The following is a 66236-nucleotide window of genomic DNA, read 5'->3' on the forward strand; positions in this document are numbered from 1 at the left end:
AGTGGGTTAATCGTCTGGCTCTTGATTTTGGCTCAGGTCATGATCTCATGGTATGTGAGATCGAGCCCCGCCATCAGTGCTGAGCCTGCCTGGAATTCTCTGCCCCGCCCCCACGTCTCTTTCTCTCTCAAAATAAATAAATGGACTTTTTTTTTTTTTTTTAATTAAGCTGTGATGATAGGAGAATAACTGTAAAGTAGAAGTGTGTGTGCCAGGATTGGGAGCTATAGGGGCCCCTTTTGCAGGAACCCAGTACAACTCTGTGCATCAGTTGGGCTGCAGTATCTTTGAAGCTGTGTGGGACAGAGGGTGGTCAGGTAGCTTACTAGATGGCCACCCCCGGGGGCCCTCTCTGTGAGCAGGCACTGAATCCAGGGGGTGGTGTGGAAAGCAGTGATTTGTGTTCAGGTTAGGGTTAGCTCCAGGCTGTGCCACCACAAACCCAATCGAAAGATGAAGGAGTTGGGGGAACAAACGGTAAAGAAAGCTGCACCCTACAGGCAAACTGCCCTGGAGAAAGCACTCTGGGCAAAGCAGTGGAGGAAAAAAGTGGGCTTCCCCAAAGCCTTGTCAGTCAGCCCTGGGAATCTGGAAAGACCAAATTTCCTGCTACAATGCTTCTTCAGCGCCCTCTACCGACGAAGCAGGACATCATGCACAATGCAAAGGAAACACACTTAAAGGGTCCATATCCATTTTCACAGAACCAAGAGCTAAGAACAAATTTGGAGGAGAGAGTCAATAAAATAATTCTAAAGGGTCCGTATCCATTTTCAAAGAACCAACAGCTAAGGATGGATTCGGAGGACAGAGTCAACAAAATAACTCGGATGTCATCAAAACACAAAGTTAAGAAAAACAAAATGCACTTTGTGGTCTATTGGCAAAGATTAAGAAATGAGATTAAATACTCAGCAAATTACAATCAGATGGCCACTGAGACTACTGGTGGAAATACAAGTGGATATAACTTTTCTTGAAAGCAGTTCAGCAGTAAGTTCATCCTATAATTCAGCTTAGAGGATCCTATATTGAAATAATCAGTCATACAAAGCCATTGTGCAAAGATACTTATTATATTGCTATTGTGATAAAAATAATTAAATAGTCTAAATTTTCAAAATTATGGAAAAAAACAGAAGGAAAAAAACATTTACCCACAGAATATTATGCAGCTATTAGAATTATGTTTCCAAATAAATTGTAATTATGGAAGAAATTCTTCTTACATATCCGATATCTAAATAAGAATATACATACAAATATTCAAAATATCTGTTATCCATAAAATATGTTTGTGTGTGTGTACACTAACCAAAAACACATTAGATGTGGTTATATCTGAATTGTAGAATTATGGGTGAATCATTTCTTATTTTTCTATGCTTATTAAATAGCCTATAATAAACACGTGTTACTTTTTGAATTAGGGCATAGATAAGTTATGATTAGAAAGTTACCAACAAGAAGTAGCAAGTACATGCAAGCAGAGTCCTACCAGATGCAGAAAAATAAAATTATTTAATAAGACATTAACTTCGCTTCTGTGGTAGTTTTAAAATATATTCATAAAGTCTTTGATATTCCTCCTCTCAAGAGGTGGGGCCTAATCCTTCCCACCTTGCAAATGGACTGGACCTAGTGACTCAATCCTGATGAGCAGAGGACAGCAGAAGTGACACTGTGTGATTTGGGCAACTAGGTCATATAACGCTGTGGCATCCTTCTCGCTCATTCTCCTGGGTCACTGGCTCTGGGGGAAGCCGACTACCATGGCGAGAGCAGCCCCAGAGAAAGATTTGCATCATGGGAACAGAGACCTTTGCCAGAGCCGGCAACAATTGAGGCCTCCTGTCCACAGCCAGATGAGTGGGCCATGGGCTGGTCCCGGTCAAGCCTTCAGATGACACAGCCCTAACAGTTTGACTACAGCCTCCTGAGACACCCTGAGCCAGAAAACCCAGCTAACCCACTCCTGGATTCCTGATCTTTGGAAAATGTATGAGAAAATAAATGGCTGTTGTAGTATGCCAAATTTTAGGATAATTTGTTACATGGCAATACAATTTCAGAGAGAAAAATCTGTTCGGAGGTATCTTTGCATAATACAAGAATATAAACTTTTGTCATAAAACTCTTTATCCTTGCTTCAGGTGGCTCAGGTTTTTTATTACCAGTTACATATTAGTTCAAATTCAACCCCATACTTATTACCATACTTATTACCATACTTATTACCATACCATACCATACTTATTAATGGTAGAGGACCTGTTACATTCATCTTTGTATACTTGGCTGAATTTAATGCTGTGTTTTGTATATAGGATGTGCTTAATAAAAATCAATTGAATAAAAGACTTAATGAATTAGTGAATCAGTGAATAAAAGAATGTGCAAATGAGTTATATGAAATGTTTTTCTAAAAGCTCCTGTATATATGCATCCTTTTCACAAATCAGACCCAGTAGCTAAAGAAATATAGAATCTTTTCTGTATGGTTTTCTCTGATTTGGTGGTATATTTTACTATCTCTTGGTTATATGAAATGTTCAGTTAGGCAGTGTTGCTATGGAATTTTGCTTAGGGCCGTTCACATTGGTTTCAGGAACTGAACGGGGAAGAAGTCCATTTTCAAGGCAGCCTATGAGGTGGACAAGATGGCAGGTGTAACTGTCATGTTGCTATATCTACACGGGAAAGGAAAGAAAGGAATAGGATGCATTAGAACAAAACCCTTCAATGGCATCCATTTGTCCTTTTTTCTTCTTTTCTTTTTTCTTTTTCTTCTTTTTTTTCTTTCTCTTTTTTCTTTTCTTTTTCATTTGTCTTCTAAATAACAATAGTTAACACCTATTAGATTGATTGAGCCCTTTGAAATTGTCAATATTTAACCTACCAAACTGGCAATTTCACATCATTCAAATTAATAGCACTTACCATTTGTCAAGTACTGTTTTAAGCTTTACCTATATTAGCTGATTTAGTGTTTATTATAGTCCCACAAAGAAGCTACCCTTTCAACCCAATTTTATAGATGAGGAAGGCCATGGAGAGGTTAGGAGATTTGCTAAGGTCTTTAGAAAAACTGGGTAGGATTTGAACCACACTCCGGAATCCACACTCTCAACCCCCATAATCTATGGCTTCACCCTAAACTACACTCTGTCTGGCATTCTTATTTGTCCTCATCTGTAAAATGGGATAGTAGTACCGACTTCACTGGATGGTTGTGGGAGTTATAGGAATAATACATGTCAAGGCTGGCACCTTACACATTAAAAATGTGATAAACCTTAACTGTTGTTAAAATTAAACTACAGTATGTCCCCACCCACCCTTATATCCCTATCTTCCACTGGATCACACTGCCCACAACTACTTAATTTTTGTCTTACAACAGACCAAACTGAATCACTCACCATTCCCCAAAACACCTCACATCCCCCCACTTCTCTATCTGTTCAAGCCTTGCCTAATTTCCAGTCGTTGGGCAGGGTCACTTCTTCCATGACTTTTCCTGGTCTCTGTGACAATTTGTGAACCCAGACTCTTGTGAATCACATTACCAGCTCTGCTCTTGTGACACTGGAAATTTGAAATCTGCCCTTTGTTGTAATTCCTTATGTGTTTGTCTCTTGTATAAATGCATTAGTTATCTGGTCTTAGTAAATTCATATTCTTCTCTATAGCACCTAGCAGTGTATTAAACACAATAGGAACTTGCAAACATTTTTTCACATCTAATTTGCTAATGTATATGAACATGTTGAAATCACTGGAGTGAGGTAGAACTATTTAAAATCAAGGTGAGATGCAATATAATGAGAATTTTTTTCTCTAATCAGAATAACTCACTTATTTAGTAAGCACTACACTATTACTGCTTATTTTTTATTAAACACAAAAAAATCTGGAAAAATAAACATAAGTCCAAATGATAAGTTCATTATGTCATTGATCCTAGGATTGCTGGGGAAAAGACTACTACACAAATCATCACCGAAAGCTCAAGTTAATAAACATTAGGGCCCCTGCATTCCAATGTCAGCATCACATACATAGGGTAAAGATAAAAGGTGGAAGGATGAGAAAAATGCGCCAAGGGGGTCAGAACTCAATTTCAAAGTTTAAAGAAAGAAATGAGCACACATAGAAAAAGGAATTAACAAATATATATTAAAGAGATGAGAGAAAGAAAGAGATAGAGAAAAAAGAATGAGAAATTGAATGAACCTCTGAGGGATTCTTCCAAGGCTGAGGCGTTAGTGGCAGAATCAATGGTTAAAGGAGACGGAGCGAGTTATTTGGTTCGCTGTTCACAGAAGGAATTAGCCATTCTCTTCTCAACATGGTGCAGAGAAAACTACCACTGTTTGCAATCAGTGCTTCAGGGAGATTACTCTGCTATTGAGTTTTTAGATAATGATGTTCCTTGACATGACAAAAAAGCATGAATGCACTGATTAAGAGCCCAGTTTCTGGAGATGGATGGTCTAGATTTGAAACCTGGTTCCAAACCATCTGTGAATACTTGGGCAAGATACTTAACCTCTCTGTGCTCATCGTCTTGGTCCATAGAATGGGAAGGTTACTAATAGTACCTTCCTCATTAGATTATGATGAGGACTAAATGAGTTTTTACAGGTAAAAATTTAGTATCTGGCACCATGCTAGTTATTATTACTGTAGCCAGTGACAATAATAAGCAAGAAGTTACGTGTAATGATGTGTCTTTAGGACACCGGCTGTTGCAAAAGCAGACTTATCTGGCACGTAGGAGACAATGTACGGCCAACAGAACCTATTCCCCACCTCAGTTATGACCTTTTGTAGCTTTGCAAGTAACTCAAAGGCTCTTGGCAAACAGAACGTTAAATATTTTCTTGATTTCATCATGTGTTCAATGCCATAGGCACAAGGCAAAGTCCTAGTTAGTTCAAGTCTAACTGATGGTGAAAGAGAGAGAGAGACAAAAAGAAGGAAAGATATGTTTTCACCAACCTCCCCCAGAAGGTAAACATGAGGAAGATAGGGATTTTGTTTAGTTTTTCATGGTCACCGATGTATCACAAGCTCCTAGGATAGCGCCTCATACACTAGACCCACTAAAATCTATTCAATGAATGTTATAAGCAGTTCCAAGTACCCTGCCGGTTCCACACTTTCTCAAAAAAAAAAAAAAAAAAAAAAGCCAAAGCAATTCTAAAGTTAACTTATTATAAAGCACATTCCATTCAGTTCATCAATAATCATTTTCAGCAGTGATATAGACAGAAACTTCCAAACTGCAGGTGGGTCTTTTTCACTCTGGAAACCCAGCAGCCAGTTTCCAGCTCAGTGTGGCAGCCCATCGCGTCTACCTGAGGCTTTGAAAGGCCCCTTGATTTCATATTTCTGGTGCTGCTTCTGAGAAGCCGAAAGCTTAGGGGAGAAAGGAAGAGTGTAAGCTGGTTGTATCAGGGTTACGATAAGTAGGTTTCTCTGAGTAGAAAAGGAGAGATTTAGTGTAGCCGCACTAGTGTTCTTGAGTAGCATTGTGAGTAGCTAAGAAATGATTTTGTTGAATCTTATTTTGAATCTCAGACATGGGTTTGATTACTCATGAAAAATAAAAAGCGGATCTCACCAAAGATTCCGCACTGACATTTTCTGGGGTCATTTGTGTCCCAAGAGAGACTGGCACTTTTCAATCAGTTTGGACCCCTAGAAAAGAAAGCAAGTAAGTACATCGGTAAAGAAAGAGAAAAACAGAACAAAAGAAGACACCCGAACGTTTATGATCCCCAAACAGAAAAATCTTTAAGACTTACCTGTATATGCCTGTTGAGGGGCTCTTAAGTGCTCACTGCTCAAGATCTTAGAATTTCTCACAGCCTAGTCCCTTAGCTTAAGCTCTTACTTAACTGCAATACCTCTCTCACTCTGAGGACCCCAGATTTGGATTTAAAAAAAAAAAACTTTGCTTTTTCCTCACAAAACTATGGGACTCTTTTGGCGCAGGGTAAAAACAATCAACATCAGTTTCTCAATGCATTTTAAAACTGCTCTAGGCTAATCCCATGCTAAATCATTATACAATTAGGTACAAGAATTCAAGAGGATCAAAACCACGAACTTCGATCCGTGTCCTTACCATCTTCGTATACACTGGTATTGACCTCTATTCTAAGTCCAGCAGTTTTCCCCAATTTTTACCTGTATGCTCTTTATTCAAATGAAAGTCATTCTTGGAAGCCCAGAGAGATAGGTAAAAGTTAAGTGATCTTTAGTGAAGTGGGAATAGGGCCCTAGAATTCCATTGCTAAGATTAGTGCATGAGCGAGTGTGTGTGCGTGTGCACGTGCATACACACACACACACACACACACACACACACACGCCCGCGCGCCCTAGTGGATAGGTGACCTGAACTCCCCAGAACTCCTAGCACCCTGTGGGACATGCTTAAAAGTCTATTAATTTAGCTTTTCTTCCTACCCTCAAACAGTACCACATCTAAATTATCTAGAGACTGGAATCTATTTAAGTTTGGTTTTCAAAATAGCTCTGCAGTTTAAGGAATCTTTGTTTCTCTGGGAACCCATGACATTTTAAATCAATCTTCATGGGACATTTTCCCATAAGCTCAACCTCAAGACCCTCATATTTAATCTTATCCATTTGCTCTGAACCTAATATTAGTGGGTAAGTCCCATTTCTCCATATCCGTCCTTCCTGACTTTATTTATTCCTATTTATTCCATAGTTCCTTGGTAAATTTCTCACTTGTAATGATGACAGATGCAGAGGTGGGGGGAAAATGTTTCTGGTAAAGGTAAGGTAAGGTCGAAGAAAGGAATCTGAAAAACTACTGTAATAATGAGAAATGTCCTACATGAAATAAGGGATAACTCAACATCTTGCGGCAAAGCACAAGCAAGATTTAGAAATAGAAAGCATGGACTCCTGTTCCATGAGGTTATGGAATGCAGAGAACAGAGAAAAAGAGGAAACATTTTCCTTACACTGACATCAAATTAGTCACTCTAATGTCCTATAATCCTGGACATGTTGGTAGACTGCTAACAGGTCACCCATCCTAAGACTTTGGGATAACCATTACCAGTCAATTTCTCCATATCCTTGTGACATGCATTTCAATCCTTTTTTTTCATTCTAGATACTCTCTGGACATAACAATCAGCTAATATCCTCTTAAAATGTGTTTTCTCTCATCTCTTCCAAGACCCCAGTGAAATAATGGTAAAAATGCTTTTAAAAAAGAAGAAAGCCTTGTCGATGCTAAAAAGAAAAAAAAAAAATCAATTTAAGAGATATTGATGAACTGCTAAGGGGGAAGAAAAAGGCCATCAGTATGACATTGACAAAAATATCAAAGTGCAAAAATAGGGGCGAAGAATAATGAAATGATGATATGTCATAGCAGTAAAATACCAGAAAGTCACTAATTTCTGAGTTGCTTTTGGTTTTGGTCTACTGCTCAGCTTGTTTTTCAAACTGTAGCTGCCACTATTCTTTCAATAAACTAATATTACTTAGCCAGAATTTGATCCTATTGTTTACACCTAAAGAACCTCCACTGACATATCAGCAAAAATATTGTGCAAATATATGGACAAAATAATATTTTAAAATACAAGAACCCAATGGCCCCTGGGTGACTCAATCGGTTAAGCTTCCGACTCTTGATTTCAGCTCAGGTCATGATCTCATGTTTTGTGGGATCAAGCCCTGTGTTGGGCTCTGCACTGACAACACAGAGCCTGCTTGGGATTCTCTCTCTCTGCCCTTCCCCAGGCTTTTTCTCTCTCTCTCTCTCTCTGTCTGTCTGTCTCTCTCAAAATAAATAAATAAACTTAAAAAAATAATAAAATACAAGGACCCAGAAAGTTTATATATTATTTTGAAATAATACATACATACATATGTACATATGTTAAGAATGTAGCCCAACAAAACGTAAACTAGTCCAAGAAAAAAACAAAAAAAATTGTATTTAGAAATAGTCCAATTTACCCAGGATTACACTAAAATGAAACCCTATGTGAATAGCCATGGATAAGTCCAGAAATAACTACATCTGATTGAAAGATTAGCTCAGAGGGCTTTTTGAAATATTCTTTTAAGATGACAGAATATTCTATTAAAAAACTGTCTTATTAAGAACTTAAAAGAGTCTAGTAATCTGATGAAAGTGCGTGCTTTATTTGCCAACAGAGAAAAAGAAAGGAAATTAGAAACTCTTAAATACAGAAGGATATACAAGAAAATCATAGTCCAAATATGTGAAACTAAATAAAAGTGGCAGAAAATGATTTTCTGCAGCTGGTAGTGGTAAGAGAAGAGTGTTCATTTAATTTCTACACCTTTTAACAGGGTAAATCATTCAGTTGGTCAATCCATTCATGGTACTGATATAAGTAATATTCAAAGTAAACACACAATTAAATATACTATTGAATCATTTCCAGTTTTTAGCATTAACTTCTGAACAAAGCATATAAACTTTGTATTTAATAAGCAGATACATAAACCCAGACACTGTAGAACAATGGTATAGCTTTAAAGAGTAAACTTGGCAGGAAGTCAAAGGAAGTTTAGACATGTTACTTATGTTTGGGAGAATCACTAGATGCTGACTGGAACTGAAGGGCCAAGAAATAGAAGCAATAAAAGAACTAAAAATACTTTTAAATAAATTAAGAAAGAGTCTCTGGATAGGGTTCTTGAAGTCAGCAGAAGCACACCATATTCATTATGTGACGTGAATATTTTGAATATTTTAGGAAACTATTAAGGTGATGATGGGAATCACTAGGAAAACTAGAAGAAAGAACTCAAAATTGGGAAGGGGAAATGTACCCTGGTGTTCTGTTTGAGCTCTTGTTGTGTTCATGTATTGCTTATATTATTTTCAAAGCTTGTGTAATGTATTATAAGAAACTGAACATAGTAACCTGTGACCACCTGCATTGGTAGTTCACCCACATTGATCCACCTACGTTGGAATTATCACCTTGCTTAACCTGGTCCTTGTTTTTTCTTTGGAAATGCATCCAAGACTACAGTGACTCTGACAGTAGACCCATCAAGTTGTTGGGTACAGACTACTTACCCAGCAGATCTTTTCCCATGAACTTGTGTTGAGTCGCATCTAAAAGTAGACCTTCGCTTTTTTTCATTGTGAAATTGCATGTATTATTTTCAAAGCATTGTTCCAACCTGCCCACATTTCTGCTAATTCATGTTTGCTTTCTTCTATATTATACTCTGCTGGTTGACAGAGAAATATCTCAGGCTATAATTATCATTCCCCGTTGACCTGGCAGAGAGTATCTGTGAGTAGGGTTTTCTCCTTGAACCTGCTGAGGTCTACAATTTGTGTTATTATTTCATGAAATGTGAGAGATGCCTGTTCTTTGGACAATCCAAATTCACCCTCTATAGCTGAGTTTCTTTTTTTTTTTCCTCTTATATATTCGTTTTTCTCTTGTCAACATTCCAACATTGTTGGTTCACCCTTTTTCTCCTTAGAATTTGGCTTCCTTCTCAAACTATGTCCTCCATCTTATCTAAAAATGCTTTGTCCTCCCAACAGCCAGAGCTAGAAAGGCAGTCTTCAAACCTGCTCACCCTCTCTTTTAGCAGGCAGGACATGTTTACATAATTGACTACTATAATATCAGAAAAGAAAACAAAGAAAATGCCCGTAGGTCCCTAAAGTGGTTAGTCTTTTATAGCTAACTTGGAACAGCCACAGACTGCCAACTGGCTGAGCCTCTGAGCTTCTGGGGTCATGGTTCCATGGAGGCTCCTGGAGTCTCTAGGCATTATTCCTCTGCCCTATTGTCAAACCTAGACTCCTTTCACAAACACAGAAGCATGGAGATTTGCACAAATTCTTGAGGATAAGATTCTAAAGTAGTTTTATCATCCATTCCCACATTTTTTGCTAAGCCTGTTTATATACTATAAGGTTATTTTGTAAATATTCCAGTCTTATCTTCATATCTAATATCCACAGATCCTTTCACTTCCTTTTATAAATGTTATTTTCCAATTGTTTCATTATTTCTGTTACTGTCCTTGGTTCCAACTTCTCACTGAGAATTAGACAATTCAGAAACATGGGGAGGGAATGGGGGAACAGTTTATGATTATCTACTTGCACCTTACTAAAGTGACCCTTAAAGTGGTCCCCAAACCAGCAGCACCAGCAGCACCTAGAACTTGCTAGAAATGCAAATTATCAGACCCCATCCCAGAACTACTAAATCAGACACCCTGGGGTGGAAAACACTGATTTTGTTTGAGTAAGCTCTGTAAGTGATTCTAATGCACACTAAAGTTTCAGACTCACTGCCTTAGAATAATCATACAAGGATCAACTTGACCAAACTTTAGAGATAATGCATAATTACAGATAATAAACATTTTTATCTGAAGAAGTAATTCTGGCAAATTATAATTAACATGATATATTCTTCAGATAGCTTCTGTTTTCTCCTTTAATTTGGGGGAGAGAAATCCTAAAAGAAAGTAGAGAAGGAAGGGGGAAAGGGGAAGATATTGGGCTTTTCAACCACTAAGTTGAAGATAACTGTTAGGCAAAAAATGTGGGGGAAAGAGCACAGAAATCTTCCTAGCAGGCCATTGGTTAAACAGTTTGAGCAAGTAGTATTCTTACTCAGGAGCAAGAATGCCTCAAGAAAATTCCCTTGGGAGTTCCCAGACTAGGCCCTTCTTCAAAGTGTTGATCTGTGTGGTTATGGAGTTGTCGCTTAGATGGAAACATGTTTTCTGAATGCTTTACAAAAAGTAAAAAGACTTTTTAAAATAAATAAATAGAAGGGCGCCTGGGTGGCTTAGTCAATTAAGCGTCCGACTGTGGTTCAGGTCATGATCTCACGGTTCATGGGTTCAAGCCCCGCATCTGTCTCTGCGCTGACAGCTCAAAGCCTGGAGCCTGTCTCAGATTCTGTGTCTGCCTCTCCCCTGCTCAAGCTCTCTTTCTGTCTTTCAACAATAAAACGTTAAAAAAAAAAAAACTAAAATAAATAGATTCTAGCATAGGTGATTACTTTCATTTTTTGTATCAGCTAATCTGGGAGTCAGTGAAGTTTTTCTGTGAACAGCCTGATAGTCAATATTTGAGGGCTTTGCAGTTCATGCAGTCTCTGTCACAGCCACTCAATCCTGCAATTACTTAATTCAGCTGTTACAGACAGAAAGCAGCCATAGACAATATGTAAATAAACGGGCAGGGCTGTGTGTCAATACAACCTTATTTATATAAACAGGAAGTGGAGCCCATTAGCCTGAGAGCTGTAGTTTGCCTGCCCTTGGCTAGACTATAGATATGTGACTTTTAACATAAACACATGTACAGTTTAGCTGAATAGGTAGAAAAGAGCCACTGAAGGTAATCAAGGCATTCAGGAAAATTGTTACCTGTGAAAACATTTCCCTCGGCCATAGCTAGCCTTATTCCCCATCTGAACCATCCACAGCCTGTTTTCACTATAAAGACTACTTTATTATTATTATTTTTTAACTACACACTTGCATTCCTTTACTCAGATACTACAATATCTGAGTTTCTGCTCCTTGAATCACGTCCCTGGGAGAGCAGTTTGTCCTAGGTCCCTTCCATGAATTGACATGAATTTTCTGGGCCACAGCCTACCATGATATTCTTAGCAGTTTAAGTCCTATAACTTTACCATCTTAGGAAAAGTCATTTACTTGGTAACCATATGCAATTAGATTAGTTACAGAAACTAATGTAGTAGTCAGTTTGGTGAGTAAGCACGAGCACTCTTTTCTGGTCATTTCTCTTTCCTCTATGTAGTCTTCACCCCTATTCCAATGATCTTCTGGCCACTAAGAAAATGAAACCCTCGTCCCTGATTCCTTAGTTAAGCCCCAATTACATTTGGCAACTATTCCCTATTGTGCCCCCCAGAAATATCTGGAACAAAACTACAGTTTGCCCATAAGGTCTTCAAACTGTCATTTCTTTAAAATTTCACTCTATTTTTAAGGACACCGTTTCTCTACAATTACCAAAGTCTTCAGTTCATGTTTCTCTCTCCCACCCCCAATCCACCTCCATCTGGTGCCACGACTCTGGTATTCAATTCTAATGTGCCTCAAATAAGCATAAATAGTAACATACCCTGAACCCAAATGTAGTCAATTACACCAATCCGTCTACACTGTGCTTTTCTCCCAATCCGTTCACGTTTGGAATGGAGAGAGTACTTTGTTTAGAACTTCAATAAATCCTAAGAGAATAGACAAGGAAACAGGGATACCTCTCCTCTGAAGCACATTTCACTTTCCTCTGCTTGGCAGCACGTCTCCACCAGGTGAGCGAAATCTGCAATAATTGATTGGAACTGCATCTCCGTTGCCCGTGGTTTCTGCTTCACAAGATTGCTCAGGAGCCTGAATCGGAAATCAGTGGCAAAAATGCAAGTGCTGCCTGAGTTCTAGATGGCCAGCCTGCACACCTGCCTTGCTAACTTAGAGCTGAACACCACCCACGCCTCTTTGTCACTCCCACTCTCAAGTTTATAAAAGGCCTGGGGCCTCTGGGTGGCTCAGTTGGTTAAGCATCGGATTCTTGATTTCCGCTCAGGTCGTGATCTCACGCGAGATCAAGATTGAGCCCCACGTCGGGCTCTACACTGACAGCTCCGAGCCTGGTTAGGACTCTCTTTCTCCTTCTCTCTCTGCCCCTCCCCCACACACATGCACCCACATGCTCTCTGCCGACAATAAATACATTTTAAAAATATTTAAAAGCCCTGAAAATGCCGTGGTGTATTCGTACTTTTCACACTGCCCGTCTCCATCTCTGTGTTTTATCCAACATACTTTTCTTCCAGTACATCTCTTTAACATAATTGATACATTAAATTTAATTATTTTACATGACTATTACTAGGGTAAACATGTTTGTTTTCTCTTTTCATTGCATTGGATGATAAATAGATTATATCTTAAAATTAAATGCTTTTTCCTATCGCATTTTGTAATGAACATTTATTCTGAACAACTAACTTCCAAATAAATATTACAAGTATAGCACACCTCGAAGTTGAGGGTCCTTCATGTGTTATTAATGATAAACCAATAAACTAATATGAAACTATAATGGCTTGACAGTCATCTCCAATTTCCTTCACAAAAGAGTTTCCCCCACAACTGTAGTTTCTAGCCACTATGAATCTTCAAAAGTGTAACCTGGTTTCTGTGTCTCTACTTGACGAAATAGTATTCCAAATCTTCCAATGTTATCTTTCTCTCTCTCTCTCTCTCTTTTTTTTTTTTTTTTTTTACTGTTTTAGACCAAGACAGATTTAACCACAAGGAAAATAAGGCATGAAGGGTAGGGAAAATATACATTAATCCGTCTTCTACTGTTTCACCAAAAACCTTTCCTTATTCTTCATTTTCAAGTTCACATGTATACTACCTAGTGGCCTTATTTGTGCCTTGGATGGGTATAAAAGAAAATATCTCAAAGCTCTAAGTAGCTACTTCTATGACAATTTAAACCAGAGGTCCAGTAAATAATTCCAGATAGTAAAGATTTTAGGCTTTGCCCACAGACAGGTAAATGGAGGCTAATATAGAAGTGCAATGCGATACTCCAAACCCCTGTTTGCCTGAGGTGGGCTGCCCCATGTGGCAGCCACAGTTTGTGTCCAGTTGCGTCAGCTGGAGAAGAGGGAGAAGAGAGACCAGGCAATGAGGGAGGAGGTAAGCACTGTGGTTAGTTTCACTCTGGGCCCCAGACACGCCCTCCTCTTCTCCCAGCTACCTCAATGTGGGCCGCTGGCCCAAGCAACTTGCTGAGTCATTCGACTCCTGGACTGAGATGCCACCACCTTTTGCTGCCCAGAAGCGACCAACAGCGAAGTCCCCCACATGTAAGTGGCACAGCTCAGGCACTGTGCGGCAGTGAGCATGGTCACTCGCAGGGAAGGCAGGCACCGGGAGCAAAGTGGGGGACTTGGGTAAAGCAAACTTGGCCATCCGCAGCTCTCAAGCCTAGCCCAATCAAGCAGTGCCCTCAGGACCTACAAAAACAGCCGTGCCCTGTTGCCCATAGCATGCTGATCCCATTAAACAGTAAAATAAGGTATCCAGCTTAACATGGCAGCCCAGGGGACATGCCTCTTTGAACTAGCCGTTTCACCCTCTCCCACTCCTCCAACTCTCACATCCCTGCCACCTCCCCCCAGAAATATTAAAAATAATGGCAACGGCCAACATCTTCTGAGTATGCTGATGTTTACTATGATCCAGGCAAGGTGCGATAACTTATCGATGTTATCCCATGTAATACTGTCTGTTAGCTTTTTAATAAGGTTCTATGTCCTCTCCATTTTGCATTAGAAACATTCCCTGGGAGCGTTATAGTTCTGGGCATATACAGCAAACCAGGGAAGTGAGCCTCCCTCCCAGAAGGCATGAGGATTGGGAACCACGTGGGAGAACTCATCCCGACACAAGAAGTCAGGCTCATACCCTTCCCGTCCCGGAAGAAAGGCTTGGTCAGTGGAAGAAGCAATGATTCTGTGGTTCCCGAACCAAGCCTTCATTGGACTCATTTCTGAGTCACATGGGATCAGGGTAACTCTTTGAAAAAGCACCGTAAGAGAACTTTCGTTAAAGTTCTGCAAACCATGAAGACACACAGGAGCAGCCCCGCCCTGGTACCTGCTGAAAGGGCATAATCCTGGGAGTCAGGGGAAAGGGCTGTCTTTCTTCTTACAACAAAACATAAAGTAGCTTTGTCATTTCAAGGGATCCAGTCTGCAGCTGAGCAGGCGACAGCAGCCCCTGGAGGGCATGACTGTTCCCAGTGGCCCAGGAGTGGTGCCAGGGAGAGCATGCTTGGAGAATGCTCCAAGGGGGAGGGGGAGGGAGTTTCATAAGCTCTCCCCAGAGGACTCTAGGGATAATTGCTGGGACTGAAATTTGTGGAAGCAGGTAGTCGCAAGGCTGTGCAAAACTTGTATTATTAAATATTAGAACCACAAAGGGCAATTGCGGGAGTGTACACTTGCATACATATGTGACATGTATTCTTATACTACCCATATATTTATAATGGGTAGATCTGCAGTGTTGGAATAAAATTGTTATGATTTTTCCTTCTCTCTTGTGTACTTTCTAAGTTTTCTGCAATGATTGTGCATTACTTCAATAATAACATAAACCAATATTTTAAAAAGAAATAGAATAGTATCAGCATTTTTTCTACCCAGCTGTTCTGTACATATTTACTCTTCTAATTAGACCTAAACTTGATTCCACTTGAAAGAAAATGCTGTATTCGTTTCTAAGTGCCTCTATATAATTTAAGTCTGTATGGTTAGATAAATAATCAAAGAAGTTTACCCTACCTTCGAATAATCAGTATCGGTTTTTAAGAAATTAATTAGTAAAGGTGGAGAAATACAGGCTATTTCCCATTGGAATTTGGTGGGTTTTGTCTTAAAATATACTTTCCTATAGAACCAATATTACCCATGATGATGAAATTCACTGACCTATCCATGAAAGCATAGGATTACTTAAGTCCCAGGCAATAAACACTAGCTGTCATGGATACTTATACTGTGGGAATGACCCTATTTCCAAACACTCATTTGGGGCTTCTGTAGTCTGGCTTAGGGGATTCAGCACCAAAAGGCCAGAAGCTGGTATAGGAAGGGGACGAGGTTTACCCCTGGTTCACGCAAAATCTGGACTTCTCTTTCCTTCTAATATCCTATAGAGGGCACAGACTTTGAAGTCAAACTTACTTTGGTTCAACTAGTTAGTGTGATGGTAAGCGAGATTCTTAACCTCTCTGACCTTTATAAAAAGTAAATTTGAACACCTACATTGCAAGGTATTTGCAAGGACCAAAAATAACGTATTAAAGAGCTGAGTACAGTAACTGGTGCACTTAAGGCAATAAATAATGTCAAAGATAATAAGAACGATGAACAATTATAATAATCATAGCACAACTTGCTTCCATTTCAAATTAACGGTTGCTTCCAACCATGGTTCCCGTCCTCCCTGACTCCCACAATAAATAGTACATTGTCACAGCTCTCCTCCTATTTATTCACTTATTCATTCAGCAAATAATTAATGAGCATGTTTACAATTCCCCTGAGGATTTGAGCTGTAGATCCCACAGTAATAGAGAAACCTAACAGGAGAGGCAGGAAAGCTCCCTTGTCTATACCCTCCTCTTGTCTCACAAGCTGTGGGATCCAAGTGTGTTCATGGCTTGGCCCCTCCCAAACTCTCTAGTCTCACCCCCAAAAGTTTCTCTCCCTTCCTTCACTTATGCCTGAGTCACCCGGCTTTCCTCTCTCTCCTGCTGGGTGGGCTGGTTTCCAAAGGCACTTCCCCAGAGGGACCAGTAGGGGGAAAACGGGCAAGACTGCTATGTTTCCAGACCAGAGAGCAACTGCTTCTTTCAACCAGGAGAAACACTCCAATCGTCCTGGAACCAGCAAGGGGAAGAAAAGGATCCCATTATGAGAAGACAAAAAGTCTGGGAATGAGATTCATAGCAGGGGTATTAGGATGTCATGATATCTCTCCTTAAAACCCCAGATATAAAGGCTGCTGCTTCTAAAATGGGGGATTCTGTGCCACTTAAAAGCTTGACTTCCTCCCCCCCAGACTGCCACATACTTGTGACCTGCTTGGAGTTGATTTACCCCTCCTGACCACTTCCTTCCTCTCCCACTCTGATCTTTCTACCTACCAACCCTACTGCTGTTATGTAAAAACAGTTCCCTTAAAAAAAATTATAATAAAAATTTTTAAAAAGCTCCCTTAATTCTTTATGTTTTTAGCTTAAAATTTTTAACTTACCTTTTTAAATCTTAAATCCTAGTTTTGATTTTCAGTACCATCAACTTGTTTTCGGTTTTTCATTTCTATGATATTAATCTTTTCTTTTCATGAAATTTACCCACCACTTCATTTAAAGCATAGTCTAGTCTTTATATACTATCTTAAATCTTTATATACTCTCTTAAATCTTCTCATTGCCACTCAGTATTTTTAACTCAATTAAATTCTTTTACTTCGAACTTCTATTTCCTTTTTATTGTCTCTGTCTTATTACATGATCTCAACTCCTACCTTCTCTTCTATCCTGCTGAATTTTTCTTTCCTCTCCAGAAACTCCTTTGCTTGGTTTTCCTTTTGTGTTTTTGCAAATTTATGCTGTGATAGCCAGCCATACAGAACCCTTGCCGCTATCCCAGGAAGTAAGAAGGTTTTTTTCCAGCTTGACCCTTGACTCCCAATGTGGATCCTCCCAGAATATTCCAGAAATCTCTACATTAACTATCTGTATGCTATTGTTTTCTCCATACAGAGAACACAGTGATTTCGCCAGGACAGGGACGATTCCTAATATTTTATACTTTTTATTATCTAGCCTTTATAGAATAACTCAATGTTTAAAAAATTATAACTAATATTATAACCCCTTGATTCTGGCACACTAAGAGCTATATGTTGGTAGTTACAGCCAGATAGCTTGGGTGAAAATTGCAGCTCAACAACTATTTACCTGTTGCATAGTCTCATACTAAGTCTTCTTGCCTTCTGAGCCTCGGTTTCCTTACAATTAAAATGGCATATAATGTTATCTCCCTCATAAATTTGTGTGTAAGAATTTGATGAGATGCCATACATAGAGTAGTGCCTATCTATACTCAGAGACTTCCTCAAGAGGAAGAAAATTTGCACGCTAGAAGTAAAAGAGACCTTGTTCTTCTACATTCTCACATCAAGCCTGAACTAAAGAAAGAATGGCTAACTAAATGTCTCAACAGTCTTTGGGTGTTGACTGGGAGGTTTTAAAGGCTAGTTTGTGACTGGCTCACCTTGGAGAACTGAAGAAAGGATTTCAAGGGTCAGCTGGCATAGGAATTGCAAGTACTGTGATAAAACAGACCAAGCAACAACCTGTGCTTGCTGCCCATGATTATGTATTCGTTCCAGAAGCAACAAAAACTTTGCCTCACTTGGCAAGATGATATTGTTGGACCAATAGTATTTAGACCCTGCAAATGCATGTCTTCGAGTAAATAAATTAACTAGAAATACAGTAAGCTATCATTTCTAATGAAGTTGGGGGAGAAGGAACAATGAGGAGGAGGGCTTGCATGTTTTCTCCTGAGGACATGATCAGGGGCATTAGGAGGGAACCGCCCGCTGTCAAGGGTAGGAGTGCTTTCAATGCATCCTGCTGATTCAGGGATATTAGAATTTCACCCTTTGGCTTTTTCTAGAACAGTCACTTTTGGCAACTCCAAATGGGGCCTCTAACATCACATTCACCAGCAGCAGAATTCCTGCTGAGGGAGAATGCCTGGACCATGAGAATATCTTGGCTCTAAGCTCAGGAGCTGAATGGGAGCAAAGAGATGGATGATCAATGCCACTAAGAAAGATAATTCTTTGTCTTCAGCAGCAAGCAAGTAGTCTCTTTACTAAGACCTGACAATGAGTTCCGTTCGATCCGTCGACGCAGGAGTGGGGAGAATTGGAGAAAATGCCAACCACCTGTGAGATCTTAATCACCTGTGCTGTCAGTGGCAAAGAGCAAATCAGCTGCCCTAAAGTTTTCTGTGCTGTGTGTGCTACTTCGAAAGCCCAGCCCATGATACCTCTGTCACCTCAGCCTCAGTCACAACCAGAAATCTAAGCCTCCCAGATCATCTGTCATCATGCTGATGTTTCTATGCCCTTAATCTGACCCATCCCCTGCTCTTTTGGTCCTCTGTCTCCTCTGTAACATGAGGCTTTCTCAAGAAAACGTTCCCAGGGCACCTGGGTGGCTCAGTCCATTAAGCGTTCGACTTTGGCTCAGGTCATGATCTTATGGTTCATGGGTTCGAGCCCCGCATCGGCTCTGTGCTGACAGCTCAGAGCCTGGAGCCTGTTTCAGATTCTCTCTCTCTCTGCCCCTCTCTCTCCCCTCCCCCCTCTCAAAAATAAACATTAAAAAAAAAGAAAACATTCCCATATCCACAGCTTCTCTTCTGAACTTCTCTGTCTTGCTCTAAACGAAAACAGGAGGCTACCCAGAGCACATAACTTCCCCCAAGACCTTGCAAGATGAGACTGTTTTTGCTTGAAATCCACTTACCTTTGTATCTAGTTCTTTTTTACTGCTTTCAATATAACTCCTTCATTCTCATTTGAAAGCCACAGCTCCTTTGAAGTACAAGTTATCAAACTCTGACACCCCTTATCTTTACTTATTTCTGCCGCATATAGAAAGTCTTGTCATCCCCCTCATTTCTGATGACTTCAGACCCAGTTAACCGCCTCTTTTTCCACCATTATCTTGACATTTGTCATTTTCTATAGTTTCAACAGCTATATTAATGATCCACAGGTGGCTGATAGATTACAAAAATGGACCAATTGTCCATCTTTCTCTGTATTCATGTCCTTTATGATGTGACTTCCCAACCCTTCCTATCAAGAAATGAAGTCTATTTCCATACCACTTTAATCTGGGCTGCCCCCATGACCTACTTTACAGAAGCATTGGCATTGCATGCTTCCAAACCTGGGCCTCATGAGGCCTCCACACAGCCACTTTCTCCCAGCTGCCATGTGAAGAAGCCTAGGTTAGCCTGCTGGAGGACAGAAGACCATGTGGCCCAGGCCAGCCAGCTCCCAGCTGACTTAGCAGCTGACCATAGAGTCTTCTGAGCAAGCCCACTGAGAATGGTTGAGGCTCGCCCCAGATCAACAGACTCATGCAGTCAACCCACAGACCCCATTGTTGACTTCATCCAGAAACCCTTTTACATTAGAATACACATTGGGAAACCCTGTTCAAACGTAAAGACGTTGTATTCTACTGGCAGCATTTCTGACCAGTAGACTTCAGTATTGGTAACAGCAGCCAAATCAGAATAGCACTTTGCAAAGTAATAACTTATGTTCATAAAATTATCTAATTTATAAATGTTTTCACATGCATTATATATGTATATGTCACACACACATACATGCATGCACCCACGCACAAATGTTCCAAATTTTGCATTTTAGGAAAAATACTTTAATGTACTTCTCTGTCAATATTTTCTGACCAATAGACTCAATCTCATTAACCGATCTGATTGGGGTAGCAACCACGATAGCCATAGTTGCAAAATATCCCAACATTCTCAATTCTACTGGACCTCCAACATAACATTTAGCTGATCCATTCATTATACAATGTTTATATTTGAGCCCAGTTTACCGTTCTCCGTACCTGCTCCCCTGCTGGCAGAACAAATTAGAGAACAAACTAAACAAAGATTCTTACTTTTGCTTCTCAGTTTGGAATTGCTCCTCCCGAGCTTTGCACAAGTCGTCTTTAAGGCTGATGACTTGGTCACAGGATAAAGGTGGAGAAATGTAAGTTCTATCTACCTGCAGATCATCAAAGCATGGCTTCCTGAAGGCATAGGAGTCCTCACAGCAGTGACCCACACCAGCATTGATAGGCTCTGCTTCGTGTCTTCTGCATAAAGCTCCAAGAATTAGTTTTGCCTTTCCCAGAAGAGAATTAAAATAAAAGCCATAAGGTTGTGGTCATTTTTTGTGTTTTTTTACTCCATAGAAAATAGGGCTAATAAGTATTCTCAGATTCTGGTTTCTGCTAGTTCATCCTGGATTTCACTGTTTATGAAAAATCAGGAGGGTCAAGTGCAGCCTGGTTCCCAGACTTGTCCTCCCTCTTCTCATCCTCAAGTTGAGCTCACTTGGACTCCACTTCCAGGTTCCTCTCCAGTCCAGTTTATAGACCAGGGTTGACTTAAGGTTGGAGTTTCTTATGTTCTTTTAAATTAAAATCAAGCCTCAAGTCAACAGCACTGCTAATTTGACTCAGTTATATGACTGAAGCTCAAATCCAATTTGTTTCTGTTTTTTTGTAAGTGGACATCTGTAACTGCCACAGAACTTGGCATATGGTAGATGCTCTATGAATATTTGCCGAATGAATGAATGATGAGAGAAATCCTTGGATCCTATTTCAATTATCTCCTTCATTTTCTGGTCCTCTTCTAAAGCTGTCACCTTGCCTTGCTTCTGTGGTGTCTGATTGTTATCCTGATGCTCTCTGCAAGCCTGCCCATGTGCCTTTCCAAGTACGACTACCCCCAAATCCCTATCATTTAGGTATTTGGGGATGAAGTTATTGAGGCCAATAAGCATCAACATTTCATGTATGAGTTTATCCATTTTAAATGCAACCAAAGAGATCACCTAAAAATAAGGCTTTAGGAATCTAGAAGTCTAACTGAAAGTCCTTCCCCAAGAAAGGCAGGGACTAGATAACAAAAATTTATAATAAAATAAAAGGGAGACAAGGCTAGATAATAATGTTTTAAATCTGCAATCAAAAAAATTATATTTTATCAGAAGAAAGACCAATTTAGCATGAAAGAATTGTTCTATCAAGAACATAAGGCAGAGAAAGCTGTCACCACACAAGAATTTAGTAGTGTTAAAATAATACCACTCGAGAGAGACCTGGAGCCTACATCTTGGAGATGTGAGCATACAGGTCCCTAGAGGGATGTTCTCCATTGTGAGGAAGACATAATTTATCATTCTTCACTATAGCCTGGAAGAAATATCCCTTAAGACTATTCTTTCCCTTCTTCTGATTCCATTTGCACTAGTCATATCCTACTTCATCGTCACAAGTATTCTGATCCAGGAAAAAGTGCAGTCTAGTTGTTAAGCCCAATTATTGCTGTCATTGGAAAGACACTTCTCATTGTAAATGAACACACTGGTATTCTGTCTAATAAATTTAACACTTGTGAGTTTGATGTGAGATAATAGAAAATATAAATATTGGATCTTTGACCCGAGATCCTGCCAACTGTCTTCTGAAACCCTTGTAAATTCCTAAGTGATAAGAGCACTAGGAGCATCTTTTGTCCTAATGAGGCAACTTTGTGTGGGCTCGTGGATGGGCACTGGTCCCCAGAAAGACAAAGTAGTGATTAGAAGCTTGGAATTTTAAGTCTCCCCCATCCATTTTCCGGAGAGGAGAGAGGGCCTGAAAATGGAGTTAATAATTGATCATGTATATATAAGGAAGTTTTTATAAAATCCCAGCAGTATGGGTGTTGAAGAGCTCCCAGGTGGGTGAACCCATCCACATACTAAGAGGGTGACACACCCCAACTCCACAGGGACAGAAGCTTCTGCACTCAGGATGCTCCCAGACCCTATGTATCTCTTCCAGTCCTATGTATCTCTTCATTTGGAAGTTCACCTGTATCCTCTATCATACATTTTACTTATCTTGTAAACTTAAGTAAGTATTTCTCTGAGTTCTGTGAGCTGCTCTAACAAATTAATCAAACCTGAGGAGGGAGTCATGGGAACCTCAGATTTATAGCTCACCAGTCAGAATCACACAGAATCACACAGAATTACAATTGGACTTGTAATTGTTATCTGAAGTGGGATGGGAGCAGTCTTATAGGACTGAGCCCTTAACCTGTGGGATCTGACACTATCTCCAGACAGATGGTGTCAGAATGAGACAAATTGTAGGATAATCAGCTGGTGTCACACAGAATTGCTTGTCGTGGGGGAAAACACTTGGTGTCAGAGATGTTGTGAGTGTGATAGTTATGTAAGATTAAAGGAGAAACATGGGAAGAAGACCAGTTTGTTGCTGTTGTTGTTTTCCTATACATTCGAGTTAGTTTAAAATCAGCATTATCTTTGAAGTTGTTGGCAAAGTCATTTTTGTTGACTTGAAAATCCAAGAATTAGACCCTAGAGTATGATCCAGACAAAGACGTGTTAAATCTGATATTGCCACCATTAGGGAAGTGACAGTCTTACCCCTGCTGCTAATCAAGACAATTGGCATTAGTTGGCCTAAAAGAATTTCTCCTGAGGACAGAAGTATTATGCTCCATTGACAGTTCATGAATGTGTCCACAAATATGAGATGGATTGCTGGAGGTTGGGGATTAGGACTTTAAGAACAGGCAAACATGAAGTCACAGATGTGCTTACCGAGTCCTCCATGCAGACAAATCGCTGCTCATCTCTCAGTGGGCAACATTTGGTGGCAGCAGCTGCCATGTTCTTCGTGAACGTAACCAACTCTTGAGCAGATAGTTGTGGGACTTTCTTAGTATAAAGGATTATGAGCCTGAAAGAATAATTTCCTCTTACTCCTGGCAACGACTATGTGCCTATGATGAAGAATTCTAGAGTTTTCCTTAATATTTGACAAGCTGTGGTTTAGGCTGAACAAAGCATTAAACTGGGTTTAATTCTTTTTAATCTTTATTCCAATGGCCCAATAACTTCATCAATATACCTGGAATTCTCTTCTCACCTCACACTTTGCTCTACCCTGATCCACCAAAGATACTATGACAGCTAATTTGGATGACAGCTTCTGAAATAATTGTACACACAGTCATTAAAGATTGCATTGGTTGTCTACAATGTGTAGGAACAGGGGCCTACAACAATGATCAGCAAATAGTGCCTACTCTCATGGGGCTCACACCGTACTGGGCAAGATAACAGGTACCCTTGAGGTAGTGAGGGGAGTACACAGTGCTGTAGATACACATGGAATGGCAAGCAGTCCCATCCCAGGCAGGTCAGGTAGGCCTCCTGGAGGAAACGACACGTGAGCTGAGATCTAAAAACAACAAAAATGAACCAGGTGAAAGGGAGTGCAAGTGGGAGGGGAGCCACTGAATGTGATTTTGGTTTGGTTTTGTGGGTTTTGTTTTGTTCTGTTTTGTTTTGTTTTGTTTTTGGGGGGGCAGGAAATTGGGAATCAGAAACAGAACAAGAAAGAAAGCTCAGTTACAGAATCAGAACTGCATTATTTTTAGGGTAATTATAGTTGCCATATAAAGAATGAATGGAGGTGAGCAAGAAGCAATGTGAAGGAAGAAGCAGTTTGAAGACTCTTCCGGAAATTCAGTTGAGAGACGCTGATACCCTGAACTAGGAAAGTGGTGGGAACAGAGGGACATGAGAAAGATTTTTTAAGGAAGAAGACTCTTACAGACCCAGATGTGAAGACAACAAAAAATCAGACTCGATCATTGCATTTTATATTGAAATGGAGTCAGGGAAAGAATTTAGTTGTAACATCCAATGAAACAAGCAACCTAATCCAGTGGTTCTCAGAGTGGGACTCCTAGACCAGCAGTATCAGCAGCCCTGGGAACTTACTAGAAATGCACATTCTCAGGCCCCATCCCAGACTTACTGAATCAGAAACTCTGGGGATGGGGCTGTATTTTAACAAGTCCTCCAGGTAATTTTGATGTATTGTAAAGTTTGAGAACCAAACATCTAATCCTTAAACCAGATATTTGCAACCAAACATAACATAGAAGTAATAAGCCAAATATTCTCTCAGAAAGAATACGTTTTTCTGGATCTATGATTCTGGACATCTATTTTAAGCTCAATATTATTGGACACTATATCAAACTGATTTTTTCCCCAACACTCTGCTTCTAAATAGACTATTACAGTAAGATCCTAAAGATTACTAAAAATTGGTTTTTGTTTTTGGATATACCAATCTTTTAAATACAGTGGGTTCCACCAGTCTCTGCACACAAGAGGTTTATGTATTCTCACTGGCAAATAGCTATGGTATCTCTACCCTAGGTGCTGAAAATACTAAATTTGCTATAGGAACTGACTTGAAACTGACAAAGGGACCCTAGGTTAGATTGTTGTAGCTTTGACTTAAAACTGCAGGCAGGGGTGCCTGGGTGGCACAGTCAGTTAAGCGTCGGACTTCAGCTCAGGTCATGATCGCACAGTTTGTGGGTTCGAGCCCAGCATTGGGCTCTGTGCTCATAGCTTGGAGCCTAGAGCCTGCTTTGGATTCTGTGTTTCCCTCTCTCTCTCTGCCCCTCCCCCGCTTGCACTCTGTCTGTCTCTCTCTCAAAAATAAACATTCAAAAAACCCTGCAGGCAAAGCCCCCCAAACTAAATGTGTGAGGGAGAGATATGAGGGAGGGGTGTGAGGGATATGAGGGAGGGGTGTGAGGGAGAGGACCCTGAAGAGACTGCAGGACGGGAGTCAAGGCCTGCTTGGTTCCCTAACCTGTGGGCGTTGACCAGAATTCTGGAAACTGGCCTGGAGAGCCAGGTAAAGGCACATAAGTCTGCGTAGATATCTGTATTATTAAGACAAAGATAGGTTAATTTTGAACTCACATTTTCCTTGGCCTCTGACATTTTAAGGTTCGATATAGACTCATAGCAGCTCTCAGCATCAGGAGTTAGCAAAAACTCACCAACAAACATATAAACCTGGACAATATCTTGGAAGCATACCTGTCATGGAAGTTAGCATCTCCTAATTTCTCACGTAAATCACAGTAATTTTTTATACGCTCATGGCTTTCACCAACCACTCTTTGGAACATCTCTTTCTGGAAAATAAAGATAATCAATGTTTATCACTGTAACAATATATCTTGAGGTAAGATTGCAAAACCGTCTTCTGTAACAGTTTAATGTAACTGTTTTCCTAAATCCAGGGCTTTATTTACTTAGTGAGTTTGCAAATCTTGAAAAACGTGTTTTGGTAAAGCAGGAATGTCCATGTACTTTGCGGAGAAAAGAAGTGGTACGAGATTGATGTTTAGTTTCTGGTGTATAAACTCATTTGTGGGTTTAAATGGCATATTTTATAAGAATAACGCAATCATTCATCAAGGCAAAAAGAGATTCCTAAAGGTAGTTTATAGAGCTAAGTTTGATTGGTCAGAGTGTGTTGGTTATATTTAATAAGACAGCCTTTTTACATAAACAGCACAGATAAAGAGATATAGATATAGGAATAGAAATACAGATACAGGGCACCTGGGTGGCTCAGTCGGTTAAGCATCTGACTTCGGCTCAGGTCATGATCTCACAGTTATGAGTTTGAGCCCTGCATCGGTCTCTGTGCTGACAGCTCAGAGCCTGAAGCCTGCTTCAGATTCTGTTGTCTCCCTCTCTCCCTGCCCCTCCCCTGCTCACACTCTGTCTCTCTTTCTCTCTCTCTCAAAAATAAATAAATAAACATTAAAAATTTTTTAAGAAATAGAGATACATATTAAGAAGTCATGGTTTAATAAAAACATCTACCAGCCTTCAATATAGTACAGCACTCCACAAATACACATTGAAATGAATCAAATGGAATTCTCAGAAGTAACTGCAAGTTCAAAGAGTTCTTCAGCCATGCACATAAAATTCCAGTGGGAAAATACAAGCGACCTTCTAACCTTAACTCTTCAGTAGGAGGACTGGTTATCATCTTAACCAATCAGACCCAGTGCACCTGATCCTAATAAGCAGTGTTTGTTACAGTGAAAATGTTACCAGATTTGCAAACTATTTACCTGGACTTAACCCTTAGCCTTGTCCTTTACTGCCTGTGTGATATTGAGCAAGTCTTTTAAACCTTCTAAAACTCAATACCGTCATCCAGAATACAGTTAATAATTCTGGCATTACCTATGTTACTGGACTGGTGTCAGGATCAAATAGGACGCTGGTGGTAAAGTCGCTTTGTAAACTCTAAACACCCACGCTCCTGTTATTAACGTTCATGCTTATGCTATTATCATAGTGATTATTGTGGAGGTCTACTGGCTACAAAAGGGTAGACCTTTTGTAGGTCTACCCTGGCTCACCTACAGGGGACTAAATTACCTTCATCGATCCTTCCCTCTAGAAACAGAAAGATGATAGATGTACCTGCTTGGGCCCAGACAGGACAAGGGATGCCTTCAAGCCTCCACCAGCACTCCACCCTCTGTAAACATGTAAGCCACTGCTTAGATAACAAAAGCCAGAGTCACTTGGTTCCTGGTAATCCGTGGATAAGTGATCACCTGGTCAGATTTGTAAGGTCACCTGCTTTTTTCATGTCAAATGCATAACAGAGCTACTGCCTGTAAACAACATCATCTGGCCTGAAATAAGGATGGTTTCCGGGACTGCTTGTTGGAAACTGTCAACCTTCCCATACCCTAATACACTGTGCTTTCATGCTGCTAGCTACTATGCCCAGGAGACACTCACTAAAAGAGGAGATTGCACAGAGAAGGTTTCGTGAAGCACAGAATGTACAAGACAGGGATTCATATAGAGAACTGCTACAGTATGACGATGTGGCCTTTGGTTTAGAGAAGAATCACATTCCTTGTTCAGTGCTCGCAATTCACAAGCATATGCACGATCATTTTACAAAATAGGACACTATTAACAGCGCTGGAATTATTCTCATGTTTGTAATCACTTGTGAGTAACAAGTTAAAAAATAAAAAGGAATTTACCCCATGGCTATAGCATTCCAGAGGATTTTCTAATTTACAGCATTTTCCCAATAAATTTTGATATACTGTATACACTCTTAAAATCACAGAAACTGCCAATTCTGAATGTCTTCTTGAATATTCATAAAGAAACCTATATCCATATGAAACAGATAGTAAACAGTAAAATTTAGAAGTCATGAGTTTTCTCTCAAAAGCCAATTATGATTATAAAATTTATTCAATATTGTAATTGATTTTAGGCATTTGGAAACCTTGAGAGGATGGCAGGGAGGTTTTACTGACTTCATTTTGAGAGAAGGAAACCAAGTCAGTAAAATTATGTGATTTTTCCAAAGTCACACAGGAGTGGGTGTCAGATTCAGAATCTGAAACTAAAACAATCTGATTGGCTGATGGGTTCCTGGCACAGGAACTTTTATGAGAAATTAATTTCAAGTGTTTGAATGAGAGTACATTTTTCTCAGGCATCTTTGAGGCTAGATTTTATAAGTATTAGAATTTTTTTTGAAAGAAAGTGCCAGCTAGGTATTAAATCACCATCTTCCCCTCTTGTCCAGATAAACATTCAAACCTGAGTAGTCCAAGCATAATCTACACATTCTTCTGTGTTACAAGAAAGAGAAATTTGGACTCTAGGATATTTACAAAGGAATCACAGAACCACAGGAGGCAAACTTATCTTATCCAGCCACCTCAGTTTATAGCTGGAACACTAGAGCCTGAGGAAATTAAGTGGCTTGACCTACATTCCAAAGCTTATGCATGACAAAACTAGACTTGGAACTCTGGTCTCCCAATTCATAGTTTAATGTGATTTCCACTAGGAAGGTGAGCCTATCGACTTTTCCAGTACCAAATGCAAGTTTAGGAATGAGTAGTTTCAGGCAGTGACATTTACTTTTATAAGCCGTATCAAATGTAATTTTGGAAATATAGCTAAAGTCATTCTACAAAGAACTTTGAAGAAAATTCAAATTCTTATGCTTTGTTGGAGTTTAGTTGCTTCAAATAATGCTTCACAAAGTGACTTTGGAAATACTTCAATCACACAGCAATATTGTTTTAATATTACATATTGAAATCAGTTTGTCTTGCACAAATTAGTATGCATTTCTGAACGGACACCGGAGATGTTAATAGCCCATGTCTCTAATCTTTAAATGCCCCACCATGGCTTTGGTAATAGGTATTAAATTAATTAGAATAGAAGAACTGACCAGGTATACCAATCTGAAGCCCTTAGAGATGAGTCCCTTAGAGGAAAACTTGCAAACACTTAACCCTCATTGTGTTCTTAAAAATGCCTGTATTAGTTATCAGTATTTAAAAAATCAAGCGACTTCCAGCTTCTTTCAAAATGCAGTGGACCCAACAGCCCAAAGCCTGCGTTCCCACATGCTAACAGGTGGCTGGAGCTGTGCAAATAACTGCCACCTTTTAGACTCCACAAAGCATCTCCTCTGGATCACCGTTCCCATGCAGCCACTCATTTACGTCATGGGCCAGCCTCCGTCATCATTCAGGTTTACAACCTTTCCCCCCAAAATGCATAAGTATAGTATTCCATTAGTAAGATTTTACAATATACATATATATATGTACATATATGTACATATATATATGTACATATATATATATATATATATACATATGTACATATGTATATATGTATTACTCTGGCAGGAGATCATCTTGCTTATCGATGAATTGCTTGCATACAAATCGGTCTTCTGTAAACCTGCTGAGTGGCCGAGATGAAAGATCAGGTTTGTCATCATTTTCTGAGTTGATAATGCATTCCCCTCGGAATGGCACGGACAGTGCACAGCAGGGAGTGATTTTGCTGGATAGGGTCGACTGTTTAGAACAGGTATCGTTCATAAGCTGGCTCTATAAAACATGAAAAGGGTAGTTATTTTTGATGACTTCATTCTGAACTTATTTATTTTTGTTGTTCTTGCTAGAAAACCAGAGAAAAACTTGGCACTCCTTTACTCTTGGCAAATTGAGAGACCGAAAAGGTCATTTATAGTGACTTGTTCTAATAAGGAGAGCTGCTCTGTTTGATCTTCCTCAAGTGTCACAGGCTCTTTCAACATCTCTTGCACTTAAAGGGAGACAGACACAATAATAGTGTCCATGGTTAGCCCCACAAAATACAAATGAAGAGAGGAGTTTTATTGTCCTGCTATTGTGGTTATTGTTTTAGGATTCCAGTTCGGAAAACATTTTGTCTCTGTCATTTACCATATATATTATCATATTACTATTATGTTTACATATTTAACATATTTACTTACAAATATTATGTGTGAATGATATTTACAAATATTAAATTTTACAAATTTACACGCAAATATTATGTGCGTGTGTGTATGAATAAGCTAATCTCTCTACACTTAAGAAACAATCTAATTCGAGAGTCAAATAATTAAACAACAATCGTAATGCAGTATAATAGAAGTTGTAAGAGAAGTGCATATGTGATGCTTTGGAAGAAAAAAGATTGGCAATCCAGACTGGATGGAGTCAGAGTGAAGATCTTAAACAATTTGAGTCTTGATGGACAAATAAACTTAGTTGGAAACCAATGAAAAGGAAGAACACTCGAAAGTTATTCATCTTTATATATAAAAATCTTGGAAGTGAGAGAATATGACATATTTGGGGAAATGATATATCGGATATATCGGATTTTGAGAAAATGTAGTTGAGAAATGATGGAGAACAGTATGGAAGTTCCTCAGAAAGTTAAAAATAGAACAACCCTATGACCCAGCAGTTGCACTACTAGGTATTTGCCCAAAGGATACAAAAATACTGATTCAAAGGGATACGTTATCCCTGATGTTTATAGCAGCATTATTTACAATAGCCAAGATCTGGAAGCAGCCCAACTGTCCATCAATAGATGAATAAAGATGGCATGGTATAAGTATACAATGGAATATTATTCAGCCATAAAAAAGAATGAACTCTTGAGGAGCCTGGGTGGCTCAGTTGGTTAAGTGCCTAACTTTGGCTCAGGTCAAGATCCTGCGGTTTGTGGGTTCAAGCCCCATGTCTGACTCTCTGCAGTCAGTGCAGAGCCTGCTTCAGATCTCTCTCCCTCTCTCTCTGCTCCTCCCCCACGGCTCTCTCTCTGTGTCCAAAATAAATAATTCAAAAGAAAAAGAATGAAATCTTGCCATTTGTAAAGACATGGATGGAGCTAGAGCATATTAAGCTAAGTGAAGTAAGTCGATCCGAGAAAGACAAATGCCATATAATTTCACTCATATGTGGAATTTAAGAAACAAAACAGAAAAACATAGGGGAGAAAAAAGAGAGGGAAACGAGGAAATAAACTCTTAACTATAGAGAACAAGTTAACGGAGGGGAGGTGGGCAGGGAGGTGTGTTAAATGGGTGATGGGGATTAAGGAATGCACTGGATGTTGTATGTAAATTCTACACCTGAAACTAATATTACACTGGATGTTAACTAACAGGAATTTAAATAAAAACTTGGAATGGAGAAAAATAAGGGAAAAAGAAAGAAAAAAGGAAATTATGGAGCTTGAACCAAATGAGTGATTGGGCAGACGTAAGAGCTGACGCATAGAATTGACAAGATTTTCATAAACGATAATTAGATTGGAGGCAGGGGTGAGGTGAGGACGAAGAATCTAGAAGGGTGTAGGACACTGAGGTTAGCACTATTTACTGAAGTTAATATTCAAGAGAAATTAACAGATTTTAAGAGAATAGCCAAAAAGGGACACCAAAGAGTTAAGATGTTTTAAGGCATCTATTAGGCATCTACATGGAGATTTCCTCTAAGCAGTTAGGACTTTAGATTAAGGACTCAGGAAAAAAGAAGAAAAATGAGCAAAAGGCCTAAATATGAAAGTAGTAAGTTGAAGCTACATCAACAGGGTCACACTGAGACTGTTAGGGGAGATTCTGTGCATTAGTTAGGTGACCAGCAGGCTTTCAGTGACTTACTAGAAGTAGGTTTGTTCCTTTCTTAATAAAGAAAGAATGCCTTGTGAGAAGACAGGCATATTGCCTCCAGGCAGTCGTTGGGGGTAGGAGTAGTTCCAGGCTGACAGAGGCTGTGTCATCTTGCCCTTGTGGTTTCTAACATTGCCTTTGGATTGGGGTGCTTGGGCCAGGAGATTATTATGGGCCAGGCCTAGAAATGGCATAAATCACTTCTGAACTCAGAAGGCAGAAGGCAGAACTCAGTCAGGTTGCCCTCACCAAGTTGTGAGACAGGCAGAAAATGTAGTTCATGGCTCAGCAACTCATCTAGGTCATGGAAAAGGAGAATGAAAGATGGCCAACCATCTTGGACCATATGTGTAAAATAAGAAAGGAAAAGGCCAAGAACAATTTTTAAAGCGTAGTAGAAGAGGGGAAGAAAATTGATGAGAGGAACTGTAAGAAAACAGGCATTCCAGGTAGATGAAAAACCTCTCCCACCATTTCTTACCTTCTAAACACACCTATGCAGAAATAATAAATGCTTCTGAGAACTTATTTGACTGGAAAAATAAACCAGTTGCCGTGGTTGACAGCTTTAGCTCTAAAGTCAGACTTCCTGAGTTCTAATCTTGACCTTGCTACTTCCTAACTGTGTGACTTAGGCAAGCTACTTTGCCTCTCCATGTCTCAATTTCCTCATCTATAAAGTGGGGTTAAAATAGTACTTAACGTCTTATGGTTGTGGGAAGTAAACAGACTAGTAATTGTTAGGAACAAAGAAAGGAGCCTGGAACAGATTAAGCACTAAAAAAAAAAAGTGTTCATTAAGTAACAATGAAATGCTTACAATTAATGCCTGGCACACAGAAATCATTTTTTAAAAGTTTGTGCTATAGCAATTATTACACAGTCCCAGAATGTCGGTCTAATAGTGCCTTGAAGTCAAAGAAAGAGAAAGAACTTTACAATGTAAAATTGAATTACATGGACTGTGTATTATAATAGACTGATAAGCCCTACTAACTCATATCACTTAGTATTAAAACATCTAGTATAAAGATTATTTGCTTTTTATGTTGGTGTGGTGTTGTGAAGCATCATGGGATGATATAATAAACATTGATAAAAACAAAAAAGCTTTCTAGGACATACAATTTAAATGTGTACAATCCATACAACATTCCTGAAAGCATTGGGAGAAATACTCTATTAAAAGACAATTAGATCGAGACAAAAAATAAACAGTAGAAAGGGTATCCTTTTCATGGTGAGTGCTGAGTAATGCACAGAATTGTTGACTCACGATTTTGCATACCTGAAACTAGTATAACACTATATGTTAACTACCCTGGAATTGAAATGTTTTCAACGGAGAAAGAAAGAATGAAAGAGAAAGAAAGAAAGAAAGAAAGAAAGAAAGAAAGAAAGAAAGAAAAGGGAGATGGGGGAGGAAGGGAGGGAAAGAAAGGGAGAGAAAGAGAGCTAAAGTTCTTCCTTCCTTCCATCCTTCCTTCCCTCCCTCCCTTCCTTCCTTCCCTCCCTTCTTCCTTCTTTCCCTCCCTCCCTTCCTTCCTTCCTTCCCTCCCTCTTTCCTTCCTTCCTTCCTTCCTTCCTTCCTTCCTTATTTCGCTTCCTCCCTCCCTTCCTCCCTCCCTCCCTCCCTCCTTCCTTCCCTCTCTCCCTCCCTCTTTCCTTCCTTCCTTCCTTCCTTCCTTCCTTCCTTAGTTCCTTCCTCCCTCCCTCCCTCCTTCCTTCCCTCTCTCCTTCCCTCTTTCCTTCCTCTTTCCTTCCTTCCTTCCTTCCCTCCCTCCCTCTTTCCTTCCTTCCTTCCTTCCCTCCCTCCTTCCTTCCTTCCTTCCTTCCTTCCCTCCCTCCCTCTTTCCTTCCTTCCTTCCTTCCTTCCCTCCCTCCCTCTTTCTTTCTTTCCTTCCTTCCTTCCTTCCTTCCTTCCTTCCTTCCTTCCTCTAGTGGAATAGAGTGTATCAAAGAAATGATAGTACAACTGAAATAATTCTTGTTAACAAAATTATTAAAAAAGAGTAAGTACAAAAAAATCTAAGAAGTCAACCCAACAACTGAGATAAAACACCTAAGCGAACCTGAGAGAATAAAATTAAAAGCATAAACGCAGTAGAAATAATAAATAAGTTTGAGAACTTTCTCTTGGAGAACACTGATACATGAAACAGGAGGTTTGCAAAGCTAATTAAATAAAGGAGAAAACACAAAATACATGGAGAAAAGGAAGTATAATTACATATTTGATGTTTTTAATTATCAAATAATAATATTATGTGGAACTTAATAGGTAAATAAGAAAATGCTGACAAAGGAAACTTTTTAAAAAAAATGTATATTATAGGGTGCCTGGGTGTCTCTGTTGGTTAAGTGTCTGACTTCAGCTCAGGCCATGACCTCACAGTTTGTGAGTTTGAGTCCCACAATGGGCTGGGTGCTAACAGCTCAGAGCCTGGAGCTGTTTCAGATTCTGCGTATCCCTCTCTCTGCTCTCTCCTGCTCACACTCTGTCTCTCTCTTTCTCAAAAATAAATAAACATTTTTAAAAATGTATATTATAAAACCTGACCACAAAAAGGTACAGTTGATTCTCATTAGTCACAACAGTCCAAAATTCACTGAATTTGTGAATACTGAATAATGAGCCTTAAGGGAATATAGGATCAGGTTCCTGTAAGCCCCTGGTCACATTTTCATTGTCAACAAATCAAGACGTAACTTTGTTTTGTGTGTGTTTCTATTTAAAGACACATTATAGGGCACCTGAGTGGCTCAGTTGGTTAAGTGCCAGACTTCGGCTCAGGTTATGCTCTCACGGTTCATGAATTTGAGCCCCACATCAGACTCTGTGATGATAGCACAGAGCCTGCTTGGGATTCTCTGTCTCCCTCTCTCTCTGCCCCTCCTCCCCTCAAAATAAATAAACTTAAAAAATTTATTTAAATAAAAAGACCTTATTTAATATATATTGTTGACTTATTAATGTTGAACGAATACATCTAACACATTGTCTTCTCCAGAAGCACATCATGACTTTTTGCGTTTAGGAACACCAGATAGCACTTCAGCACTAGGCTTGGGGGCCACTTCAAATAGCTAAATCGCCCACAAAAAAACCCACAAAATGTGGGAAATGTGGCACTAGACTGTAGGAAGGAAGCTTATTTACAGTATGAGAGCTAAAACAAGAAGGTGAGCCTGGTCGTATTCCCTCCCAGCTGGGACCCTGTGCATCAGGCAACTCAAATGCTCCGCTGTTCTGAGCATGCCCCGGTCTGTGGATGACCACACAAGTGCTCTGAGTATTAATTTGGGGGTTACAAATAAATTCTGGCAAATAAGTAATTCACAAGTACAGAATTAATAAACAATGAGGATCGACTGAAAAATGCTAAAAGAAATCTATAGCAAAAGAAATGGAAAAGCTGTCACACCAATTTCTTGTCTCAGTCTCTGCTTCAGTCTCATGGACAAGTTCTTTCAAACCTTCACAAAACAGGTAAGACCCAATGCTATTATATTATTTCAGAGACTTCAAAAGGAAAAACAATGCAATTTTTGGAAGTTAGCGTGACTGAATACCAAAACCCGGAAGTTCTAGATCAATCTCACATGTAAACACAAATGCAAAAAATTGGAAATTATGTCCATATAAAATCCAGAAATACAGTAAAAGGAGATTGACTTAAGCAATCTAAAGATAGTTAAAAATTAAGAAATCTGTTAATATGATTCAACGAATAAATTAAATGAAAATCAAATGATCATCCCCAGAAGACGAAAGAACACTTACTAATGTTCAGAATCCATCTTAATTAAAAACAAAACCATCTCTAAACTGGAATGAAAATCTTTTAACACATAAACAATATCTTTGTCAAGCCAGTAACTTTGAACTTTGTACATGAAAGTCTGGACAAAGACAGGAATGCTAGAGCAGTCCACAGTTATTTTACATTGTTTGTGAACACTAGCCAATGCTATGAAATCATTCAAGACTGTTCTGGCATTCCTGACTTGGTGTAGAACTACAAATGGACCAGTTCTGGAGTTACTGGTTTGGGGCAGGTATTGTTTCTGTGTAAAGGATATTAGAGATTTTGTTTTGTTTTATTTTAATTATGATTGATTCTGTCAGTCCTCCAATTTCTCTTACTTTTTCCCCAAGTTCACCTAATCATACAAATAACACTCTCTTAGCCTGTCCTGAAAAGCCAGGACTCCTTCTAAATATGCGGAGTAGAGTTTCTTTTTTTTTGTTTGTTTTTAATTTTTTTTTTTTGTATATTTATTTTTGAGAGAGAGAGGCAGAGAATCTCACGAGGGGCAGAAAGGTGGGGAGAGAAAGAGAGAAGCGGGGTTCACCAGAAGTGGGGCTCGTGTTCTACCTGAAGCAGGCTAGGAGCTGACAGGAAGCGGGGCTCGAACTCATGAACCATGAGATCATGACCTGAGCCAAAGTCAGACACCTGACGACGGAGCCACCCAAGCGCCCAAGTTTTTTAAAGTCTGAGTGAGTTTTAAGAAAGGGGAGGCTCTTACCCTGCCAAGTACACAGGCTACCACATCTCCTTCACAACAGGTCTGATGCAGATTTTTAACATCCCCGGCCAGTTTGGCAATTTCAGAAAAGTTAGCTTTCGGTTGTTTCTTAGTCAGCAGAACCAATTCCCTGAAAAGAAAAAGAAGTGCATTTTAAACCGTATTTTGAGTTCAATGCTTTCTAAAATTAGTTCTAGTTCATTGAGTAACCAAAATAATAGAAACACATTTGCAAATGTGGGATGAAGAGACTATGTTTTAAATGCTTTCTGTTTCTTCAATGATAGCACTCAGAGCCACGCAAAGATGTCAATCACAAAACAAACACCATTCGGTTCATGATCATGCAAAATATAGTCATTTTCAACATTTAAATTATCGCTTAAAGAAGCTGAGTTGCTTAGATGGGTAATTTGGAAATTTCTCTGACCCAACTTTCTAAGTAAAATCCTTCATCACAAAGAAAATAATTATAAGAGTCTTGGGTCTCCCTTGCCTGTCCTTGTGAACAACTGAGCAGTTGTGAGCAACTGTCCTTGTGAACAATTTCCCTGGCAATAGGGAAAACGGGCCTGCCTTATAAGGAGAACTAAGCTTCCATGCAGCTCAGGTCTGTCCCAAATTGGGGAAGAAGGTGATAAAAGGAAGGATACATCTGGGCCAAGAAAGAGGCACACAGAGTAACATCAAATTCTCCCACACTTTCCATCCCTACCCTGAAAACGTCACTAGATTTTTCTATTCTTTTTTTTTTCAATTTTTTAAAGTTTATTTTTGAGAGACAGAGAGACAGAGTGCGAGTGGGGTAGGGGCAGAGAGAGGGAGAACAGAATCTGAAGCAGGCTCCAGGCTCTGAGCTGTCAGCAAAGAGCCCGATACAGGGGCTTGAAATCACGAACTGCGAGATCATGACCTGAGCCCAAGTCAGCACTTAACTGACTGAGCCACCCAGGAGCCCCTAGATTTTTCTGTACTGCAAGACACTGGAGCCAAAATCCTTCTTATCTTCACAGAGACAAGAATACATTTTATCTTCCAGCCTTTATCATGCAGAACAATTAAGTGCCTGCACCTGAACCTACAGAATCTTTTGCGCACTAAGGCAGAGGCTTAGGGATCTGAGCAGATGGAAGAAATTGAGGCAGGAGATAGTGGGTTTAGATGAGGAATAGTGTGGTTTCCAGTCCAGCTTTATGTGCCCTATTGAACAGGCAGGTAGCATCCGTATGGAGAAAGGAACCAGGTTTGTACTGAAAGACATTATTAAATGAAATAAAAATGATTTTTTGACCAGAATGGGTGCCCGGGTGGCTCAGTTGGTTAAGCGTCCAATTTCGGCTCAGGTCATGATCTCACAGTTCATGAGTTCGAGCCCACTTCGGGCTCTGTGCTGATAGCCCAGAGCCTGGAGCCTGCTTCAGATTCTGGTCTCCTTCTCTCTCTGCCTCTCCCCTGCTCATTCTCTCTCTCTCTCTCTCAAATAAACAAGAAAGAAGAAAGAAAGAAAGAAAGAAAGAAAGAAAGAAAGAAAGAAAGAAGAAAGAAAGAAAATTGATTTTTCAAATGAGTTTGATCAAATGGGGTGATCCAACAGCAACAAAGTTCACGTATCTCAATCAGTAACTTACACTGCTTTTGATACTTTGTGGTTGAATTTAATCCCAATTTCACATAAATGGTGATGCCTCAAAGATATTTCTCTCACGTATTTCCTGATAGGTTCTAACTGTAATCAGAAAAACAACGGATCAAAGACATGTGGTAGTAATAGAAAAAGTTAATCTTGTCATTAGTAAATAAGAAAGAAAAGTAAAAGTTGTGTATCTCAAAATTAGAAAGTCCTTATTGTTTTCTTTAAAAGATACCAAATCCAAAAGCACAACGTGGTTGGTTGGTTGATTTCATAAAATAGCATCTCACTTCCCAGAGATCACTTGGTCTAGTAGCTCAAACCTTTAGAATATAAAGAAGACAAGAAGGTGAGCACGCAGAAGTCCAGACAGCACTAGAATAAATTGCAACAATGTCTTACAGTTGTGTTTTATTTTTATTCAAGTTACCAGCTCTGTCATCTGGCACATGTCTCCTATTGCAAATCTAAAATATATGCTCTCCAGTTTTGCAATATATATTAATGGAGTCCCCCCCCCGCCCCACCCCTCAAGTATGTTTGCCATTTTCAACCTAGGATTTTTACTTTGGAAACTATCGCAAAAAAATTCGTCTAAATAAATAAAAACATAATTATGCAAAAATGAGAACATGCATGTTTTGTTATGAGAGCAAAAATTTAGAGACAAACTGTCTCAACAGCAGAGTGATGGTAAGGTAAATAATGGCATATTAATTTTGGCAAAATGTTTACTCTTAATAAAAACTTGGCATTTTTAAATCTCAAATCAAAGCTATATATTCAGTGTGATCACAACAATGCACAAAATAAAATCTGTGAGTGGAAAAATGAATAAAAGGATATACACCAAATTGGTATCTCTGTATGCTGGGCATATTAGTAATATTTTAAAATTTCTGGACAGTTCTATATTTTCACTTAAGAAATTATAATGACTATAGATTGTTTTTACTTTGGGTAACTGCACCTTACAGTGCTATTTTTAAGAACAAGTTAGAAAATACATACAAAGGCAATATTCAAACCACAAAACTGGCAAAACAATTATAATTTAATTTAATAATTATGATTAAATGTAGCTAATTATATTTTTATAATACTTACACATATAATTATTACTTTAGTCATTTTGTTGTATTATACTCATTTAAAATCTAATACAAACAAGCCCATACACTTCTTCATGAGAGAGTCTCTGAAGACTTAACTCATAAACCACATTCTTTGATCATAGACACAATTTTTATGCACTTGCTTATGGAATTTTCTCTGAGGAAGCAGCGAGAACTACTGGGAACAGACACCCTGGAAGCAGCAATACCGTAAAGATCATAAAGTGGGGGAGAGAAGGGAAGAACTCTTAGCTAACTTATAGGGGCATGTTTTACATCAAGGAAAATTCTCCAGTGAGAAAGGTTAAGATTAAGAAAACTTTGTAACTATGGGCACCTGGGTGGCTCAGTCGGTTAAGCATCCGACTTTGGTTCAGGTCATGATCTCACGGTTTGTGAGTTTGAGCCTTGCATCGGGCTCTGTGCTGATAGCTCAGAGCCTGGAGCCTGCTTCAGATTCTGTGTCTCCCTCCCTCTCTGTCCCTCCCCTGGTCGCACTCTGTCTCTCTCATTCAAAAATAAATAAAACATTTAAAAAATTAAAAAAAAAAACTTTGTAACTTAGAAGAGGAAGCATGTTACTTAAAAAAAAAAAAAAAACTAAACTCCACAAAAAGTTCATTCTTCAGAAATGCAAAGTAATGAGACATAAGACTGCACGATCTTTTATTTTTGTTGTCTTTAATTAATATAAAACCAAAAGAAAAAAAAAGACTGCCCTGCTTAAAAATTCAGAATTGGCTTCTGAAGGCGTCACTAGGGGACAAATAGTAAAGGAAGTAAGAAATATACATATAAATAGCTTTAATGATAATAGCTATAATTATTGAGTACTTAGCATATGCCAGAACTCTTTAGATACATTATTTAATTTCTCACACAAGATAAATGATGAGGAGCTCCATAGGAAAAATAGGTGTAGAGGAATAGAGAAATAGGGGTTTGAGGAATATGAGATAAATTTGCACTGAGAAAACCAAAGAAAACAGAACAAAGTAGCACTGCATTTAGTCTTGAGGAATTCATCAAATGATTATCAAACTACTACTCATTTAAACACAACCTTTGGAAAAATCCATGTAGTGCCTTTTCTAGTAAAGATGGTTATTTTATGTTGAGATTTAGAACCTGTAATGAGCATGCATACAAAGTACTTTTATCATAGAACTAGTCAATGAAGGAGAAAAGGCCACATGGTTAAAATTAAGAGCAGTAAGATTGTATTTTCCAAAGATGGCTGCAGCAATATCTTCCATCTGTGTTCCTCTTACAACGAGTCTTTGACAATCTGCTCCTCAAGAGGTACAGTATATATACTGTCCCCTTCAAACCGGCGAGGTGTTTCAACCAATAGACTATGACGGAAGTTATTTCTGAGGCTAGGTCATAAAAGGCCATACAACTTCTGCTTTATCCACTAGAATACTCATTCTTGAAGATTTGGGCCATTTGTAAGCAGTCCAGCTGCCCTGAGGCTACCATGCTGTGAGGAATCCCGAGCTAGCCAGGGCAGAGAGACCACATGGAGAGGCCCTGAGATTATATGAAAAGAAAAAGGTGTTGAGCTAACCCCCAGGTGCTTCAGTCCCTCCGAGTCCTAGATCTAGCCACTGTCTGACTACAACCACAAGAAAGATGAGTCAGAATAGCCCAGATGAGCCCTTCCCGAACTGAGCCCCAGAAATCATGAGAGAGGATAAAATGATTGTTGTTGTCTTGAGTCAAAAAATGTTGGGGTGCTTTGTTATGCAATAATAGTAACTAGAATATTAAATATTTGTAATGAAGTACTGTCTATGCTAAATTATGCTTTCAGATTTTATTGACAATACGAATTGCCTACGTATCTTGTTAAAATGAAATCTTATTTAGTAGGTTTGGAGAAGAGCTTCAGGCTCTGCATTTCCAACAAGCTGCCAGGAGGTAGGTATGATGCCAGTTCACAGTCCACCCTTTGCATAACAAGGCTCTAAATAACAATTGACAAATATTTTACCTTTATCTGGAAGCACTCAGTTTTGTTTTCTTCTTGGCAACATGACCGAACAGCTGTTTCATAGCAAGCAGACATGGTCAGAATAGTAGGTCCATACAAGAATGGATGCTTTCTAGATGTTTCATAAATGTACCTGTAATGTGGCAAACGCGGAGTTGTGAAATTTAGAATTCAAGGACATGTGCCAACACTGTCTCTTAAAAACTTAGGATTCATTTTGTTTTGTTAACCTGAAACTTCTAGAATTTCGTGGTGAAAGAGATGAGGCAGCAGTATACATAAATGCATCACACGTTCACACACATCACTATGGACAGATCCCTGTGAAGTTAGTCAGACTTTCCCTGAATGCCCTTGAAGTGGCCAACTGTAACTACCAAGCTGGTGGGGAAAGAAAAAAATAATGAAAACCTGTCGCTTTTATATAAGGAGTGGAAGGTAGAAAGTTCAATAGTCCAAACTGAATTGTAAATGCACAATTGTATAGCTGGTGCAGGAGGATTACATTTAGGAGCTAGTGGTGGGGGTAGAGGAGTCTCTCAAGATCATCCGGAAGTTCTTTCTAGACGAGGAAAGTTAATGTCACTGCCCTCCAAGATGTGCCCCTCAATATTTGGGTTTGTTACTAAGTCCCCAGTTTTTATTTCCCTCTCAGGTTTATTCATTCTTCCTACTCATAGAGCTTGGGCTTCAGGTCTGCCTTTCACTTATAATTATATCTCCTATATGTGCAAAGTTTGTTCCAAATACCCCACAGACACGCGTGCAAATATACTCGACAAGAGGACATTACAGGCAAAAACCGTCTCGAGGCTCACACAAATTCATTTCTTTTCCTGTTTGTACAGGGAGAGTCTTACTTCAGCCTCCCTTGCAGTTAGGTTGGGAACATGTAACTGAGTCCTGGATGATGAAATATGAATGAGTGTGCTCTACACCGCTTTGAGGTGTGGCTGTTAATGTCTTAGCACAGTTCCCTGTTTTCTCCTTTTCTGTCTCACAGTGACCGTGGAAACACACGCTCCAGATAATACAGAGATGGAAATGTCTTGCATTCTTGAGTTACCGCTTGGAGACGAATTGTCAGGGACTGAGCCAAGTTAGAGAGAGATGAGCTTCAAAGTGTCAGAGCAGCCAATTAAAACAAATTGAAAGTAACACTTAAGATTTTAATCACTTACGAGGATAGTATGAGCAAGAGGTTAAACCAGAGAAAGTGCTGACTCCCCACCCTGTCCCCTTGTCCATTCCCAACCCCCCACCCCCACCCCATGGACCTGCACCAGTCAAGGATCAGGTAGATCATCACAGATGTGAGGATGGCTTACTCCTGAAGGAGTCCCAAACAAAAGGCCCCTGTGGTTTTAAGGACACTGGGTCAGGGGGGAAGGGGAAGGGAAAGGTCTGAGAGTTGGAAAACTCTGAATGCTGAGCTAACATGCACAAAATTCTCTCCAAGTTTCTCCCTTCATCTCCCCCCCTCCCTATTAGAAAGTTTCAATAGAGGCACCTGGGCTAGGAATGAAGCTAGGCACAAAAGTATGGCCAGTTTGGAGGGAGGAAGGGACTGAGTCCTTGACTGCGACTCCTTCAGTGACTGAAATGTGTTTTGCCCCAATCTGGAATGGGAATGACAGCTTTACCCCATGAGGAATGTCATCTGTAATTGCCAGGCCTGAAAAAAATCATGCTCAGGATTCAGCCAGGAGCCAGACTCTTCAAGAGTCACCAAAGAGAACTACCCGATTTAGACTGTGATATGAACAAGAAATAAATCTTTATTAAGTCAATATTTAGGATTTTAGGATTTATTTCTAAACATAGGATTTACTTGTGACCACAGAATAGCTTAGTCCATCCTGACTTTATAAAACTTAATAAAAGTTTAAGATGTAATGTCTATAAAGTAGGCATATGTCACCAGAAAAATGGTGACACCAGAAAACCAGGTTTTAACATTAAAAGGATAATGGAGGAGATGATAGATAGAACAGGGACTTGGTTCATGTTTTAATTTCCTCCCGCCCCCAGTTCCTTGGATAACACATAAATCTTTATTCCTGAAACTTCTCTAACTCCAGTTTCTTTTGGGATACCAGCTAAGGACACAGCTGCTGCAGCCATTGAAGTCAAACAACAAGTTGGTATTGTTGCCTTCCCTGAAATGATTGAAAAAAACAATTATATTTCATGACAAATGGCCAAGGAAATGCTTAAAATATTTGAAGAGAAATCCTCACGTGTTACCGGGTCTAGAAAACAAAATCACACCCAAGAAAGTGGCTAGAGTTTCTGGAGTCAGGGACTATATCCACATGTGACTGCATTAGAAGAGTATTTCTTGCTGCTTTCTGAAGTTTAGGGCCAGATTGAGAATAATGGCACCATAATGAAAGATGAGAGATTTTGCAGGAGACCTGAAGCACTAACCAAACAGAGACCTTATTTACAACGGATGTGTTTAGCAATCTTGTGGTAACATTTGCTTTTGGTTAAAAGTACAAAATCTTTTCTTGTTGGTGGAGGACCAAGATGGTGGCCATTAGAGTTGTTTACTAAATATTTCCAGTTCCCCTCCTTTCAGGCAAGTGGTAGGACTGTACATACCCGACCCCTCTGAAGTGAGGTATGACAATGTGACTTGCTGGTTAGTGATGTCTGAGTAGAAATGATGAGTATTTCTTCTAAACAAGCTTAAGAAACAGTGCATGATTTACTATCAGCCCCTTCCCTTGACATAGGAATCAAAGAAGCAAGTGTTGGGTCTTTCTCAACCTAGGTCTCTAAGTGACTGTGATAATCAGGCCTCCTACCAATCTACATTGGACAGATAGCATGAGTGAAGAAAAAAAAAAGTTATATTGAGCTGCTGAAAATTAGAGATTGTTTGCTTATTTGCTACCACACTAAATTTAGCCTATCCTTTTGCTCTTTAAAAACCTATAACGGAAAAAAAACCATCTACAAACCATGGAGGGGGAGAAAAAGGCCAAATAATAGAACCGAACATGATTCATTAGCAAGACTTAGAAAAGTAGGTGTGTGCTCGGCAAAACAAAAACAAAAACAGAAAACAAACAAACAAACAAATCCTCTTCATTCTCACCAAGGGGCTCTCAAGCCCTTGGAAGTTTAGTCAATAGATTTCTATCAGCAGAGTTTCTCAGGCCCAACTTGTAGAAACACAAGAGCAGAACTGATATTATCAACATATACCGGGCCTCCCAACATAAGGCAAAATTCTTGATCAAAATGAAATTTCACCAAAGCCATTCAATACCTCTGCTCTCTACTGTGCATGCTAAATTAAGAGTTCATTACTGTGCTACAGTAACTTAGTTCCCTTGGAAGATATTCAAAATGAGCCAACCTAATTTCAAATCTCCAAAGGCAAAGTTTAATTTAGTATAAGGAAAAGGTTTCTAATAATTACAGCCATTTACACAATGGAATGTCCCTATTGTAAGATAACATGGGGTCATGCTTGACTGGAAGTTGGGTTCTATAGTCAGACATACAATGGAAGCTTACAATAATTAAAACTGTTATTGAAATTTTCTTAGATAATCCAAAGGTACAGTAACTATGGTTTTGTGTATCCGTATATTATATGTACCTTTTGAAAAGTCTAAAAGAGCTGACTTTTCACTCCAGCTTTGATATATACGTTACTGTTTCCTTGGTTGAGAATTAAGTAAAGTTATTGCCTTATAATTAGGAGAAAAGTAGTTAGAAAATTATTTTTCCCCTGAATATTCATAGTTGTCTGCACATAAGTAAAGATTATCATAGGAAGAGAGTTAAAATGACAGAGTAGTGGGGTGGGGGGGGACCCTATGCTTGCCTTGTCCCTCAAGCACAGCTAGATAAATATCATATCATTCTGAACACCCAGGAAATCGATCTGAGAACTAAGAGAACAAACTACACATCTAAAGAGAGAGAAATGGCCACATTGTGGAAGGTAGAAGCTATGGAGAGTTGATTTGGGGGACAAAAGAGTTGTGGGTGCTGTGGAAGGGAAGGAACCCTGATCATGGAGAGCAGAGAGAGAAAGAGAGAAAGCAGCATGCATGGGATTGCACAAGAAAAACACTTCCCCAAAACCATTGACTGGGAAAAAGAGAGAGGCTGATCATCACAGTTTTTGCAAGCAGTGGAGTTCAATGTCTGAAGTTTTAGAAGTCTGGGCCATCACCGGGTAGAGGCTGATAAGCTTTGCAGTGTTCCTGTGGAGGAGGGCAGAGACACTGGAGTGGACAGGGTGCTCTGAGGATCCTCTGGGCCACACTGGGAGAGAGAGTTCCCTTTCTTGAAGTGCATTTAGGAGAGGTGGCACTGCCTCTCAGGGGACAAAAGACATGGTGGGCACCATCGAGGAGCCCCATTAATCAGCAGCAGAGACACCTGCTGAAGGCAGCTAACATGGAAGTCAGCTTTTGGCATTGCTTCACCATAAACTCCGAGCCCCTGTGTGTTCATGAAACTGCCCTTTTGGGACAAATTGACACCAGCCACAGCACAAGACCCGCCCCCAGAGGATTAGCATGGGTCTGTGTCATGCCTGGTCCCTAAAATTTGGAATTTTGAAACCCAGGCCCGTGCCTGAGATAAAACACAAGAGTACTATGCCACAAGGCAGGCAGTTGGCTCAGACGCAGACAGGGTGAATGCAAGGATCTGACGGAAGCCTGAAACACAACAGAGATTTTTCGCTCCTCTCTTGAGGGCTTCCCAAACAGCAGCAGGTGCAAACTCCCCAGTCCAGGATGAGAGAACTAGCTGATGCCATTTTCCCCCCCAGCCCATCAGCACAGATGGATTTCCATAAGCAGCACAGCACCCCCAGTGGAGGCTGGAGTCACTTACCCCAAGCCCCACCCCACTGAGCCCTGTAGGTGCATCTTTACTAGGACAGGAGTGCCTGAGAACCAGTGCAACAAGACTCTCCCCCAGAAGACTAGCACAAACCTCCCACATGCACCAAGTCTATTGATCATAGAGTGCTACAAACTTCAGCTCTAGGGAAAATAGAAACCAGCCGTTTATAACAAGCACACCAAAACACACCTAGTTAAAACTCACCACACACTGGACAAGGTTCAAACGCTTCCCATTGCAGGCAAGGAGAAACTCTGCAGAGAACTGATCTGAGGGAAAGAGCAGCCAAAACATAACAGCAAAGTGCACAGGCATACACCAAAAAAATCTTCTTGAAGTACCAAGGCCTATACAGTGTATGACTTCGTCTTAATATAGCCATTACCCTCAGGAGCAGGAAATGCAATGGTATTTCCTAACACACAGAAGACAGAGTCTAGCAAAATGCCAAGACAGAGAAATTCATCCCAAAAGAAAGAACAGGAAGAGGTCACGGCCAGGAATCTAATCAAAACAGATATAAGTAATATTCCTGAATCAGAATTTAAAACAACACTCATAAGGATACTAGCTGGGCTTGAGAAAAGCATAGAAGACATTATGGAGTCCCTTACTGCAGAGATTAAAAAAAAAAAAAAAAAAAAAACACTGGGGCGCCTGGGTGCCTCAGTCGTCTGAGTGTCCGACTTCAGCTCAGGTCATGATCTCGCAGTTCGTGGGTTCGAACCCCACGTTGGGCTCTGTGCTGACAGCTCAGAGCCTGGAGCCTGTTTCAGATTCTGTGTCTCCCTCCCTCTCGACCCTCCCCTGTTCATGCTCTATCTCTCTCTGTCTCAAAAATAAATAAACGTTTAAAAAAAATTAAAAAAAAAAAAAAACACCTAAAAACTACTCAGGCTGAAATAAAAAAAATGCCATAACTGAGATGAAAAACCTACTGAATGTATTGACAACAAGGATGGAAGAATCAGACTACTGATTATATTACTAATTAATAATATAGAAGATAAGATTATGGAAAATAATGAAGCTGAAAAGAAGAAGGAAAGAAAAACATTAGATCATGAAAGTAGACTTAGGGAACTTAGTGACTCCATAAAGTATAATAACATTCTTGTCACAGGAGTCCCAGAAGAAGAGAGGGGGAAGTGGGCAGAAGGTTTGTTTGAGGAAATTATAGCTGAAAACTTCCTTAATCTGGGGAAGGACACAGACATCCAAATCCAGGAGAGAACTCCCATCAAAATCAACAAAAGCTGTCCAACACCAAGGCATATCATAGTGAAACTTGCAAAATGCAGAGATAGGAATCCTGAAAGCAGCAAGGGAAAAACAAATTCTTAGCCTACAAGGCAAGACAAATAAGGTTTGCATCAGATCTCTCCACAGAAACTTGGCAGACCAAAAGGGAGTGGCATGATACATTCAATGGGGAAAAAATGTAGCCAAGAATATTTTATCCAACAAGGCTGTCATTCAGAATGGAAGGAGAGATAAAGAGTTTCCCAGACAAACAAAAACTAAAAGAGTTTGTGACCATTACACCAGCCCTGCAAAAAATATTAAAGGGGACTCTGAGTAGGAAAGAAAGGCCAAAAGACTAGAAAGAAACCGAGAAAATCTCCAGAAACACTGGCTTTACAGATAATAATATGGCACTAAATTAATATCTGTCAATAATCACTCTGAATGTAAATGAACTAAATGTTCCAATCATAAGACATAGGTTATTAGAATGGATAAAAATAATAATACCCATCTGTATGTTGCCTATAAAACACTCATTTTAGACCTAAAGACACTTGCATATTGAAAACGAGGGTATGGAGAACCATTTATTATGCTAATGGATGTCAAAAGAAAGCTAGAGTAGCCGTAGCTATATCAGGCAAACTAGATTTTATTTTTTAAAATATTTTTCAAGTTTGCTTGCTTTGAGAGGGGGGAGGGGCAGAGAGAGAGGGAGAGAGGACCCTAAGCTGGTGCCAAACTCAGCGCAGAGCCTGACACGGGGCTCAATCTCATCGCTGTAAAATCATGACCTGAGCCAAAATCAAGAGTTGGGTGCTTAAACCAAGCCACCTAGGTGCCCCCAAACAAACTGGATTTCAAACCAAAGACTACAGCAAGAGGTAAAGAAGGGCACTATAACATAATTAAGGGGTCTATCCAACAAGAAGATCTAAAAAGTGTAAATATTTATGTCCCCAACTTGATAACACCAAATATATAAATCAGTTAATAACAAACATGAAGAAACTCATTGATAATAATACAATAATAGTAGGGGTCTTTAATACCCCATTTACAACAACATATAATAGATACATTCAGAATATTTCATCCTAAAGCAACAGGATACACATTCTTTTCTCCTTTTTTAAGTTTATTTATTTGTTTTGAGAGAGAGAGAGAGAGTGCAACACATGAGTGAGGGTGGGAGGGCAAAACAAAAGGCAGAGAGAGAATCCAAAGCAGATTCTGTACTGATGTGCACAACTGTGAGATCATGACCAGAGCCGAAATCAAGACTCAAACACTGGACTGACTGAGCCACCCTGGTGCCCCAGAATACACATTCTGTTCAAGTGCACATGGAACATTCTCCTGAATAGATCACATACTGGGTCACAAATCAGGCTTCAATAACAACTAAAAGACTGAGGTCATACCATGCATATTTTCAGACCACAATGCTATGAAACTTGAAGTCAACCACAAGAAAAATTTGGAAAGACCACAAATAATGGAGGTTAAAGAACCTACTACTGAAGAATGAATGAGTTAACCAGGAAATCAAAGAAATAAAAAACACATGGAAGCAAATATCTCTGGAGGAAAGGGAACAAAAGCAAGAATAAACTATTGAGATCTCCTTAAGATAAAAAGCTTCTGCATAGCAAAAGAAACAACAAAACTAAAAGGCAGCCGGAATAGGAATAGGAATAGGAGAAGATATTTTCAAATGACATATCTGATAAATTGGTTAGTATCCAAAATTTGTAAAGAACTTATCAAACTCAATACCCAAAAAACAAATAATCCAATTAAAAAATGAGCAGAACATGAATAGACATTTTTCCAAAGAATACATACAGATGGCTAACGGACACCTGAAAAAGATGCTCAACATCGCTCATCTTCAGGGAAATACAAATCCAAACCATGAGAGATACCACCTCAAACCTGTGAGAATGGCTAAAATTAACAACACAGGAAACAACAGATGTTGGGAGGATGTAGGGAAAGGGGAACTTCTTACACTGTTGGTGGGACTGCAAATTGGTACAGCCACTCTGGAAAACAGTATGGATGTCACTCAAAAAGTTAAAACTCGAACTACCCTACAATCCAGCAATTGCCCTACTAGGTATTTACTCAACATATACAAAATAGTGATTAAAAGGACCACATGTACCCTGATGTTTAAAATAACATTATCAACAATAGCTAAACTATAAAAAGAGCCCAAATGTCCATCAACTGGTGAATGGATAAAGAAGATGTGGTATATATATATATATATATATATATATATATATATATATAAAGATTACTCAGCCATAAAAAATGAAATCTTGCCTTTTGCAACAATGTGGATAGAGCTAGAGTTTATTATGCTAAGCAAAATAAGTCAGTCAGAGAAAGACAAATACCATATGATTTCACTCATATGTGGAATTCAAGAAAGAAAACACATGAACAAGGGGTAGGTGGGGGAAAGGAGAGGAAAGCAAACATAAGAGACTCTTAAATATACAGAACAAACTGAGGGTTGCTAGAGGGGAGGGGGGCAGGGGAATGGGCTAAATGGGTGATGGATATTAAGAAGGCATTTTTTGTGATGAACTCTGGATGTTATATGTAAATGATGAATCACTAAATACTACTCCTGAAACCAATATTACATTGCATGTTAACTAGAATTGAATAAAAACTTGCAAAAAAAAAAGATTAACATATAACATAACTCCTTAACATTGATTTCATTGTAAATTCTCAAGAAGAGACTAGATTCACTGCCTGAGTATTGGTCAGACTTCGTAATCTCTGAATGTTCAACTCAAACCTGATTTTAGACTTCTCCTTAGAGTGGAGGAACTACAGTAAATAGGTAGCTGGGTCCTATTTTGGTTCCCGTTTGGTTTCCCCTGAAGTCAGATGAGTTGTAACCTGCCCAACCTTAGTCCTTTCTACCTAAGTAGCTGGGGCCAATTAATTTCCTTTTGAAGGCTCGTAATCTCTGGGGGCAATTCTGCCCTTATATGGGTGAATTAAAGGAGTTTGTATTATTCAGCATCAAATCATCCTGTCTGCTCATTTATCTGTGGTCTAAAATTTTATGTCCAAAATCTGAAATAAAATCACTACTATGCTCCTTGCAGTCTAGAATCAACAATCAGACCTTTGCCTTATTCCCATTGTCTGAACCTATCTTGATAAGATGGCCAAAACTTCATTCCTTGAGAACTGAAGCTTTGTGTTTCTCTTGTCATTTCTATCTCTCTAGGCGTTGGTTACCTGCCTCTAAACCCCAGTCACTTGCTCACACCACACATACATAGACCTCTATGCTCACAAGAAGAAAATATGACCTTGCCTACCCATTTGCTATAATGCTATTTACTCCAGGTGGGAATTATAGAATCAGACTTTATGAATAGAAAAGCATCTCTGTCTAATCTGCAATTGTCACTTATTCCTAGGTTCCATATGACAGGCTCTCTCCATGCCTATCAGGTACCCTCTCTGCTATCCCTTGATGAGTCTCCCAAATGCCAGCCTCTTGCCAGAGCTATTACCTGCTCTCTGTCCCCAGTACTCTCTGTTTATTATCCTTGGCCTGATTGCTATACCTTGTAACATCATTTGCTACTGGTCTGACTAATCTAACCAATAAGGAGGTGGGTTCTTTACATTGTCCTAGTCATTTTTAAAATTTATTTAAATATTTTTTTTCATCCTAGTCATTTTTAATGCCTCTATACACAGACCTGTATATTCACTAAGACTGTAATTGTCATTCTGAGGGAGAAAAATATATATTGTAGCTCAAACCTTTACTTCAATTCCATGTAATAAAGCATTGTGTTGTCAGAGCCCATATATTAAAAAAAAATCTGTCTTCAAAATGGAAAACACTCTTCTTCAGAGAGTATGGCAAGGAGAAATGACTTACCTCTCCTTCACTGATGCTTGATTCTCTTTGTCTACCTCGCAGATCTGCTCGAGATTTGGAATTTGGAATACATCGCTATATTCTGTGTCATCTTTTTTGTATAATAGGAAGCACTTGAGTCTTGCTTTGTTATTTATATTGCAACAGTCAGAAAACTCCTGTTTGTCAGCCATTCCTTGGTTATTACAAACATGCTCTAGGAAGGTAGTCATCTGTAGGAGGAATAATAATAATTTAAAGGTGAAAAATGTGTGATCTACATCCCTAACCACAGGAAAGTTAAAGAATTATTTCAGGAAAAGACCACTGAGTGTACAACTTGTATTTAACAGTCCCTGGACATAGCTCTTTAGAGAAAAAGCTTTTAGATTTTGAAGTCTAAAGTCCCACATGCTGACATGGGCCCAAAGGAATTCATCACTCTCTCCTTTCCTATGTAATTGCTTCATTTTCATATAGTTGTTAAGAGGTATTAAACACAAGCCAAAATTACAGAGCCTAACGAAGTTCAGGTATTTTTTTATGAGAACTATCCACCAAGAAATAGATGGTAATTTGCTTTCCTTGCTTCCTAATTGTTTTCAGTTTGGTTTCCATGGGAAGTTATTTTAAGAATGCAACTCTGAGGCAGTGTGTATTCAATGTCAAATATTCAAATGAAAATGTGCTAATTTAGTTAGTTTTCAAATACCTTTGAGTGGCAGTAAATGTGTGGGATGCTGTAAACCTCAAAAGACATACATTTCTAGATTTAGGGGAAAAAGGCAAAAAAAAAAAAAGGCCATCTTTTGAAGTAGACATAAGAAGTAATCACTATAAAGTAAGTGAGACTAGTCATTGGCAGAAGCATTTCATTTAAAGTGTGTTTCTCCTAAGACTGATAATTTTTCTGTCTATTTAGAGTCTAGTAAAAGATAGGTGAGTTTTAACTCCAAGAAGATGGACTTAAAAATAAAAACCTCCCAAGAAATAAGAAAACCACTGACTTGTAGTTTAAAGTGTTTGGCATGAGGTAAGTGATCCATAAAATATGTAGATTGTACAAATATGTTGTTAGTGTTTATCAAGAATTCACTAATTACAAGACAGACATACTTTATGAGATAGTAATAGTCCCCAAGATTTCCTACTAACTGGTAAAAGGAGCCTATAATAATATTCACCTCTTTCTTCTTTTTCATATTCTCTTAGAAACTTTTTTAAATTAGTACTTTGATTTCCCAGTTACCTTTGTATAAGGATGTTGGACAATAGTATTCCAGAGGCAGAAGAACAACCAATTTAAATGAACAAATTGGCATTTTAGGTTATAATAGTCGCTTGAGTGTTTTGTTCTCTGAGTCTGACCTCCCAGCAATGAAATGAAAAACTATAGGTTTATAAACCTATAAAATTTACATTTTGAGTGTGATTCACGTACACATCGCTGCCTTAAAATCCCCTACCTAATTGTTCAGCACCCCACCTCATAACAACACCTTCTGGCTGGAATTTCGGTTTAAAAAAAAAAAGGGAGAGAGAAAGACAGAACACAATTCACCTACCAACTGGTGAGAGCATTCGGACGGTGATTCCTGTGGCTTGAGGACCTTGCACTTCTCTGCACGATCTACCAACTCTTCAACTATGGTTTGTACTTCTTGATAAGTTGATTTCTGAAGAAACTGAGCAACCATAATGCTAGTACTGAAACATAACACTTGTGAGAGTGCTAAAGATAGAATCAAAACTCTTCCCCCATCGTTGTGAGATCACTGCCCCCTACCCCCTCCAGAATAAGTATGATTTCAAATTTCAGACAAAAGAATATCAATAATACAACTCACATGTCTCTTAAGTTCTCTTGCAGATAATTCTGGCTATTAGTGTGGTTCAAGGCTGAAGAAAAATGAGATTTTATTTGCCTAAGAGGATATTTTCAAAATTGAAATCTCCCTGTATAATTCTGAAATGTATATTTTTTTCACTTATGAATTTCCAGGTCAATTCCATTTGCCCTCAAAAATTAAAACACATTACCAGAATTTATATTCACTCGTGTTTAAACTGCATTCTGTGAATAACTTATTTCTGTTCAAATATATTGTGTACTCAAAATCTGTCATTGGCCTCCCATTAAGTTGCGTGTACTTGTGTTGACACACTTGAATTAATTAATGTGATTTGGTTATTTAACTCTTTATGTTAGAAGTTACTAGAACATCCAAGGAATGCTAAGAAAATTAAGGTTTAACATTGGTAGCAAACATACAAACATTAGCACTTTGACAGGATTCATTTGGCAAAGACATTATCTCACCCATTTTGGATTTACTTATCAACTTTATCTTTCTTATCACCTCCACTCACCGCGCGCGCGCGCGCGCGCGCGTGCGCACACACACACACACACACGTTCTCTATTGAAAACAATACCTTCTGCTTATACTAATAGCTCCTAAAGAGCTTAGCAGCTACCTATTAAATAAAGAAATCATTGTTATTTACTTGCCCTGTTAATATAGAGAAACGTTCTGGAGTCAGTTACTCTGAGTTCAACTTCTAGCTCTAATACTGACTGTGGTCTTGGAAAAATTACTTAAGCTCTCAAAGTTGCTGCTTCTCCATCTACAAAATGTAAATAAACTCTACCGCATTGGATGTTTGTTAGGATTAAATGGAAACATGTGTGAGGCACCGAGCACAGTGCCTGCCACAGAATAGGTACTGAAGAAGATAGATCATAATATTATTCCTGCTACTATAAATACAATTACTTTATCCAAAATCATTTATCCGATTTCAAATACAAGTTTGAAATGGATCATTCCATCACCAAGGATGGAAGTAAGACTAAAACGAGATCTTCCTGTGTGTGTTGCCTCAATATGTTAGTTCTCTTTCTGCATCCGTTCCACAAATTAATTTCTAGCCATTTCCAATGACTCTATTGACAATGATGAGCACTGAGAAAGATAAACCTTTCCATACATATTTAAGTAGTTGCTATGCCTTTACTTCCTGGCACATGGGATATATAGAATGTAAATAGGATCCCTACCTGCAGCTAGTAAACTTCTCTGTAGAGTTTGGCATTGAACGTAGCTGAAGAAAACAAGAAAACATATGGGTCTAAGATTCTTCATTATTTTAGATGAACCTTTAAAGAAGGTGCTCTATCACCTGAAAAAAATGAAGAATCCTTTTATACTCTTTTCAAGTAATTACTATTAATAATTAACCTTTTCCTGGTGAATATTTTTTCCAGGCCAGGACGACCCTGATAAATTTAAGAATCTCATGACAATGAAGAAATATTGTTAATAGATGGCATTCATTAATGAATACTGGATTTTAAAATCAGTCATGTCAATCTACTTGTTTTTTCAAGATTATACCATGTAGGCCTTGTAATAATCAATATGCGCCTTTGGTAAACATCTCATTTCCTGGAAATGCTTGTTGACATGTACAAAGTTCTGAAGTGGCAGGAGGAAAGTAAACATGAACTACAACAGATTCAAATAAATGGCTAAAGCCCTGATTCCAGTGCTGGGCACATTTTCAAGTCCCTGGTGAGAGTGGGAAACATAGGCCTCGGAAGCAAACCCAAGGAAACGGGACCTAATTTACCGAGTGCTTATTGTGAATCTGGTGCTTTATATGACTGTATTTAGATAACACTTTTCTTGTTTCTTGAAGAAGACATTAAGACTGAGGATCATATGGGCCTGCCCACCATACTTGGTAGCCAGCTAAAAGTGGCACCTGGGAGCCTCAAGTTCTGGAGAAGGCCAGCAACACATTGTGCAGTCTGTCTAAAGACCATGAAGCTGCTGACAGCACTGGTGAGAGTGAACCAAGACAACAACATGGACAGGCTCTTGGCCCAGTGGCTGTATGAGATTGAGAGCATCACGAAACTCAAGGTATCTTGAAACTCAAGTACTACGTGGAGCTGCTGGACCAATGAAGCCATCAGGATGCAAATGTGCAGATGAAGTGCATCCTTGTGCTAAAGGTGCACTATGAGAAATGGGAGTTGGCAATGAAATTGGGCCTTTTCTTCATCAATTGAAGGAATGAATTTTTTTGATGACCTAGGACGGGCAACCAGAAATCACTTTCTAGTGTATGCTGCTCTTGAGGCTTATATCTGAGGCAGACACAGAGGACTTAGATTTGCCCTGACAAATTGGGGTTTGCTCATGGGATTGGGAAGCCAGCCAAAAGCAGCACCTGGGAGCCTTGAGTCCTGGAGAAGACTAGGAACACATCATGCAGGCTGTCTATAAGGTACAGGTGGAGGAGTCTGGACTGCTTTGCAAGGACACGGCTTGGCAGACTGCAGGAATATCCTTCACTAAGAGATACCTGGGAGCCCTGATTACTGGCAGAGCAGACAAATCTGGAAGCCTTGCAAGAACTGACTCCAGCATGCTAACCATGGTATCCTCAATAAGAGACACCAGAAATTTGGTTTGTTACAGAAGCCTGGGACTTCAGAAAACAAGCAGACTTAGAGGACTTGGATTTCCCTGCCATGTTGGAAGCAGGAAGAAATAGAAAATTTGAACAGACCAATTATCAGGAATGAAGTTGAATCAATAACCAAAATCTCCCAACAAACAAAAGCCCAGAGCCAGATGGCTTCACAGGCAAATTCTACCAAACATTTAAAGAAGGTTTGGGGCGCCTGTGTGGCCCAGTCGGTTGGGCATCCGACTTTGGCTCAGGTCATGATCTCACCGTTCGTGTGTTCAAACCCCGCATCAGGCTCTGTGCCGACAGCTCAGAGCCTGGAGCCTGCTTGGTATCCTGTGTCTCCCATTCTCTCTGCCCTTCCCCCCCTCATGCTCTGTTTCTTTCTGTCTCAAAACTAAATAAACATAAAGAAGAATTAATACCTACCCTCTTCAAACTACTTCAAAAAAATAGAAGGGAAAGGCAAACTTCCAAATTCATTCCATGAGGCCAGCATTATTACCCTGATACCAAAACCAGATAAAGATGTCACTAAAAAAGAGAACAACAGGCCAATATCTCTAATGAATATAGATGACAAAATCCTCAACAAAATACTAGCCAGCCAAATCCAACAATACATTAAAAAAAATCATACACCACAATCAAGTGGGATTTTTTTCCAGGATGCAAGGGTGGTTCAATATTCACAAATCAATCAGTGTGATACATCGCATCAATAAGAAAAAGGACAAAAACCATATGATCATTTCAATAGATGCAGAAAAAGCATTTGACAAAGCATTTGACAAAGTACAACATCCATTCATAATAAAATCCCTCAACAAAGTAGGTTTTCAGGGAACATACCTCAATATAATAAACCTATGAGACACCCACAGTGAACACCATATTCAATGGGGAAAAACTGAGAGCTTTTCCCCCAAGGTCAGGAACTGGACAAGGATATCCATTCTCGCCATCATTATTCAGTATAGTACTGGAAGTCCTAGCCACAGTAATCAGAAAACAAAAAGAAATAAAAGGTATCCAAATTGGTAAGGAAGAAGTAAAACTTTCACTATTTGTAGATGACATGATACTAAATATAGAAAACCCTAAGGACTCCACCAAAAAACTACTAAAACTGAAAAAAATGAATTCAGTAGTCACAGGACACAAAATCAATGCACAGAAATCTACTGCATTTCCATACACTAATAATGAAGCAGCAGAAAGAGAAATTAAGAAAATGATCCCATTTACAATGGCACCAAAAATAATAAAATACCTAGAGTAAACTTAATCAAAGAGGAAAAAGACCTGTACTCTGAAAACTATAAAACACTGATGAAACAACTTGAAGACAATACAAAGAAACTGAAAGACATTCCATGCCCATGGATTGATTGGAAGGGAAAATATTGTTATAATGTCTATACTACCCAAAGCAATCTACACATTTAATGCAATCTCTGTCAAACAGCATTTTTCATGGAACGAGAACAAACAGTCCTAAAATCTGTGTGGCACCACACACACACACACACAAAAAAAACCAAACGGACAATCTTGAAAAAGAAAAACAAAGCTGGAAGTATCACACTTCTGGACTTCAAGTCATATTACAAAAGTGTAGTAACCAAACAGTATGGTGCTGGCACACACAAAAAAAAGACACACAGATTGGGATGGTTAGGTGGCTCAGTTGGTTGAGCATCTGACTTCAGCTCAGGTCATGATCTAATGGTTCGTGAGTTCAAGCCCCATATCAGACTCTGCACTGACAGTGCAGGGCCTGCCTGGTATTCTCTCTCTCCCTCTCTCTCTGCCCCTCCCCCACTTTCTCTCTCTCTTTCTCTTAAAATAAATGAATAAATTTAAAAAATATAGACAGCCAGATCAATGGAACAGAATAGGAAACCCAGGAATAAACCCACAATTATGTGGTCAATTAATCTTCTACAAAGGAGGAAAGAATATGCAATGGGAAAAAGACAGTCTCTTCAACAAATGGTGCTGGGAAAACTGGACAGCTACATCCAAAAGAATGAAACCACTTTCTTACACCAGACACAAAAATAAACTCAAAATGGGTTAAAGACCTAAACATGAGACATGAAACCATAAAAATCCAGGAAGAAAACACAGGCAATAATTTCTCTGACATAGGCCATAGCAACATTTTTCTGGATAATGTCTCCTGAGGGAAATAAAAGCAAAACTAAACTATTAGGACTACATCATAATTAAAAGTTTCTGCACAGTGAAGAAAACAATCAAAAAAACTAAAAAGCAACCTATTGGATGGGGAGAAGACATGTACAAATGACATATCTGATAAAGGGTTAGTATCCAAAATATATAAAGAAACAATACAACTCAACAACCAAAAAACAAATAGTCCAATTAAAAAATGGGCAGAAGACATAAACAGACATTTCTCCAAAGAAGCCATCCAGATGGCCAGCAGACACACGGAAAGACACTCAATGTCACTCATCATTAGGGAAATGCAAATCAAAACTACAATGAGATGTTATCTTGCACCTGTCAGAATGGCTCACATCAAAAACACAAGAAACAATAGGTGTTGATGAGGATGTGGAGAAAAACAAACTTTGATAGACTGTTGGTGGGAATGCAAACTGGGGAACCACTGTGGACAACAGTATGAAGGTTCCTCAAAAAGTTAAAAATAGAACTACCCTGGGATCCAGCAATGGCACAACTGGGTATTTAGCCAAAAAATACAAAAACACGAATTCAAAGGGATACATGCATCTTTATGTTTATGGCAGCATCATTTGCAATAGCCAGATTATGGAAGCAGCCCTAGTGTCCATCAATAGACGAATGAATAAAGAAGAAACGGTATGTGTGTGTGTATATATATGTATATATATGTACACATATATATATATATATATATGTATGTGTGTGTGTATATTACACATATGTATTACATATACATATATACATATATATGTATATATACATATATACATAAACATGTATATATACATGTATATGTGTATATATATATGTATATATATATATGTATGTATATATATATATATATATATATATATATACATATTTGTAATGGAATATCACTCAGCCATAAAAAAGAATAAAATCTTGCCATTTCCTACAAATGGAAATGGATGGAGCTAGAGAGTATAATGAGAAGCAAAATGAATCAGAGAAAAACAAATACCATATGATTTCACTCATGTGGAATTTAAGAAACAAAACTAGCAAAGGAAAAAAAAAAAGAGAGCGAGACAAACCAAGAAACAGACTCTAGAGAACAAAGACAGTTACCAGAGGGGAGGTGGATGCAGATTAAGAGTACACTTATCATGATGAGCACAGAGTAATGTATTGAATTGTTGAGTCACTATACTGTATACCTGAAACTAATATAACATTGTATCTTAACTATACTGGAATTAAAATTAAAAACTTAATTTAAAAAAATGATCAGTAGCAACAACAGAATCAGGATCATGTAATTTACTCATGGATTCACAAGTAGAAATTCAGGTCTGTCTGGTTCTGGAGCCCACACCACCCAAGAGCTAGTATTGAAAACTGAGATGTCAACATTCCTCAGCTATTGTCCCCTCTACCTAACATCCAGTTTGGGGACCTAAAGGAAGAAATAGGTAATTACTGATTAAATAAAAAGTCTAAGATAAATGTAAAGTCCAAAAGTTTTGTAAATGGGAGATCACTGGTTACTACCCTAACAATTCCTGTCCTTAGTTTCCTCATTTATATATGGAGGATTTGGACCAGATAAGATCTAAGGCTGTCAGTCCATTGCTTAATTCTACTACCCATATATTCTCAATTCTGGATTCCTAGGCAAAAAATATACCACAAGTAAGAAAGATATATTTACCTGAAAAATAATGACAGTTCTGTTATTATTTAGGTTTGGGACACATTGGCCAATGATAAAGAATATGGATGATGTGTGATGGAAAACTAGGGTCAACAAAGGAAAAATTATCCTTGGCAGGTTTTTATAATCCTCTTCAGGGTCCTCTAGACAGTTCTAATGCCCAGCATCTCTTCTGTTGTACATTCTTAGAGCCGTGCCCTTGAGATCTTACTCTGAACCTCCTGGAACAATCAGAAACGGACCTGTTACTCAGGAGTGACAAATCCCTTCGATGAGTGCTGACAGACTGTCACCCACTGCAGACGTTACTAACTGATCACTGCACTCTTTCTCTTTGAACCTTGGCTCAGCCTTAGGATTATTCACTGCACAATGCCACAAGAGAGACACTATCAACTGATTGGAGCTGATGAAAAAAACAAAACACACAACAACAAAACACTATATGTGTGCTAAACTAATTCTTCTTTTTAAAAAACTGGAGAAAACTAACATCCTATTGGAACTTTCTTCTCAGAACAAGAGATTCTTGAAAGCATAAAAAGATGCTAAGTCCTTTGTCAGTGACTAATGATGGAATTTCAGACCAGAGGAAAAACAAGTAGTGGGGATTATTTAAACAAAGGCAAGGGGATGAGTTTTGTGATAATACTCAAAAGACAGCACAGAATTTGTTCTCTGAAAGAATGAGATCTTCGCATTGACTTTTCAGATAAAAAATGAAAGGTATACAAGTATAAGACACAGTGATGATTTTTAATAAATACTATTTCACAACAAAACTAATTCTATTTTTTCTTAGAGAGAGAGAGGGCATGCATGCATGCAAGTGGAGGAGGGATAGAGGGAGAGCGAGAGAGAGGGAGAGAGAGAGGGAAAGAATCTCTTTTTTTTTGAAGATATAACAATCCTTTTTAAAATTTTTTTAATGTTTATTTTTTGAGAGAGAAAGAGAGGGACAGGGTGTGAGTAGGGGATGGACAGAGAGAGAGGGAGACACAGAATCTGAAGCAGGCTCCAGGCTCTGAGCTGTCAGCACAGAGCCCGACGGGGGACTCAAACTCACGGATCTCGAGATCATGACCTGAGCTGAAGTCAGACGCTTAACTGACTGAGCCAACCAGGCATCCCAAGAGAGAGAGAATCTTAAGCAGGCTCCGCACCAGGTGCAGAGCCCAATGTGGGGCTCAACCTCATGACCATGAGATCATGACCTGAGCCAAAATCAAGAGTTAGTACTCAACAGACTGAGCGACCCAGGTGCCCCATAACAAACCTAATTCTTAATTGAGTCATAGAAAGAGAGTTTGAAGAAAACTTAGAAAGACCAGGACTGGGGGGCACCTGGGTGGCTCAGTCGGTTAAGCGTCCGACTTCAGCTCAGGTCACGATCTCGCGGTCCTGGGTTCTGGGCTGATGGCTCAGAGCCTGGAGCCTGCGTCCGATTCTGTGTCTCCCTCTCTCTCTGCCCCTCCCCCATTCATGCTCTGTCTCTCTCTGTCTCAAAAATAAATAAACGTTAAAAAAAAAAATTAAAAAAAAAAAAAAGAAATACCAGGACTGGATCCCTGGATCCCACCTGAAACCTGGGTGGGGGTTGCTCATGCACATGCAATCTTGGCACTAATTATTGTATCGTGAGTCTTATCCCACTGAGGAACAACATCTCTAGTACTAGTAAATTCTTCATGTGCTGAGTGCTGGTATGTTCTATTCACTGGTGTGAGTTCTGTCTGAGCAATACAGAGTAAGTGTGAGTTGCCCTCATTCCACATCCTCTCCTCTCTAGGTAAAATATATCTTTTGAAGAAACCATCCTCTTTCCTTTCCCTCCTTGCCTCACATCACACTGTTTACCTGCTTTTTACTAGTGTGTTCTCTGGCGTATCAGTAGAGAGGTCTTTGACAATACTCTCTGTGATTATAGAGTCTTGTGATGGCAGCAAGTTCCTGGATCTCTGGTTTCATATCTGCCGTGTTTAGCACAGTATTGGACACATAGCGGAATCCACTGTTAGGTACAAAATTGAATTAGCTAACTGTGCTCTGATTCGCTTCTGTTTGCTAAACTTATTATCCATTATCTGAGTAAAACTTTCTTCCCGCTCTCCTCATTAGTAAATGGAAGTGTTTGGAAAATGGCAAAAGGACAAAATAACGTTACAAAATAAACATCTATTATCTGCTGGCCATCGTGTTGGGTACTTTATACAGTAATTTAATACATTTCTCTAAAGCCTTTGTGATGTGGAGAATATTCTCCCACATGACACAAAGAAATAGAGGTCTTGGAATGTAGGGAACTTATCTGAGGCCATACAGCAAGTTAATGGCAGAAGGCATTTGATGCCCACCCCTTCTCACTTAGATTGAGTGCCTGTGCAATGTGCTCCCACAGCAGAGGACTTTTTCTATCCCTATGACATCATATGTGATTGCTTATTTACTATCTGTCTCCCCTGTCATGGGGAACCATCTCTAATTGGCTCACATTTGTATCCACAGTGGGAGACTAATAACTATTTGTTGGTGAAATAAATCAAAATCCCAAGACTTCATTGCAAACGCTATGCCAAAAAAATTCTGTGACTGTTCTCATGTATTACCTACTAAATGGTCATCATCTTCATTTTCAGACACTGAAACACTAAGAACATTAAAAGTTTAGAGAACAGTCAGGCTCTGAGCCCATGACCAACCTTCATCTCCTCTCTGTTCCCACCACGCTCTCCTGAGACATGACTGACAAGCACTTACATCTCCAGCATTCACAGCAATTATGGCTTGGAATAGCAGGAGAAAAGAGCCATTGTCAAGGATCGTGGGTGCTCCTCCCTCTCTATGAATAACAGATTTTGTTTGTCATTCAACATGGCCACACCTAGGAGGTACTGTGTACAAAATATAGTTCTGGGATTGGAGGACTCAGATTCAAACCTTGGTTCTGCCAGTTACCAGTTGTATGACATTGAACAGATTCGTTTATCCCCCTGAGACTCAAGTTGCCTATTTGTAAAGTGGGAATTAAAATGATATCTCCTGCATAGAATTGTTAGCATTAAATGAGATAATGCATGAAAAGTACTCAGGACAATGTTGGCTACACTGAAAACATTCAGTGCCAGCTGGTAGTATGGGCAACAGCAACAGCAATGCTTCCTGCCCTCAGCTCTCCATTTCTCTCCCAGTAGCAGCAAGAACAGCATCTGTGAGGATTCTGTCCACACCATTGCTGTCTTGGAGCCCCATGTCCCTTGGAGCTATGTACCATTGAGCCAAAGATTCTGATGGAATGAGTGAATCTTGACTGTTTAATTTTGTTATCAAGTTGACACATAACATCAGTCTTTGAGAAATAACTTGATGATTTTGTTGTTTATTGCTTGCTACAATAACACGATTTCAGGTAAAGGTTACAGAAGAATCGTTTCACTGTGTTCTTCTCAGAAAGTAAAATCCACCACAGGACGGATAGGAAGCAGGTCAAGTCGGTGTTCCTCTTTTCCCCACAACCTGGGAAGAAAAAATAGCATCTTATGCGGCACAAGAATGTGAAATAGTGTAACTTGGGCGATGGGAAGTCCTGTGCGCGGTAGAGCACCCGGGTGGCTCAGGCAGTTAAGCATCCACCTTCGACTCAGGTCATGATCTCACGGTCTGTGAGTTCGAGCCCCGCGTTGGGCTCTGTGCTGACAGCTCAGAGCCTGGGGCCTGCTTCGGTGTCTGTGTCTCCCTCTCTCTGTGCCCCTACCCTGCTCGTGCTGTGACTCTCTGTCTCGCAAAAATAAACAAACATTAACAATTTTTTAAAATAAGTAAATAAATAAACTGTGTGTGGTAACTATGTTGTGCTTCTTGTAAATCCAAACCTACTTTCTGTGGTGGTGGTCCAGGTCTCTCTTCCCCGACACTTGAACATCATTTTGTTCCTGAAGTTTGTGTATGAGTCTTACATAAACTGTGGAGGAGAGGGCATCCTTTACATATCTTTGTGAAATCACAAATATATCGCTTTGCATCTATGTACATGCTGTTGCAGTAAGACTCGTAGAACGGGTTTACTGAGGGGGCGTCTGGGTGGCTCAGTCAGGTAAGCCTCAGACTCTTGATTTCAGCTCAGGTCATGATCTCACGGTTTGTGAGTTTGAGCCCCACGTCAGGCCCTGCACTGACAGTGTGGAGCCTGCTTGGGATCCTCTCTCTCTCTGCCTATCTCTCTGCCCGTCCCCCACCTTCTCTCTCTCTCTCTCTCTCTCTCTCTCTCTCTCTTTCTCTCTCTGAGCCCTGTCTGCCCATCCTAACCCCTCCTCTTGTCAATATTCAGAGTTTCAATCGCCTCTCTGTTCTGGTCCAGACAGCAGATTGCGGTGGGAAAAAGGCGGAAGAGAAAAAAGAAAGGCTACTCAGAAAGCTTGAACAGTGAGAGAAGGTGCTACCACAAACACACCCAGAGAGACATTAGAGGATGAAGGTGGGGTTTGAGGTCCAAGGCACATGGGATGAACCAGAAATAGACACTGAAGCATGAGAAGGGAGAAGCCCCGGTGGACCAAACCAGCTACAAATACATTTGGCATTTGACTGAAATAAGCAGGTATTACCTTTGGCGGGTTTTACTTTGTATTTCTCAAGCAGCCTAGCATTTGGCTGCCACTTTGGGGCCCTGAGAGGTGGGAAAAAGAAACAAAAACACATAGAAAAATTTAAGACATTATTATTTAAATTTGGAGAAGCATGTCCCCTTGAATTTTGAAAAGAAAAACGAAAGCTGTCCCATGCTGTACAGGGAGACAATGAACACCGTTTCTTCAAGTGCCTTTTATGAACTGCCAGTGAATGCATCCCTCCCTTTCCATGGCCTCAATGTACACACTCACTCAAGTAAATGCCAGCTGTTGAGAACCTCTGATTACGTTAAACGTATTTTTTAAGCTAACGATTTGAACCGCGCACACACACAACATTCCCACAGACTAAGCACCCATTTGGACAAAGTAGAGGGCTGTCGAAAGCTGCGTGTGAGTCCGTGTCTGAGGATGCAGGAAGGGCACAAGTGGTGCCAGTTGTGTGTGCGCGCGTGAGAGAATTCACATACTAATACCCTACTGCTCCCCTCCCTTCAGAGCTGATGACGATTTCCTTTGCAAGTCAGTTTGGCTATTTGTCTTGTTTAGCTGATGCGTGATGGAAAACAGAAGAGTAAGGGCCAATGGTATAAATTCAAGGATAATTATTACCATCCTCATTTATAGATGATGAACTACGGTTTGGTTTAAGTTACATGACCAGGACTACTGGAATTAGAACCCAGGTTCTCCTGACATCTTTTCTTACACCATGTTGTCACCAAGGAGACAGTGCCAAAGTCCTTCCACAGAGACATCTGCATGTTGGCCTTGCGGGAACTGTGCCCTCAGGCCTCAGAGACAGAGGAAGCAAGGTCCCATTGGGAGTTCCATTTTATTTTATTTGACCACGAATACCAGCTGAATTTCAATGGAAAAGAAATAGGACTACCTCTTCATTAAAGCAGGCTTCAGGCCCTTCTGCTTGGCAACACTTGACCACCACATTAGTGAAATCTGTAAGCAATGACCGCAGCTCCGCATCTGGAATGTCAGGCTTTAGCTTCACTACATTGACAAGAAACCTGTGACCCAAAGATGTCAAATAGAATTCATTAAAGATTTCTTTCTTAAGCTCTCCTTCTCCTAAATGCTTGTCACAGTATCACATGTCTTGGGGGTCTTGATTTGGATGAATATAAGAAGTTAAGATATTCCACTTTGAAGGGATTTTCTGAAACTTTCCCACTCAACTTATGGGATGGATTTCATGGTAACATTCTTTGGAAGGTTATGTAATTATAAACAAAATGATATCAAATCTAAACATATATTAGGTCTTCATTATGCACAGAATTGTAGATTACGTGATTACATTTGATCTTTCTAGAAAATCCGTTCTCAAAACAACCTCCATTCCCTCTTTCTCAGTAGCTGAATGCTGTTTCCACTCAACTTGATAGAGACACTACCTAATTCCTTCCCCCTCCCCGAAAAAACTTTATTCTTTAGCATTTATAACATTGTGCGAGAAAACAAAACTAACACTCTTGTCCCTTTTGGGCCTCTCCTTTTTTCAAACATTAAGCAAGATTCTCGAGGCAAACATCTATGCCATTCCCTCCAGAAAGTCCAGTTCATTATGAACTTGCCCATGAGCTTTTATGCTGGCTGCCCTAACTCACCTTTGCAAATCATAGTGTATTAGACACTCCAAGTCTAGCAAAAGAAAACACTAGCTAGGTTTTGACTTATAAGCAATGGCAATAAATATGCTCCAGTGTTTTTCTGAATGGGAGAGATTGGACATTTTGAGGCAAGGAATAGGATTATAACACCAAAATCATATATGCATTAATAGTACACCTTCCCATTAATACATTATGTGCCTTCAGGCTGAAGAAAAGATGAATGGAAGAGAATGCTTATACCTGTCTTTCTTTCTCTGGAGCTCCTCCTTATGAGCCTGACATAAGTCTGTGTGAAAGGTAAATAAACCTTGAAAGGTAGATGGAGGCACATATGCTTTATCTTCTTCCAAGCCTTCAAAGCAGGACCTTCTGAAGGCAAAGTTGGTTTTGCAACAGTGGTCCACATCAGGGTTGATGTTCCGATTTTCATTTATTCCACATAACTCTCCAAGAACTAAATCCATCTGTGCCAATGAATGATGAAATTCAAATATAACTTTAAAACTTAAATAGTTTTGAAATATGGTTAGATAAATTGTTAGATTGTCCTAAGGTGATTATTAACTGTACTCAGAAAAACCCATGCACTTATAAACATAACACTACACACAAAGCAAAGTAGAAGCTCGCATTATGATAAAGTTTCAAGCCATTGTAATTCAAATGCCTATAGGTTAATTTCTTGTTAGCATATATACAAATCTGTAATTGTGAACAAAGAGCTGCAAAACAGCCAACTGAAAATGACAGCCAAACACTGTGGCCCTTAGATTTATTCTCTTCCTCGGATGTTCCCCAGAGTAGTCTCCATCCCAACCCTAAAGAGATACACCCAAGTTGTGATTGGGCAGGAAGCATCAAGTCTCTTACCAACACTGTGGG

General features: G+C 39.4%; 2 protein-coding genes across 2 annotated transcripts in view; both read right to left on the reverse strand.

Annotated features, from left to right (window-relative positions):
• Positions 1–2314: 2314 nt before the first annotated feature.
• Positions 2315–53867, reverse strand: LOC122217115 (alpha-fetoprotein-like). The gene is made up of 15 exons (XM_042934008.1): positions 53783–53867; positions 52569–52620; positions 52287–52428; positions 50743–50954; positions 40683–40815; positions 37570–37667; positions 35942–36071; positions 29089–29303; positions 27411–27543; positions 25417–25514; positions 23104–23242; positions 20378–20604; positions 12321–12453; positions 5630–5706; positions 2315–2690 (listed from the first exon to the last, which is right to left on the reverse strand). The coding sequence occupies exons 1-14, from the start codon at positions 53865–53867 to the stop codon at positions 5659–5661; spliced, it is 1845 nt and encodes a 614-aa protein (XP_042789942.1). The 3' UTR covers positions 2315–2690; positions 5630–5658.
• Positions 53868–62458: 8591 nt separating this feature from the next.
• The window catches only part of AFM (afamin), a 22487-nt gene continuing 18709 nt past the window's right edge, over positions 62459–66236 (reverse strand). Inside the window, exons 12-15 of the mRNA XM_042934010.1 lie at positions 65595–65818; positions 64616–64748; positions 63700–63761; positions 62459–62611 (exon numbers count right to left, since the gene is read on the reverse strand). Coding sequence (XP_042789944.1) covers positions 63735–63761; positions 64616–64748; positions 65595–65818 — 384 coding nt within the window. The 3' untranslated portion in view covers positions 62459–62611; positions 63700–63734. The remainder of the gene's footprint in view (positions 62612–63699; positions 63762–64615; positions 64749–65594; positions 65819–66236) is intronic.

The sequence above is a fragment of the Panthera leo genome, chromosome B1, assembly GCF_018350215.1.
Source record: "Panthera leo isolate Ple1 chromosome B1, P.leo_Ple1_pat1.1, whole genome shotgun sequence".
Lineage (NCBI taxonomy): Eukaryota > Metazoa > Chordata > Mammalia > Carnivora > Felidae > Panthera > Panthera leo.

Excerpts from the sequence above, each read along its gene's own strand:
- LOC122217115 (XM_042934008.1), bottom strand. The coding sequence starts at position 53,867 with ATGAAGAATCTTAGACCCATATGTTTTCTTGTTTTCTTCAGCTACGTT. Across the intron at positions 40,816-50,742 it reads CAAGCATCAGTGAAGGAGAG|GTACATTTATGAAACATCTA; the intron begins GTAAGTCATTTC and ends GCCACATTACAG. Across the intron at positions 27,544-29,088 it reads CAAGATGATCTCCTGCCAGA|GTTTCTTTATGAATATTCAA; the intron begins GTAATACATATA and ends ATATGGATATAG.